We start from the raw sequence: 60,985 nt of genomic DNA on the forward strand, positions 1-60,985 counted from the left end.
ACACAGTGGAAATGTTGTGTTATAGTCTCCATGTTGTTTCCAGCATCATAAATTCTTAAGTTCAGAAAATTAGATTCTTTCTTCACAGCTGAAAAACAACAACATTTATTCTCTATTGAAATCTGCATCGTCCACTCCAAAGGTCACAATCTGAAGGTAACATCTGGTTTTGTTCCCTGTGGTTAACTCTGAGCATCAGTATGGTGGGATTTATCCACTACATCCACACCACTGTGGTTCAGTGTTGTCCTGATGGAGTAACAGCAGCCAGAATGATCCAGGCTTTAGCTGCTGGGTCTCTGTGTGACCTCTCAGACTGTTTAACAGATCAGACACAAAGAGAATCAGAGCAGCTCTGTTCTTTAAAGACAAACATGAACCCACTCAGGTCACACTTTCCCCACAGATATGAGCATCACTGTCCTCAAACAGCAAATGACCAAGTCGAACATTTGGATCTTTTCTCTTTCATTGTTTTCTTTTTAATGAATCTTTGTAACAATCTGAGGATGTTTCAGGTCATATTTATCCAGGAAACACAAACATGTAAAGGAGTCATCACAGCTCTCTGACCTCGTTGCTCCAGGTTCACCACTGAAGTTTGGAGGGTCACCTTTGGACCAGTCGCTCCTCACAGACGGACAGCTGGACCCTGCAGACTGTGACCTCTGACCTCTGCAGACACAAACATGATTGAAGCAGCTGTGATCACACAGACTGCAGATAATGCAGCTGTTTCCTGTCAGTAACATCCTCTTAGATTAGAGTTCAGCTTTTTACAGGAAAACTGGACAAAACTGATTTTTGTTACAAACTCATTTTCATTTCCTCTCAGCTCACAAACACAGTCAGACAATCAACCAGAGTCAACACTGATTATAATGTCAGTGCAGAATTATTTCTGTTACTCAGTGAGTTCAGCTCTCTGACCTCGTTGCTCCAGGTTCACCACTGAAGGCTGGATTGTTTCCTTTGGACCGGTCACTCCTCACAGACGGACAGCTGGACCCTGCAGACTCTGCTCTGTCCTCCTCTTCCTCCATCATCATCTTCAGTCAGTCTGAGAGGTAAACCACAAACACTCAGTGAGTTCACATTAACAGGAGGAACTGAGTTACAGTCGCTGACCTCTGACCTGTCATGTGACCATGAAACCAGGTCAATATGTCTGTAGGTTCAGTCATCCAGGTCATGTGATCTAAGGAGCTTGGAGAGAAAAGAGACGTCTTTAAGTTTCTGGAAGACGTTTCATCAGAGAAGCTTCTTCAGCTCTAAAACCAAACGGTGGAGAGTCCCAGATATTTAAACCTGAGAGGGAAAGAAAGCATGTCGCTGACCCACCACTGATGTTATTTCAAGGAGGAAACTGAGAGCCTTTGCACCAGGAGCACTAACATCAGCTCCAGCAATGATCCACTGATGTGTTTTTATTCCATGTATGAATGTTGTTATTGACAGAGATGACGTTTGTGTGTCTGTGATGCAGTGACTGTTGTTGTTACCTGTACAGGCTGGTTAGACTCTATGAAACAGATCATACAGATCTCTGCATGTTAGAAGAGACTATTAAAGGTCATGAATGAGACAAAGGCAGGGAGGCGTCCTTTACAGCTAAACAGCAGAGTGAGAGAACAGCCAGCACCTCTACATTTATCACATTATACAGCACATGTATGATACTGACAGGGATGAGAAGAATTTAGTGATTCTGATCCCATCATTGATATTACTTATTGATTCTCAGTAGCTCTGCTCTGACAGTCACCACCATCACTGAGCAGCATATCAAAGACATTTGTGCACATTAACTGCATGTTGTGGCTCAAATGTTTGTGCATGTTGGAGGCATTTCCTCTTTGTTGTGATCAGTGTTGGTCATTACTCAAAACAGTCATTATTACACATATTACACAGAACACTTTAATTAAAAGTAATGGAGTACGTTACTTCATTACTCCTCATAACATTACTTTGATGTTACTGTGTAAAATGAACAAATGAGCATGTAACAACATAAAGCTGAGGTACAGCCCCACACACCAACACAGATCCTGATGAGGTCACGTGATGTTTCTCTGAGTGTTTATGAACACAAATCAAAGATGAAACAGCACAAAGACTATGGGCTCAAAATGTGGTCATAAATATTTTGTACTTGTAAAAAAGATTTGTATGTGTAAAAAAGATTTGTATGTGTAAAAAAGATTTGTATGTGTAAAAAAGATTTGTATGTGTAAAAAAGATTTGTGCGTGCGTAAAAAAGATTTGTGTGTGGACTTAGAAAAAAAACCCTGCAAGTTACAAGTACGGATTTTGACCCTATTTTTCTTCCTTTCATCTGATTGGTCAATGTCATGTCAATCACAAATGTAACAATCCAATCAGAGAACAGATGGGTTTGGCTGTCGAGGGGAGCTTTTTTTGAACTGCAGGTCTTTGAAGGGAATAAATGCCCTTCTACATGCCAACCCAGCGTTTTCCTTCATCACCACGAAGGAAAACAGTCTGTGGTCGTCCGAGTTTGGTGATTTTTGTGTCACAGGTCTACGTGTTTAATACAGGGACTTCCACAGCCTTTTCAACAGCGCTGCGGACCGCGGGGTGGGGGGGGGCAGTGTTTTGGAAATGACAGTCTTCATTACAAAGCTTTCTTCGTTATGAATTAGCATAGATGTTTTTATTGAACATTTGAAGAACTAGCAAAAAAAACAAACTCTTGTAGAGGACATAAAGTCAGAGATAGAAAAGACAAGGAACAGGTGCATCTAGTACAGGTAGAGCTGCTGCAAAAACCCACAGAGCCCAGCAGCCAGCGTAACAAATTCTGGATCCTTGGCTTTTAGTTAGCAGTTAGCATTAGCAGCACATCCTGCGTCCGATGTGAAAGGACCTTTATGCTGCGCACTGTGACTCACAGTAATGGTCCTGGGTCAGCCCTGACTATGTGTTAAACTAATCCTAAAGTAATAATGTTATTTCTAACCACTGATATACCACAACTTTTTCCTTTCAACAGCTACTGAAAGTTAGGGGACCTAGCTGCTATCGGATATTTATATAGAGATCCTCCAGCTTCAAACTGTATCACCCTTCAAGGACCTGCAGTTCAAAAAAAGCGCCCCTCCGACAGCCAAACCCATCTGTTCTCTGATTGGATTGTTACATTTGTGATTGACATGACATTGACCAATCAGATGAAAGGAAGAAAAATAGGGTCAAAATCCGTACTTGTAACTTGCAGGGTTTTTTTCTAAGTCCACACACAAATCTTTTTTACGCACACACAAATCTTTTTTACACACACAAATCTTTTTTACAAGTACAAAATATTTATGACCACATTTTGAGCCCATACAAGACACTTCAAAGTGATTCTACTGTAGAAACATGAACAGGTAGAAACCTGCAGCCTGACTGCTCATCACTTTGTTACCTGTTCAAGTTCAGCAGCAGCAGCTCACTTTATCATTGTGAAAACAAAAATGTCAAAAACCATTGCTATTCTCTATAAAACAAAGCTGAACAAAAAATCATTACACACACTTTATTGTACTCTGTTGCTTCCATATATGACTTACTGTCTGGAGATATGGGCTAATGCATATAAAACGAACACTCTTCCTATTTTCAAGTTACAAAAAAGAGCTATAAAAAACCAACTAACATTTTGTTTATTAATCTGAATACCCTGAAATTTTATGATTTAGTTGAATATAAAATGGCACAGATAATGTATAAAGCACAAAATAACTTGCTTTGCCCCAGTACTCAGAAGCTGTTCAAAGTCAGAGAGAGTCAATATGACTTAAGGGGAAGAGATTTCTTTAAAAAAAACAAGATAAGGACAAATATAAAGCAGAGATGTGTTTCTGTTAGAGGAGTTAACCTGTGGAATAGTTATGACAGGGATTTAAAAAGGTGTAGTTCATTTTCCTTGTTTAAAAACATGTTTAAAAATAGAGTATTAGAAAAATATATAAATCAAGAATGAAAAGAGCAAAAAAAAAAAAAAACAACCTCTTGATTCTTTTGCTTTGATGTAGTTACTTATCTAAGGTGGAAAGTTTTTTTTTCTTGTTTGTTTGTTTGGTTTTTGCTTTGTTTTCTTATTTGCTTCAGGCCCTGTGTACAGGAGCTGCATGCAAAAAGATATTTTGTGAAAAGGGTTGGCGTAATAAGCAAATGCTTCAGCCAATACCTTTTGATTAGCCTTGTTTCATGCTTACTTGCTTTATGGTCGATTTTTGTTCTGTTTTCACTGAGATATTTGAATGCTAATCAATAAAATCAAAATCAAATCACGGTGCTGGTCTGGGGTCAGTGTTTACTCAGCTTTAACCTCACTCTGGGTTCTAGGTTAGCTTAGCTTTAGCTTAGTGTTAGCTTAGCGTTAGCTTAGCATTAACATGCTGTGTGCTAGCTTAGCGTCAGAGCTCTGCAGGTGTCTCGTGTGTAAATATTAATCACAGTGACAGTAAAGGAGGTAAAGGGCTGTGACGTCATCACGTACGCTGCGTCCTCTGTGGGCTCTGAGTGAACTCAAAGTACAAACTACAAGTACACAAACACGAACGTAGCTCAGAGTGGCGGACACACTCGGCCTCGTTGGTCCAGCTGTGAGTCCGTTACCGTGAACTATGGAGCGGCAGATTTGTGCTGAACTAAGCTGCACACAGCTGATGTTAGCCAGGAAACATTACACACTGACTTTAATGGAGAGACCGGAAATACAAACACACACAGTTTGTTGTGTGAAGAAATCAAACACGAGCTGAACAAACAGTAAAGTTCCTAAAGACAAACTGTTAAAGGAGGAAACAAAGCAAACTTACAGTTTCTTCACACACCAACAACAAGCTCCACTCCACGAAGTTCAGGAAGTGACAGTAAACTTTGAGCAGGAAGGAAACACCCAAAGAGACGTTTGAGGACAATAAGGAGCATTGGGACACTGTGCTGCGTTCAGGTGCACCTGGGAAACTCCAAACCTCTGGCAGGCTGTGATTTATTTCTGCTGGTTTTCCTGTTTGAAGCACAAACATCCGTCATCACTTTGTTGTTGTTCTTCCTGCAGCGTTTAAATATTTCAGCACTGACCTGATGTTTCTTCAAAGCTCATTTCAACCTGTTGAAGTCATGAATGAAAGTGCAGACTGAGAGTGGATCACATGATGTTTGAGGTGTGTCATGTGACACATGTCTAGATTGTCCCTGATATCATAACTGCTCAAACACTGATGATTATATTTGAAGAATTATTCCTGATGGCAGCAAAGTTTGAATGGAGCTCTCTGTCTGTGCTGATTTGTCGCCCTCTGGAGGTCAAAGCACAAACTGCATGATGTCACTGTAACCACCACAGAGACAGGAAGTGTTTTTATGACTGAAACACTGAAATGATGCTAACGGCTGTCGTTAGGCTCACTGACAGCAGTGCTGATGTGTTCATGTCAAACACTGGCTCAGGTCAGACTCCTTCATCCTTCTCCAGCGTGAGGCCGCCCTCAGACCCACAGGAGCTCTGACCTTTGACCTCCTGACCCTAACCATTTTAGTCTTGTTGCATCTTTAAATGCAAATCCATCCAAACTGTAGCCGAGCAAAAGAAGCTGGAAGCTGTTCTATGAATGATGTTGTTGAAGGAGCTTGGAAAGAAAAGCGTCTGGACTTCTTTAAGTTGCTTGAAGATGGACATGGACGTCTTAACGCCCACTCACATCCTGGGACATTTGATCACAGGAAATCACATGATAGCGTGGGGCTAGATCTCACAATGGGTTCATCCAAAACCTTGGCTGATTGTGACCCACACCCGTTTTCACGGAGGAGGAGGAGTTTCACATGCTGAACATGTGACAGCCTGGTTTAAAGGGACCAAAAGTAACTGGACACCTGATTCAGTTCAGCTTTATTCATCCGCTCCAAACCACAGCAGCAGTCACCTCCAGGGAACCAGCTGATCCATGTAACTGGGGACAGACCACAGCCCAGAGCACTGGTTCATGATGTGTTTGTGGACTGTAGGTTGTTTGGATAGAGATGAGATGTACTCAGCAGTCTGTCTCTAATGTTTAATGAAATGTTCTGAAGATGATAATAACTTGTGATTTTCTTTTGAATGAATCTTTAATCGTGTTGTAGGGCCTCTGACTCTCATGAAGATTTTCACATCAATGTGCTTTTCACAAAGATATTAACAATGAAAATGACGTGCAGCCCTGAACTACTCATGCGTTAACTCAGCGGTTCCCAACCCCCGGGTCACGGACCGGTCCGTGAGTCATTTGGTACCGGGCCGTGAGAGTCGAGGCTCGGTGTGAAATTGATGGTTGATAGGTTTGTAGCATAAACCTGTTCGCTGGATCGTTCAATCCAGCTACACAGCAAAGCAAGACACGAGTAGTTCTTTCTGTTTCTCGTGCACGGGAGAGAACTGGACCAATGCCGTTCCTTCGCTTGACCACAGTCGCTCTCGTCCGTTCCCTCGTAACACTGTTCTTTTATTGAGGTTACATGAACATACATAGGTTCATTAACATACACGTGAACAAAGGTACCAGTCTGTATGTTATGTAGGTGTGTGTGTGTGTGTGTGTGTGTGTGTGTGTGTGTGTGTGTGTGTGTGTGTGGAGTCAGAGTGTGACCCATAAACGACTTCCCTAAACCTGCTGGTCTGGAAGTCCAGCAGTTCATCTAAACAAAAGGCACTTAGACTAAAACAGACATCCTACCACAAAACAATAAGAAGGTAGCACCTCTCCCATGATCCCAGGACGTGGGTGTGGATGCCAGAACACTCTGGAGTCACACAAAGTCTTTAAAGACTACTATCATTACACAATTGGTTCTACACCTCTGAGCATATATGGTTAGATATTCCCCAATAACAATGACAATGATAAAATATAAATCCAACAATGGTTTTCAGGGTTTTTATCGTTAACTTCGTTTCCCTGGGTCTTTTCCCGTGTTGTAGTCGTGTGTCTTATTTTGAAAGAAATGTTTACGCGTTACCATAGCGACCAGAGAGCATTAAGGGTGCAGACAGGTGCATCCAACAACATTTTATTTTCCCTTATTTGATTTATGGACCTAACTGTATGAACTGGACTTTGGCTTTAATTCTGCTCCTCTTCATCATTGCTGTGTTGCATTTCCATCATTCTGCTGCTGGATTCACTGCAGGCTTTAACAAACACTCCTTTGGGTCCAGGCCCAGCCACGTGTTTGTAAGCTGCTGTGCTCCTCACAAATAAAGCCTGAAGCAGCTCAGACTGTTAGAAGCAGCACTGAGCCCTGTTACAGTTATAGTGTTAGAGCAGCGGCTGCAGCCTACAGCATTTAAACTAGCTGACAGTAAACACATCAGTCCAGATGTTACCACATTACTTTGTGATGCTGAGAGTTAAAGGAGACTGGCTGATTAAAATCCCATTCCTTACATCACCGTCCTCTGCTCTGACTGCTTTCATTTAATCACAATCAGAATACTTTTTTGATCCCCAGGGGAAATTATTTAGGTTACAGTGCTGCAGCACAAACAGGAACAAAGACACAACACACTAAGTAAGAAATAGCACAATATACACAATATATACATGCATACATATGAGTCACTTATAAGTAACATGTGAGTGCTGGGGTCTATGACAGCAGGCAGGTCTGTATTTATGTCCAGGCTGACATGAACAGCTAGTAGTTCAGGGTTCAACACTCAGGAAAGTGTGTGACCTTCCACACTGACAGAAGATGCTAAACATGACTTTAAACTGTTGTTTGTTAAAGCCTCACAGATCTGAGAGCAGGGCTCAGTGGGTACATGAGCCTTTATACATGAAGGCTTTCTGTTTCCAGGAGAGGAAACATGTGATCCAGCTGTGTTTGGTCACATGGATCTGCTCTGCATGGATCACCTGACTAAAACATGTTGTTATTATTGTTCTTACAGTCTTAAATCGGTACATCAGGTGGGTCACATGACACCCGGGGGTGACAGCAGCATCTTTCCTCTTTAGAAAGCTGCTCTCTGTCCCAGGAGCTGTTGTCACAGTAACAGCAGGAACAGGAAGTCACACGCTCTCTGCTCTGTGATTGGCTGCTTCTTATCTCAGCTTCCTGCAGAGGGTGGAGGTCTGCTGATGACGCACAACAACAGAAGTGTGACTTTCACTTCCTGTTTATTGCTGTTGTTCTTAAAGCTCTCAGGCGATGCTGCAGCGCCCCCTGCTGACACAAACTCCTCCCTCTGTCTCAGAGGTCACAGGTCAGCCTGCTGCAGAGGGTCTGCCTGTTCATGGTATTCCTGAGACAGAGCCGAGGCTCAGCGTCAACGCTGGTTTCTGATTGGGTCAGCATGTGCAGGCTGCCATGGTGTTGGTGTCACCACTACAGACAGCTCAGGTTCAACTGGTTCTTCTTTGATTTGCTTCTATAGCACAAAGGTTGACACCAGTCTGGTCCAGTTAGCATCTGAATCCATAAACGTGTGAGCTCGTCCCACCAGAGGACGTCAGCATCATGGGGATAATGTCTACAGCAGGAAAACACAGGGACAGTTGGGTTTGCTGCACATCTGGAACACACAGTTAGCTCAGATATGTTCATGTCGCTAACACCAATACAGTGACTGAGTGCTCTATAGCAGCTAATGCTAACAACTGTAACACTGCTGTTTGTCATGGTTTTCAGACCAAATGATAACAAACGTTGGGAAAAGTGAAATATTGGAACATGAAATCATAAATTATTACATTTAAACAACAATAATACAGCTAAATTTCCCCTCTTGGCTCATAAGCTGCTCACCTGGATGCTACATCAGTGCAGTCCTCTCTGAACATTAGATAATCAACACACACACACTTATTGTTGAGAGGCTGACTTCACTAAACTCACAGAAACTCTTAAGAAGCTCTTCAAATGATGACTTTGGAGTTTTGTGTTACTGTCAGTGTATAAAAGCTAGAAAAGGAAGAAAAGCAGGAGAAATGATCAAAGTGCTGCTGTGTGCAGGAAGAACTACAACATGTTAGTGAGAAACACAAACAGGGTGTGAAACACACTCCAGAGGAAACGCTGTGTGCAGGCTGTCTGTGACTTCCTGTGTCTCTGCCACAGACTGGGACAGACACCAGTGAAACCAGTCACTGTGGTCATGTGCTTGTAGCCAGCAGCCTGTGATGTGAGGCTGCTTGAGTCAGTCGTCTGCTTCCACCATGTAAACCTTGGTGTCTCCTACATATACAGATGTTTCCTGCAGACTGTGCTGTTCCAGCTGTCACACAGATGTTGAATCAGCAACATCTGCTGTCACGTCCTCCCTGGTCCCACAGATAACAGGCTGCATACAAGAGGCTCACCTCTGCTACCTGCTGCTCCACTGGGGCTGAAAACGGAACGTTTCTCCCACAAAACGCTGCGTCCAGATGAACAGAAGCAACAGACTCACTTTCCTGGATGATTGAGATGCATCAAGACTTCATTGTGTGTTACTTCTCATTCAGCACAGACACATTATTCCTGTTAGGTCATGTCAGCTGTCACTCAGTACAAGCACAACTGTGAACAACACAAACTTCTCTTCAATGTGTCACAGAAACACTAAGTGTGAGAGCCTGTATGACACACAGGACAGACTGTAAGCTCTGCTGGCTGCACAGCACTTTGTAGCAGTTTTCCAACATGTCCTCCACCCGTGATGTCAGTGGTGGGACCCCAGTCACAGCACTCAGCACCACCTCCTTTAAATGGATTTTATAGCAGTTCCTCCCGTTACTCGGTGCAACGCTTCTTAAATGTGTTTTTGCAGGATAAAACACAGCAGGTGGTGTAGAGAGGACGTCAGCTGACGGAGCAGAGGGAGGCAGACTGTGGATAAATGACAGAGTGAGAGGAGAGCAACCATGACAGAAGCACAGGTGTGGCAGATAGAAGTGGCTTTATAGACACTTATTGTCAGTCCTCGTGCATGCTGTGGAAATAAGTGTCTGTGTCATGAGGTGACATGTGAGCTTATCTTTGGTCAATAAAGCTGAACGACCAGTTTTCACTTTGCTTGTTACGCTTGTTTAGTGACGTCTGGGTTTCTGTGGAGCCCGAATTTTGATGAGTTCTGGTGAAATCATCTGAGATCATCTGAGCATCGGTGAAGAGTCAGCAGAGAAAGTGTGGGACAGAAGTTTGCTTTGGACACATGGACTGAAATCAAAAAGTAACAAACAGGATTTCCAATGGACAGTATGGAGAAGTGAAAGTACACAAAGGCTGTGCTGGAACACGTGTGTTACACTTTTTGACAGCTGAGAACAAAACACAATATTTTGCATCATCTCTGCAGTGTCTCTTCTTTCCTCTGCTGTTGTGCTTTTAGCTCCAAACTGTTTCAAATGGTTTGTCAGCAAGCTGACCTCTGACCTCTGCAGTACTAACTCCTGACCTGTACAAAGAGCGGGCGTTTCTGACCTTTGACCTGCAGCTGTATGTCTCTCAGTCTCAGTTCTTCTCTCCGTCACTGATGGAGCAGGTGTAGTTGCTGCTGACAGTCAGTCGTTTGTTTTCTCAGAGTGAGGCTGAAGTCTGAACTGTTCAGAGCATCAGGTCTCATCAACGTGCGCTGCTGTAACGCCGCTTTGTCCTCTGAGATCACCAGGTATGAAACCTGAGTGCTGACAGAGCAGCATGTTCCCCCTCATTCACCTCCACCACCACAGCCAAGGCATGCTGGGAAACTGAGGACACACAGACGGAGAACTGAAGTGTCTGCTGTGTGTTCATCTCAGAGTCCTCACAGGTGACACATTAGCTCCAGAACACCAAGCCAGGTGTTTGAAGCCTGACAGGGATTCTTCCCATCCAGAGGGAGGATTTAGCTGCACAACAATGAACATTAGTGTGTAGTTTAGAAACACAGACTGTGCCTGCACTGCATCTAGTGAAGAAAAGTGTTACTGCGAGAGAACGAGGCTCCTTTAAAGCAGCTGATATTAAGGTTGAAAAATCAACAATAAGCTGATGTAATCAACGTTTCACAAAATGGTCAGCAGCTAAAATCTGGAGCCGTTCTTTGGTGGTAATTAACAGTTTGTTCTTGTTAGCTAATTATGTCATTAAAGGTAGCAGCAGAAGCCTTGTGTTGAAAGCCCATTCACTCACACATTCACACAGTATGTGTGTGTCTGTGTTACACTGTGGACATCCCTTCTGTTGGAGCGCCATCTTGTGGCAGGTTTAAGAAATGTTCTTCTTGTAAATCCAAACTGATGCACCTCCATAGCAGACTGTGGAGGCTTTCAGTGACATGAAGACTTGATTTATACTGTCATATTCTCCTGTTACACAAAGCACAGCACGCTGAACATGGATGAACTGAAACTCCCAGCATCTGACTGAGGAAAAGCACAAATCATTCTCACACTGACTCCTGCTTGATTTTAGATTTGCTTTCAAATCCTCACACTTTCATATGAAGCACTAAATGGGCTCCAGACTGTTTATCTCAGCTTCCTGTCAAACACACTGCTGCTCACACCGAGGCTCAGTTTACTCCTCCAGCCTGGCTTAACCTGCTGTCTGTTAAAAACAGTCCCACACTCCTCTGTTTAATCCTTCTGATCAGACTCTTTGATTTTGTATTGTTTTTACCTGAAGTTGTGTTTTTGACATGGTTCTGTCTGTGAAATAAAGCTCACACACACACTGCTACAGTCCTTCATACACTTAGAAACGAAGCTGCTCCTTTCCTCAGTGCTGACACATAAAGAAGAGTTGGTTTTATATCCAACACGTCTCTGTTCCAGAAAACAGCTTCAGCAGCCTCTGAGTCTGAACTTGGAGTTGGTTATAAGCCACAGGCCTGTGTGCACAGCAATGAGGAAATATAATGCAGTAAGTGAAACATGGATGTGTGGAACAGATTATCCCAAAGGTTGATTCTGTTCATCTGGACGTTCTCAGTGAAACATTTGGTCTCTCGGTCAGGTGACTCCTTTAGTCTCAGCTGACTGCAGCTTTCCAAACCTTTGTCACTGGATCACTCACTTCATCTCCAACGTGTCCCTGACACAGACAGCTGGAGCCGTTACAGCAAAATCATTGATCATCGTTTTTAGAACATTAGCTGGTGTTGGTGGGCAGGCTAGCAGTGCTAATTGTTAGCACTAGTTCTGCTGCTCTCCCTTTGTCTCTGTTATTGTTGGTCTTTAGTGAACAATAGAAAGTGTCTTCATGAGACTGTTGCCTAATGTTCAAATGTAGATAACACCACCTGCACCAACCTGTTACACAGCACAACCCTCTGGTGTAGCTTTGCCCATACGGTAAAAAAATATATTTCAAAATACATTTTGAAATATATTTATATATTTAAAATGTATTTTAGCACATATATTTTTTGGCCATTTTTTGTATATTTTGAAATATATTAATAAAATATATTTCAAAATACAATTTAAATGTATTTAAAATCATTCAAAAAAATATAAATTTAACCCTTCATATATTTCTAAGAAAACACATTCACATGTAACATCTGAAAGAAATCTTTATTTGATGTTTAAAACATACATATAGCATATCAATCAAGCAAGGAATATTCATTTTATAAGTTTATTCTCATTACATACTTAAACATTCTAAAAGAAACACACACACATATACATATATGTGTGTATATATATATATATATATATATATATATATATATATATATATATATATATAAAAAAAACACCCAGCACGCCCCTGCGGGCGGTTTATCCCTCAAGCTCGGGTCCTCTACCAGAGGCCTGGGAGCTTGAGGGTCCTGCGCAGTATCTTAGCTGTTCCCAGGACTGCGCTCTTCTGGACAGAGATCTCCGATGTTGTTCCCGGGATCTGCTGGAGCCACTCGCCTAGCTTGGGAGTCACCGCACCTAGTGCTCCGATTACCACGGGGACCACCGTTACCTTCACCCTCCACATCCTCTCGAGCTCTTCTCTGAGCCCTTGGTATTTCTCCAGCTTCTCGTGTTCCTTCTTCCTGATATTGCTGTCATTCGGAACCGCTACATCGATCACTACGGCCGTCTTCTTCTGTTTGTCTACCACCACTATGTCCGGTTGGTTAGCCACCACCATTTTGTCCGTCTGTATCTGGAAGTCCCACAGGATCTTAGCTCGGTCATTCTCCACCACCCTTGGGGGCATCTCCCATTTTGACCTCGGGACTTCCAGGTTATACTCGGCACAGATGTTCCTGTACACTATGCCGGCCACTTGGTTATGGCGTTCCATGTATGCCTTGCCTGCTAGCATCTTGCACCCTGCTGTTATGTGCTGGATTGTCTCTGGGGCATCTTTACACAGCCTGCACCTGGGGCCTTGCCTGGTGTGATAGACCCCAGCCTCTATGGATCTTGTGCTCAGAGCTTGTTCTTGTGCTGCCATGATTAGTGCCTCTGTGCTGTCTTTCAGTCCAGCTTTGTCCAGCCACTGGTAGGATTTCTGGATATCAGCCACCTCCTCTATCTGCCGGTGGTACATACCGTGCAGGGGCCTGTCCTTCCATGATGGTTCCTCGTCTCCCTCCTCTTTCTTGGGTTTCTGCTGCCTGAGGTATTCACTGAGCACTCGGTCAGTTGGGGCCATCTTCCCAATGTATTCTTGGATGTTCCTTGTCTCATCCTGGACTGTGGTGCTGACACTCACCAGTCCCCGGCCCCCTTCCTTCCGCTTAGCGTACAGCCTCAGGGTGCTGGACTTGGGGTGAAACCCTCCATGCATGGTCAGGAGCTTTCTTGTCTTTATGTCAGTGGCTTCTATCTCCTCCTTTGGCCAGCCTATTACCCCAGCAGGGTACCTGATCACGGGCAGGGCGTATGTGTTGATGGCCCGGATCTTGTTCTTACCATTCAGCTGACTCCTCAGGACTTGCCTGACCCTCTGCAGGTACTTGGTGGTTGCAGCCTTTCTAGCGGCCTCTTCATGGTTCCCATTTGCCTGCGGGATCCCCAGGTACTTGTAACTGTCCTCTATGTCTGCAGTGTTGCCTTCTGGTAGTTCAATCCCCTCAGTTCTGACTACCTTCCCTCTCTTTGTTACCATCCGACTACACTTCTCCAGTCCGAACGACATTCCAATGTCATTGCTGTATAGCCTGGTAGTGTGGATCAGTGAATCGATGTCTCGTTCACTCTTGGCATACAGCTTGATGTCATCCATGTACAGGAGGTGGCTGACAACTGCTCCGTTCCGTAGTCGGTATCCGTAGCCAGTCTTGTTAATGATCTCACTGAGGGGGTTCAGGCCTATGCAGAACAGCAGTGGGGACAGAGCATCTCCTTGGTAGATCCCGCACTTGATGGTAACTTGTGCTATGGGCTTGGAGTTGGCCTCTAGTGTTGTACGCCACATCCCCATTGAGTTCCTGATGAAGGCTCTTAGGGTCCCATTGATCTTGTACAATTCTAGGCATTCCAGTATCCAGCTGTGGGGCATTGAGTCATAGGCCTTCTTGTAATCAATCCAGGCAGTGCACAGGTTGGTCAGTCTGGTCTTGCAGTCTCGGCTGATTGTTCTGTCTACCAGTAGCTGGTGTTTTGCGCCTCTGGTATTCTTGCCAATTCCTTTCTGTGTCCCGCTCATGTATTGACCCATGTGCCTGTTCATCTTAGCCGATATGATGCCTGACAGGAGCTTCCATGTAGTACTGAGGCAGGTTATTGGTCGGTAGTTGGAGGGGACCGGTCCCTTCTTGGGGTCCTTGGGGATCAGGACCGTCCGGCCTTCAGTTAGCCATTCCGGGTGTCTCTCGTTAACTAGCAGCTGGTTCATTTGTGCTGCCAGACGCTCGTGGAGTGCAGTCAGCTTCTTCAGCCAGTAGGCGTGAACCATGTCGGGCCCTGGTGCTGTCCAACTCTTCATACTGGAGACCCTTTCTTGGATATCTGCCACTGTGATGGTTACTGGACCCTGTTCAGGGAGGTCACTGTGGTCTGCCCTCAGATCCACTAGCCACTGAGCATTGCCGTTATGGGTTGCATCCTTCTCCCATATGCTCTTCCAGTATTGCTCCGTCTCCAGCCTTGGTGGTGCTGTTCTCTTATTGTTCCCTTGCCACTGAGAGTACACCTTTGCTGGTTCTGTGGAGAACAGCTGGTTTATTCTCCTGCCTTCTATCTCTCTGGTGTACCTCCTCAAGCGGCTGGCCAAGGCTGTGAGTCTTTGCTTGGCAGTTTCCAAGGCCTCAGGTATGGACAGCTTGCTGTATTTCTTAGGCACCTTATTTGTCGCACCTTTCTGCAACTCCGTTAGTTGGCTAACCTCCCTCCGTGCTACTTTGATCTTGCCCTCTAGCCTCCTTCTCCATGGAGGGTACTGCCCCTTGTGGCTGTTCAACTTGTAGCCAAGCATCTCACTGATCACTGCTGCCGTATTGTAGATCAGCTTGTTAGTGTCGGTAATCGTGGTTGTAGGTATTGCCCGTAGTGCATTAACATCATCTAGCAGACCTTCTGAGGGTACTTCACGTAATCTTGGTAACCGGCTACGGGGGATCCAGGTTTCAAGCTTGGCCATGATCCTATTTTTCAGGTCAGTTCCTCTCGCACTCAACGATCCTTCTCCTATCGCACTTGGGGCTATGTACCCAATCTCGGGTGGGGGTGATGATATCTCCCCCCTGACCTGGCGTCCTGACTCCTCCTTGCCGTAGCATTTGTGTTGTACCTCGTCAATCTCTAGCTGTGAGAGCAGTCCCTTCTTTCGAATGTTGGAACACTGAGCTACTAGTTGTTTCGCCGTCATTGTGGATGTTGGGTATCGAAGAATCCATAGGTCCCTCATCCTATTCATGTAGCCCCTTCCGCCGGGGTTACTTGCGTAGTAGCATTCCAACAATGCCCTGTTTTCGTCCCTTGCCCACCGATGCCTTCTTGTTCCAGTAGCCCACTTTTCGTCAGGGTGCCCTGGTTCCTCAACACCTGACGCGGACCTTGTTGATCCGGGCGACGTCCGAGCCGGCATGCCTTCATATTTATGTGTGTGTGTATATATATATATATATATATATATATATATATATATATATATATATATATATATATATATATATATATATATATATATATACACACACAGTCTCAGTTCCCCCAGCTTTCACTGCAATCCTCAAAGCCCTTCTGGACACGCTGGGAAACCCCTTCCTTACCGCCACTTTTATCAGAGTTAAAATAAAAATGTGATTTATGTTAGCTGGCTTCATTTAGCAAACAGATATTTCTGTTTATACAGATACAGATATTAATACAGATATATTTTACGCATAATTTACCTCTTTTTTTTTCCTAGATGGGAAGTCTATCCAGTTCACATTACAGTAATGCTAACACCCCTTTTGGTCGTCTCTCCTTACCTTCCAGCATTCATAAATCTGTTGACCTTCTTTGTCTGAGACCAACCACTACAATGCATCATCACCTATTTGTATTGGTAACTTACTTTACAACCTATTTTAATGGTTGCAAAGTAAGTTACTTGTGGTGTATGCAATTTTAGATACACAGAAAGTCTTCACTTACTATATATGGCTGTCATAGTGTCCTTATCAAGGGCAGTTCTTCACTCTGCGCCGATGTCCGTTTTGCTCTGTCCTCCTATAAAAAGCATGAACATTTGAGTTTTTGATTAGTTTTAGATTTCCAAAAATTTGATATTTGTACAACTAAACATTTGAACTACAATATATGCTATTGAGCGATACTTTTATGGGTAATTTTTGGTAAAGAAACTGGTGACAGAGTTGTAGGCTTTTTAAAGTACTATTAGCTAACCATTTGAACTGACTTTCAAAGCTGATTACCTTTTAAATTGCTGTGGATCAAAACCTCCAGTGGGAAGGCGGCCATTAGAAGAACACGCACCATTGAACCTGAAAATAACAAAAACAAACAAAAAACAGAACAATATATAAGAGTCCGGTAGGGTAATAAATCTCTTCTGAAGCAATATAGTTCATTTTGGGTGAAAAACAAAACATTCCTCTAAAATATATATACTGACATCAGCAATCAACATCATGATTGTAATTATTTCCTTTTTAGTACATCTACTGCTGTTTGCATGTGTCAAGCACTACGACTGTATCTATGCATATAAATTCACCATATATATCCAGCAAAAATGTTTTGTTATAGGAAAACAAACAAAGGCATTCAATCAGAGGTGAGAAATTAATTGGGAATATGAATTATAGGTGAACTATTCTTTACCTACTAGCAATCAAGCTTCTTTAACCAAGAAGCTTGAAATATTTGAATGTAAAATAAAATAAATAAATAAATAAATAATAATAAAAATAACATGATGTAATTAAAATGCACAACTTACATTAAGGAAATCTGCATTTGTATCCACAGGCTAAAAGTAAAACAGTAAATGTGTTAGTGATAGTACAGGTATTTGTAAAAAAAAAAAAAAGAGGCAGTAACTGTGACGCTTCTAGTGGGATGCTAAATGCAGAGATTTATATTTACAGTATAATACTGCATGTACGGGTAGCTGTGTTGTGAACTGTAACTGAATATTAGAGAATCTCAGAGAAATTAAATGTATTTATTTTTTGAATTTATCAATCATAAAACTGTGTGTTTTGAAGGCCTGTTACGATAACGACTTTTTGTTGGTCGGTATATTGCCCCATAAACAATTGCGACAAGTTATGTCATTGTCATTTTAAGACCATTTTATGTCTTTGAATGTATAATCATAATATAACACCATAATAATGCAAGATCTACACACTTTCAATTGACAAACCGACATCTAATTCTTAAAGTATTTAGATCATTGAAATTAGGAATCAAAATATTAGATACCTTAAAAACTTGAATAAATAGTAAGTTTTCTAACAAATAGAAAACAATGATATTTAATGTTATTGTTTTGTTATCATTATATTTTATTTTTGTAAATATAATGGCGGATAAATTACATCATCAACAATTATTGAGGTCATGTACATGTACTGTGTGTTAAGTCGATATATCGATTATTGTGATAGGCCTACTGTTTTGGTATCATAACGAGCTTGTCAAACATGCATGACCACTAAACAATGTCTAAGCAGTAGTACTGGTCTGAATGACAACAAACATAACTAGTGTTTTGGAAAATCTGTTAGAAAACAGTTATTTCAATAATTATGATTAGCATGTGACACAGACACCGCATAAAAAACTACAACAACAAATACTTACTTTAGGAGGATGGGGGAGGGCAGCATGAGGTTGAGACTTTGACATCTGTAAGAAACAAATTCATGTATTACAAACAAGTCACTTAAAAATACATTAATGTGGCAGACTGTTCCCTGTTCAGATGCAGTGTATAAGTACAATCAGGGCTGTCACAACAATGGGGTGGGGCCAAGTGGCTGTAACCCTAGGTACAATGTGCAGGTATATATAATTACATATAATATATGTGAATAAAGCAAGAATCTGTTTAGGTTAGTCACTGTGCTGACTGATGCTTGCTAGGTTTATATGATTGCAAACTGCACAAAAACAACAACAGCAACAACATTAATGACAATGACAAACAAAATTACTTACATTTATGTAAATCTCACATTAGGAAGATCTGCATTCGATTTCATGGGCTGAAATAAATAGGCAGAAACATTACTGCTAAAAAAAATAAAAAACAAAAACTCTAAAAAGCCTAAAAATGACTTAAAAAGCAAGGAAATGTGGAACATTGTAATTAGCGAACATTAATAAAGCATAACTGTTCTTTGTTTCTAACCTTGGTAAGTACTCTGTAGCCAGAAGGAGAGGTAGGATTTCTGTGAAAGCCAAATTAAATGTGAATAGGCTTTGATAGTTATTGAGAAGGCAGAATAATAAGAAAAGGCAAAAGTACGTCACAATATAATTAATTAAGTTACATATTTTGATTACCAAATTATGGAAGCGTGGAGCTGCCACCCAGGCAAAAGAAAAATAGAGCTGTATCACGTTATGACGTGAAATGTTTATTGTTCTAACATTGTGCTTTTCATGTTTGTATAATACAGTGGTTCTTAACCTTGTTGGAGGTACCGAACCCCACCAGTTTCATATGCGCATTCATTGAACCCCTCTTTAGTGAAAAATAAAGTGTTTTTTTTTTTCAAATTAGACGTAGATATGTTTTTTACTGGTGCACAAAATGAGCCGTGCACGTCACAGCGGAGGCTCTGCCGAACCCCTGAGACCAACTCACCGAACCCCTAGGGTTCGATCGAACCCAGGTTAAGAACCACTGGTATAATATAATATCACATTATTATAATATACATAATTGTCACGTTCGCACAATATTGTACGGACGTGATAATTATGTACATTTTTCGTACAATGTTGTTCAAACATGTTGTTCAAACATGATAGTATATTGTTAGAACGATAAACTTTTCACGTTATAACGTGATATACTTATATTTCTCTTTTGCCTGGGTGGCAGCTCTACGCTTCCGTTCCAAATAAGCGAGAATAAAGTAATATTATATGGGAAAAGGCACCTGCTAGCTTGATGATGGAGGCTTCTTAGACTGGCCACCCGCCTTGGCTTCTTGTCGCCACTCCATGAAATAAAGGTCAGTTTCCTCCATGCCGGCTAATTATTCATCCTCATTAAAATCTCGTATATGTTCAGTTGGCAGAATTGAGAATTTTACATCTTCCAACCACTTAATTAACGCGAACATAATCGGCTTGTTTCTTCCCGTCTCCTGTATCCGGCCGTTCCTCTCGCTGTCAGATTTCGCGCCTCAGAGACGTCGTTATTTTTCAAAAAAAAAAAAAAAGAAGAAAGAAAGAAAGAAACAGCAACAACTACTAAAGAGAGTTTTTGCACGTTCATTGCACATTTGTGGGAATGTTTAAATATTTAATTTTTATTAATTACTTTTCATTATATCTTTATTTTTTAAACCACCGTGGCAATGCGCATGCGCATACACTCCTGCACGCAAAGGGCTTTGGAGTTGACGTAATGTCGCAATGCATTGTGGGAGCGCAGCACCATCTTGGCAGGTCACGAATCAAAACAAGATTGCTACGAACCATTCTGAAACGTAGCTCAAAAGAAAATGACGGTATAGAGACAGATTCTGTCCAGATGCAAAGAGACGGTACTTGATTGTTGAAATGTGGACCCGTATGAAATATAGCCGTGGAGTAGAAACCCTGAAGACCAAACCGCTATTGACTTAGCATGATCTACTCTCATACCTTGTCTGTGGAGTCAGAGCATACATGGCGCACCAATTTCGCAATTATAAATCTCTGGAGGCGCACATCCAATTCACCAAGGACTGGGTACAAGATTTGGCTATTTTTAAGCCTCCACGTTGTGAGTACGCCGTCATTCAAGCAAAGGTAAGTCAGCTTGAGTACTGCGAGTAAAATGCGTTTGATTCCCCCCAACATTCAAATTAGTGCTAGCAAAAATTCATTCGTGAGGGGGAAATTACAGTGAGAACATGTAGAGGCTCTGTTAGAGGGATAACATAGTGAGTTCAGTGCATTGATGTGACATTGTCCTGAAGGATTTAGTTATTCTTTATGGTTAAAGAAATTGCCCTAATTAATTCATATTTATTATAAATAATCCTAATTACACATCTTGCTTCCTTGTTTGTGTCCTGTGTCACTAAAAATACATTCTGTTTTAGTTTTATACATTGATTAATGACCTGCAGAATCTGCTTGTCATATTAGGTGTCCATAGTTGTCACTTAAAGTTGAACTTTATGTTTTCTCCCTCTTGAAAGTGATTACATCCTTGCATTACATACTTTAGGTTCATTTTTTGCTGATAGGTTTCTAAAAAGAAACATGCAGATTTAGAATATAACATGCAGCGTTCTATAGATGGATACATAAAAACACTTTATTTGTTACATTTATGATAAATGGATTTGAAAGTAAATAAAACACATTTGTGTCGGCCTTGGCTTATTAAAGTTCTTGTCTTTAAATGAACTTTGTCTGTGTGTGTTTCAGGTCCTGCACTCTTAAAGACTGAATTGCAGCATTGCAGCCACAGGTCATTGTGAGCATCACAGGGAAGGTTGAAGCCGCCCACTGCAGCTGTATGGCTAGAGTCGTGAGGACTTGCAGCCATGTCACTGCTCTTCTGTTTAATGTAGAAGCAACAGTGAGGATCTGTGGCACAAGGACTGTTACAGATGAACCTGCATACTGGGTTTTGCTGGGTAATATGACCAAGATACAGCCAGAGGTTGGCCATAAGATAGACTTCTCCTCTTCAGCTGCCCAAAAAAAAGGTTCTTGATCAAAACATAGACAGACCATCTGTAGTGACAGGTAAAAGAAGCCATCCTCAAAAAAGAAAAGTTCCACCTGCTACTGTGGAGGAGTTGGATCAACTGATGGGACAATATTTTTCCAAGCATAGTTCTGTTCTGAATAACCCATAGTGTTTTAATTTAGGGGGCCATGTAAATACTTTGCATTTACTGAATATGTACTTACTAAATACCACTGTTCAAAAGTTGAATGAAGAAACAAAGAAATGTTTGCCTATTTTTAATTAAAAGCACTTTGTCGAACATCACATCAGTTACAATGTAGAAAAAATGTTATGTATAGTTTACAAATGACAAAATGTTCACATAAAATCATGACAGCATTTGTATAATATCACCCACTACTAGCATTCAGTAATTTACTGTCTCTTTTGAAAACTTATCACTTATCACATGGAGAAACCTTTGGAATGCAAGCATGCTGATCCACACAGGTATGCACACAGGTGTACACACGGGTATTCACAGACACGGACTAAAGCTTTCTTGGCTGCTGCCTCAAAGCACACTGTGCGCTGTCTATCTTGCGTGCTGCACAATATCGTTTATTATTTAGTAACTATTGATATCTATGGCTAGCTAGTTTATTGTGATGGTGCTTTTTTTTCTATTATTATGTTGCTCTTTGTTGTTTGCTGTCCCCTCCTGTTTTTTTTTTTTCTCCATACAGGTGACCCAGGAGTTTTTTTTTTTGTTGTTTGTTTTTTTTTCTCTCTTCCCCCCTTCTCACCGTCTCTTCCCCCCTTTGGTTTTCTTTCTTTCTCTCCCCCTCTTTCTTTCATTCTTTCCCCCTGTCCTATCCCCCAGTCATGTCTGTCCCGTTTGCAACTGAAAATAAAATAAATTCATAATTATAATAAAGGTCAATCAAATGGACCAATATGGCAAGGCCATGATGATCCACTTGGTAAAATAAATCCGCTTGCCATCTTTCTTGGCCTCAAGACAACAATTCTGATGGCTATAGATCCAAACGGGACAAAAAAATAAAAAAATAAAGTAGTCTCAGAATAGTGAATTAAACCAACATTTATTGTTGATTTTTTTTTTAACAAGAAAAACATTTTTCAACTGAATAAAAACAATGCCAATAACCAAAATAAATAGAAGCGTACATGAAAACTACACAGTCCTTCACCTTTCTGTCTGATTTTTTTAAGGAAAACAGTTTTTCATTCCACTAAAAACAGGACAAACCCACCAGCATGAACATTAAATAAACTATTACAATTGTAAAACAAAACTCATTTACAAAATGTAATAATTATCAGTGGGTCCCAGGAAATAGAATGTGACATGGGATTTAGATTTCCGTTACCAGGATGGTCGGGTTCAGCGTAGTCTTTATCACCACCTGTCAAAGACACATCATCAATATTCATGTTTGCTCAGGTTATTCACTTGTTCACATCTGTCTGAGATCATTCATACTGTTGTATGGATGTGTGTACAGTATGTATATAATTATCAGCAATGTAAAAGATATTATCATCTCTGTTCTTACCTAGTTGGAAGTCCTCCATTCAAACTCAGAGAGCCGCTGGAGGAAGGTGGTGATCCGAGGGCTGATTCTTGTAACCTTCCTCTTTACGACACGACCTGTCTTGCGGCTTGTACCAAGTTTTGCAGGGCATTTTGTTCCCATGTCTGGATTGATCCTCACAAAGAACCTTTTAACGGAAAAAAGGCTGCTTTAATTTCAAAATTAAAACATACGTTACAGCAATCACCTATATGTTTCTGCAACTGTAAAAAGAGAAGGAGAAAAAAAAAAGAAGAGAAAAAAGGAAAAAAAAAAAAGAAAACTTATCACTACATAAACAGCACAAGACTTAAAAGTATTTAACAAGAGCATTTTTCCCTGGTTTTACTACCACACTGGGGCACATGTTCACCAAAACGCAGCAAACCTTTGCCATCTTATCCAGGAAGGTCACCTTTTTACCCTCACATGGAAGAAGTAATCTGATTGAAATGGTGGTATGTAGCATGTAGTTTGAAGCAGGGATTTCGTAGTGCCCCATGTGTAGTGTTGGAACCCAGTCAGGATTTGTTTCATTCATTTCATAGGCTGGTTTGTTGCAATAATGCCAAATAATTAGCAACTCTATAAATAGAAGGTAGTTCTGCATGTTTGTTCTAAGTTTGTGCTATTGAAAATAAAATTAACAGGCTATAAATAATAATATGAACTTATTTAGAACTTACCTGAATGAAAATACTGGAGCACACCAACAGATATCTGTGGCTGGTAGAGAACTGAATATCAGCTCGTCTCGCAGCTGCTATCCAGGCTAGACGCCTTCTTTTGGTAACATCCAACACATAAGCTCCCTCATGATGTTTCCAGGTGAGGAAACAATGAAAAGAGAGCCTGTTTTCAAGCTTATTCCTTTGTCGGTAGTGCAATCTAACATTACAACCGACCACACAGCAAGCATTTGTTTGGCCTGCTAATATGGCGCCTTGACCAAAAATCCTGGCTACGCCCCATCCCGTAAGATCACGCTCCAGAGCCCTATTAACGTACGGATCTAGAAAGAAGACGCTGCATTTTTAACTCTGAGGGAGATGGAGAATGAGCCTATTTCCAAAACAGTGGAGTGTGTTCATTTAAGTACTAAATTGTATATATTGTCAAAAACTAAAGTGTACATAGCAGTTGTTGTATCTTGTTTACTGTATCACTGACAGATAATTTCAAAGTCAATGAACGCTACATTATAGTGAGATATTGTGTAATGTGAAATACTGTAAGCAAATGAATAAACAACCTAATTCGTGATAGACCTTTGACTCTGTTTTGTTTGAATCCAACTGTTTTTTGCAGATGTGCATAAAACATGTTACTTTTAGTATTGTTATCATTATCATCATTATTGCACTAAATATATTTTAAATAAAGGATACTTTGATATACATTCTACTGTAAGGTTGGAAATGTATTTTCTTCACCCTAAAATATGTTTTGAAATGTATTTTGGTTTGAAAGAAATATATTTTCAATTTCAAAAATATATTTTTTTGGAGCATCACAAATACAAAATATATTTACCATATATTTGAAATATATTTTGGCCAGGAAAAATGTATTTTTTTACCGTATGGGTTTGCTGCTGCTGACTTTGAAAATCACACCAAACATGGAATCAAATATATCGACTCAGCTTAGACTACAGAGAAGCTCGGCACTGCTCACAAAACTCAACACAAAAGGCTTTTTAAAGACAACAATCACTTTGACAGACACACAAACACGACTGAGTACAGAGGAGCTGCTGGTTTGAAGCCACAGAAATGTTCAAATGTTTAAACACACTGCAGCGTTGCAGCCGTGATGCATTTGTGCTGCTAAGGCCACACACATCAGCTGCCTTACATTTTAGTACCAGTTCATCTCTGACCATGGCAGCACAGTCTTTCCAGTACAGTGATGTTGGTGGGGACAGTGGGGACTGATTGTTCATTGGCTGTAAGCCGGTCACATGGACGTTTAACTGGTGCTTTGATTGCTCTGTAGTCTGTTGTGCCTGTGAGCTGCTCCTAAAATGAGACAGATTATAATTGTCACCATTCTGTTAATGACTCTTATTATGTGCGCTCTCCTCCACTGTCACACTAAACACATTAAACCTTTATTTTGGTGTAAAGTCAGGATTTATTGGCTCTTCTTAAAAGCGTCATGAAGTGCAAAACTCAGCAAACATTATACAAAAGTAGATTTAGAAGCTGAACTGAAAACATTTAAAGTGACAGTCAGCACAAATCCAGCTGACATCTCCATCCAACCCAAGTCTTCATTTAAAGTCATTATAACTGTGACACACGTTTGTTACAGTATTAATCCTGCCTGATGCTGCAGGGCCAACATCATGAAACAGGCTCAGCATTTATTTCCATTATGAAACTTTATCATTAAAAACAAACCATTGTTCTGCAGTCGTCCCAGGACTGTCGGTCAAACGTTCTCTCCACATGTTTAAGGCTGAGCTCACTTTATCGTCTGCCTGAAGGAGGAAAGCAGATGTTACTAAACATCACAATAAAACATATGAAATGGGTGCACATGAGGAACGTCTGCACTGTTAAAGCCATGCAAACATCTTCACACATGAAGCAGCAACTCCTCTCAGTTTAGCAGCAGCTGGTAAAAGCCACAGTGATCCTGGAGCCTCCCTGAAGGACTCGTTCATCAGTAACTGTCAGGAGGACGATTAAACCTGCTGCACACGTCCTGTAGTTACACACTCGGGAGGAAAGACGACGTCCTCGCTCTGCAACATGATCTGTGTTTCATCCAGGACGCTCAAACACAGATTGGTCTCCAAATATTAGACGCACTGGTTCTTCATGCGTTTCTACCTGAGCACTCAGAGTCATTTCTACAACAGGCCTCCTTCACCTGCTGGTGCCTCTGTTTCTGTGTTTGGCTGTTTCCATCAGTGCCTGATGTTTGTGATCTTTGATCTGTTCTGAAGTCTCTCTTTGTGACACAAATGTTGTTTGGCTTCTTTTGCAAACAAGGCAAAAGAACTTTAATGGATTCATTTGCTGATCTTATTTTCTGATGCAAAGCCGTCCTTTCAACGCTTTAGAAAGAAAATCAAACAATGTTTTTAAAACTTTCCCAAAATGTAAAAGCTATTAAAACCATAAACTTCTGCTCCTTGATCATGTGATTCTTCTTCTAGACTGTCTGTAATTGTTATTGCTGATTGTCAATAAAGTTGTTTTTTATAAGTTATGTTGTAAAGGAAGCTTGTGGCGAGGGAGGAGGGGCGACTAAAAGCAGGTTCATATAGTGGGAAAGTCCTCAGGTCATGTGAGGATATTTACTGATGCGTCAACACTGTCAGATAAAAGAACGGCTGCTGCATTTGTTCTCCCACAAATAAGTTTGGTGATGAGTAAAAGAATTACAGATGATGTGGCAGTTTATACTGGGAGCTGGTAGTGATGTTACTGGCTTGAACTGGGTGGAGGACGCACTAATATGCAGGTATGTGGTTTGCTGGGACTCTAGCAGCGTGCTAGTGAGCACAGGTGATATGTCTTCAGACTCTAGGCAACATATTGTTTTTGATATACTTCATTTACTGTATAGAATCAAACACACAGGGATAGAAGTGGATTTCTTATGGCTCCCTGTGAATATCGGTGTTGATGCAATGAACAGGACGATAAGTTTAAAAAGGTGCAGCAAGAAGAAGTCGTGCAGGTTTGACTATAAAATACAGTGAAAGTGAGGTGAAGAGTATAATGAAGGTAAAGATGAAGGACGAGTGGCAGGCACACTGGGACAGAGACGGGAAAGGCAGATATTATTATACAGAAAACAGTCGTGTAGAAGAAGCTGCAGCAGAGACCAGGATGGAATCTGGAGAGTCAGAGTTGGTCACACAGGCTTGAATAGCACACTTAAAAAGGTAAACATGACACAGGAAGTGTGACTTCTGTGGACCAGAGGAGACGTTTGACGGGTTGTTAGCGTCGTCAGGATGCTGGATGGAAACGCTGTGCCTGATAGGATGATTACAGGCTGGACTTTGTCTTCCTGTTACAGATGGATCCAGGCCCTGGATGACTGCTGGACACACATGACCCACACTAGGCTGCCTTCATCCATCCTTTCCTCCTTCACTGAGACTCAGAGTCAGCATGTATGTATTTATCAGGGATTTGAATCCTTTCATTACAGAGTGAAGTTAAAGTAGACGTGTGAACACACTAATAAACACAAAGGGACACAACTACTACTCCATGATGGAAAGCTGAAGTATTACACAGCTTTATGAACCTCCTGTTATCCTGGTAGACGAGTACAGCAATAAATCTTTTACTTGAACATCTTCTGGCTCCAATAAGCTTTGAAATGTGACCATGAAGTTAGAGACACACTGACTGAAACCCACAGCTGTGACTGTGGATCACATCCACACACAGTGTAGCTGCTGTCTCTGTGTGAGCCTTTGCACTGCTGCTCGCAGCACCGTTATATCACTCAGCGCTCGCTGCTGTTATTGAATCCACTTTTTACTGTCCGTGCAATCAAGCTCCTCTGCAGAGCTAGAAAATATCTTCGAACCAGTTTATGTGTTAGGGGATCCTTTGCAGCTGTGACTGTTGCCTCTGTTTTTGTCCTTTGGTTCCTGGGAGCCTTTTACATTTCCATCAGCAACAAATATCTGAACAGGCTTTATTGTAGGAAATACAGGAGTAAATAGTTGTCATTATTTATTAGATGTTGTTAAAGATGATCAGATGCTTGTTTAGTTTAATGCTGTGGCTTCAGTCAGCATCACTGTGCTGTATAGTTTTATTTTTCTGATCCTTCTGTTAAAGTTGCTGAATAAAAGCTGGTTGGTCTGCACCTCACCTCTGCCTCGAGCCTCCTTCTTTAAAGCAGCAGAGGCTCTTCATTCAGGTATCACAGCTCGAGTTGTTCTGCAGGAGACCCAGAGTACTGTCCTTGGTCCATAATGACATTAACTTTGATTCATGTCAACACGAAGCCTGAACGTCTGTGATGAACACACTATCAGCATCACTGACATATTTCATCATTTAAAAACACTTCCTGTCACTGTGGTGGTTACAGTGACATCATGCAGTTTGTGCTTTGACCTCCAGAGGGCGACAAATCAGCACAGACAGAGAGCTCCATTCAAACTTTGCTGCCATCAGGAATAATTCTTCAAATATAATCATCAGTGTTTGAGCAGTTATGATATCAGGGACAATCTAGACATGTGTGACAATACTGAACATGTCACATGACACACCTCAAACATCATGTGATCCACTCTCAGTCTGCACTTTCATTCATGACTTCATGAATTTATGATCAGTTTACTCCTGAAATATTCAAATGCTGCAGGGTGAAGAACAACAAAGTGCTGACACATGTTTGTGTTTCAAACAGGAAAACCAGCAGAAATAAATCATCTTTGGACAACATGACAGAGATTAGTGAGTTTCCAAGTTGCACTTGAATGCAGCACAGACAGATTCTGATGTTCGTGGTTGTAAACGTGTCCTCAAACGCCGCTCTGACTCTTTCCTTCCTGCTCAAAGTTCCTCTTTTCTGAACTTGGTGTTTGTGCCTGACGCTGATCGTCTCCGTGTGGAGCTCCGTGTGAAGGTAACGTTAGCAGTGTGTAATGTTTCCTGGCTAACATCAGCTGTGTGCAGCTCAGTTCCAGCACAAATCTGCCGCTCCATAGTTCACGGTAACGGACTCATGAGGTCGACCGTTAAACGCTCTCCCGCCATTTTGTCTGTGTGCGCGGATGTGTACGTTTTTGTTACCACTGTCATCTCATCAATAGCCTATTTGTAAAAGATCTCTGTTCATAGTTTAGTTGGATTTTAAAACTCTGTAGTTGGACAGTTTTATTTTGGACTGATGCTAAAATTCTTGCTGATTGTTTCTGTCGAGGTTTTGTACTTGACATCCGCCATTTTGGATGTGATAAGCTGTAGAGAGTGCGTCCAAAAAGAGAAACCAGAAAGAGAACCTGTTTTATTAATAACCTCTTGCAAATAGAAGAATATGAAAAAAACAACAGCAAATAGGATAAAAACTTTAAATTACTTGAATTTCTAAAATCACCATCATCTGTTAACACAAATTTGATCATTTCAAATTTTTGTTTTCATTTTCTCTTCCCAGTTACTTCTTTCTCATTCTCTTCATTCTCCTTGTCACCTTACGTCTCACTCCTTAACTGAAGTTGTAGTTCTAACATAAGAAGTCCCACCAACGTCCTTTATTTAATCTCTGTGTTGTCACAGTTATTATCATCAGATCAGACATGAGACCCAGACAACAACATAAGTTTGCAAGCTAACATCATGTCAGCTAACATTAGACGATAGCATCATAAACTTTAAATTACTTTGCCTCTGATCAACAGTTTGATTACATTCTCACATCACAGGTTTATTTGCTAAGTGTGAGTCCGCCCACATTAGATCCACTTTTCAGCAGGTGGAATAATTTGTAGTATATAGGTAATACATCAACAATGCTGCCGTGGCTAAGTTAAGAATATTTAAAATGTCATTTCCAAAACTTGCATATGATCTGCAATTTGTAGCAGATCTACTGACTGTCACACAGCAGCTGGAGCAGTCTCGAATGCAGGTCAGTCCACTGCTGCCCCCTGTGGCCAAGTGCCATAGCTACTGCTGGATGAACTCGTGACACATCTGCACCTGTTTCTATGAACACATTGAGTCTGAGTGGCTGCACTTACACTGGTGCATTCAACATATTGAAAGATGGCAGCAATGTGGATTGTAAAGACTCAAACCAACCATTGAGCAAAGACAGCAGGATCACTTGTTTCTGTTTGTTATACAGCCAGATTTACTCGTGACACACATGTGCAGCTGCTTTATCACCTATTCTGAATTTGTTTCAAGCACAATACATTTGTTACACATGTTGGGATATTGTGTTTGTTTTAAATGTTATATACCTGTGTGGTATGTGACTTGTGTTGCCATGACGCCAGGTCTCTCTTGGAAATGAGATTTTTAATCTCAATGAGATTTTTTTTTACCTGGATAAATAAAGGACTAATTTGTAACTTTCAGTGTTTTCCGGTCTTCCAAAAGAAAAAAAAACCTTCAACTACATGACATGCAGTTGTGTATTTGTTTTCACCTTATCATACACTTGAAGTTTTACAAATCCCCACTTCTTTAGTGAATATCATTTCAGTCTCAGACAACCTCGTTTCTCTTACAGAGGTTGAATGCACCTTCTGTGGATGGCGGTACCACACAGTGTGCGTGGACTTCCCCTGCACAGAAGGCAACTACAAATGCTGTGAATGCTAAATAAACAGAAACAAATGATCCCTGTTGTCTTTGCTTGATGATTGGTTTGAGTCTTGACAATCCACATTGCTGGCGTTGCATCTTTCAATGCCAGCAATGGCAGGTATCAGTGCTCAAACCTTTTGTGTTTGTTTCCAACAAGTTGCCCACCTCGGGAAACAAAAATGTGTTCTTTTACTTGTCAGATGAACATATGAGACACTTTGACTCTTCAGTGCAGTGTGGAGCCTAACAAAGATCTGTTTTGTGTCCCAGCTGATCAGCAGGAGGAGGAGAGTCTGACGGAGCAGCAGAGGAACATTTTCAGCTACTTGGACTCAGCTCAGCCACTACAGAGGAAACAATGAGCTCAACACAGAAGGTGACAGACAGAGCAGGACCATATGACCAAAGATATTTATCACCATATACATTTGAACATTTGCCATAACGATGTAGCTGACGATATAATTGACACGAGACAAGCAGCTGTTGTTTATGTGCATTAAAGTTATATAAAAATGTAACAGTGCAAATGCAAATTCCTCGCTGACAGTTTAACCAAAAGGCGTTTCCAGTGGAAACTGGCCGACACATCCTGAGCATAACCATGTATAATATCCACTAAACTTCAGAAGAGGTTATACAGTCGTGGCCAAAAGGTTTGAGAATTGCATAAATATTGGAACCTGGAGAAGTTGCTGCTTAAGTTTTTATAATAGCATTTTTGCCTGCACTCCAGAATGTTATGAGGAGTGATCAGATGAACTGCATCGTCCTTCTTTGCCATGAAAACGAACTTAATCCCCAAAACGCCTTACCACTGCATAGGGCTGCCACAAACGATTATTTTGATAGTCGACTAGTCACCGATTATTTTTGCGATTAGTCGACTAATCAGATCATCATCCATTGGACGTAAAACGTACAGCTTATTGCACCAGCAGCATCTGCTCTTATATAACTATCATTAGCTTACAGCTTTAAGTGTTTAAGGTATGTGCTAACTAAAAATAAAGACAAGATGGTAGTTTATTAAATTTTAATTAAATGTGCAGATTGTTTTGGTGAAGTTTAATAAACTCAGCCGAATTACTCAGGAACAAATAAAATACTGAAAAAAGCCAAACAATAACATTTTTAAGTTTATCTAAGTGACTTATATATCATGTTTAACCTGAGTAGGGCGGTGGGTTTGAAAACGATCTGCCGGGAGTCCGGTGCTCTCATGGCCCCCGGCTAGCTATCGAGCTAGTGGGTAACAGACTTCTCCGAAAACGTCGGAGCGCTTTTGAAAATATGTGATGTCTTGATAAACTGAGCCGATATTTGAGGTTTACACAGCTACATTCTCGCCTGAAAATATGTTAAACGTTTATTTTGTGACCCAGAAAGAATAATAAGAGTAATATTAAAACTAACTAGCTGCCGCTATTGTTGGAAACTGCGCTGGGCCGCGCTATGAATTCTGGGACACAGCTTCTTCTTCTTCGGGGTTTAACGGCAGCTGGCATCCTTGTACATGCAGTGCTGCCATCTTCTGTTTCAGTCCGTTATTACACTCTTAAATCCTGCTACTTATTCCTGCTTTTGGGATCTTACAAAGCTTCAAACGACGCGTCGACTATTAAATCAGTCGTCGACGATTTTCATAGTCGACGTAATCGTGACTAGTCGACTAATCGTGGCAGCCCTACCACTGCATTTCATTGCTGTCATCAAAGGACCTGCTGAGACCATTTCAGTGATCGTCTTCTTAACTCAGGTGAGAATGTTGGCGAGCACGAGGCTGGAGATCATCATGGCTGTATCCCGATTCAGGTTCTGCAGCTTTAAAGTCCTCAAGGGCCGCGTACTCAAAGACCGCTAAGGCCGAAGTGCGAGGCTCGTAGGCTCGTGAAATGGGACGTCTAGCCTCCGTCGCGCTGCCCAGGTTGCCTAGCAACCATGATACTAACAGCTGGAAACGTTTCATACAGCTTTGTTTGACAGAAATGAAGGAGAACATATTTAGTTCATTTGTTTCTACATGAGCTCTGTGTGATTTGATGAGTATCTGAGGCTGAGACCACAGGACTGTGAAACATGATTGTTGGGCTTCATTTCTGTGCTGAACAGTCGTTTAAGATTAGCTGTAAATAACAATTAGCTAATGTTGTTCATGAGACTAAAGTCATCTCACTGTGGTAATGTAAATATAATATGGCCAATATTATAGTTATTATATTAATCACTTCACTCACAGACAAGTATCTGTGACAGTGTGTATACAGATGTGTCATATATAAGAGACAAATATTGTTCATTTAATATGTTGGTACTAAATGTGGCTCAATGCTTACATATATGTGTAAAAAGCAAATGTAGGAGCTGTGATAACTGTGTCTGATAGAATGAAGAGTAGACTGATATATGAAATATTCCTTTATTGGGTGAGAAAATCAGACCATGTCATAACTGCTGTAAGTCACACAGAATAGATATCAGAGCCTTAAACAGGCTGACGTCTGCTAAATGGGTCAAACTGGGCAGAAAGTCTACAAACACATAACATCCTTATAGAATATGATGTAACACTATAGATCAACTTAGCTCAGAATATATAAAGCATATAAACAGTTACAGCAATATGATGCAACAAACACAGCAGCTACTGATCCAAAATACTCAAAGCTTCATAGAACTGAAACCAACATTTATTTTAGCTCCATCCTGCTGCTGATACAGACTTTAGGTTTCTGAACATTAAACTTGTTGCTGTCTTTCATAGTGTGTAACTTGAAGGCCCTGAGTACTTTCTCCCACACTGAAAACACTGGGATGATCACATTATTTGAACATTACCTAATAAGACTGATTCAGCACAGACAGTTATGTTAAACTTTCCTAGCAGTCCTTCACAAACAGGGAACAGTCTGTCTATTCTCTCCATCTGTCAGCTGCTGCTGGCTCTTCCTCCTCCTCTTCCTCACACACTGCTGAGTTTGTCCTGGTGGATCATCAGGGCTGCAAAGCCTCACAGATGATGTGCAGCAGTGGCTCCCTCAGTCTGTCCTCACTCTGGACACTTGCAGTCGTCACACATGGAAATCAAATGTGTGATAAGCTGCAGGATTCAAACACAAGTGTAACTTATAAACACATGTTCATACTTTTATTCCACAATCAGAGAGAAAGAAACAGAGAGAGAGTGCAGGACAGACAGACAGGTGACAGTCTCAGGTGTACACACTGCTACACAACAGCAGCAGAGAAGCAGGATTTAGTGTTTGTGTTATTACGAGTGTAAACAAGAAGAGTTCCAGATGGTGCAGTGGACACATGTGTGACTGCTGTGATTAAAGCATCTTTCTTTCAGCTTAACGAGTGAACCGTCAGCTCGTTCAAACACACGTTAAAGTGCGTTTGGCTCGACACCACCGAACAGAGGCAGCAATATAACACAGCTAACATTAACAGTGCAGTAAATCCTGCTTGTGCCGTGATGTTCAGGACTGCAAACCGAGCAGCATCACTGACTTTCAGCTTGTTGTGTTTGTGGATATATGACTGACTTTAATTATCCACAAAATCATCACATTCTCTGTCAGATGAAGGTCGACTATTGAACGGCGTATATTTTAAAGGCTTTAAAACCAAGTTAACGCTGAAAGTACAAACATCACTAATGTCACATAACTCTGCCGACAAGGCATAGCTATGGCTATGAAATGCTCTTTGTGTATCACTTCTTCATTATGAAAGATGTCATTAATGCACTAGTAATGTCTCATCTGGAGTATTGTTCAATCATTTGGTCAGCAGCTAATAAGACAGATCTTAACAGACTTCAGTTAGTCCAGAATAAGGCGTCCAGATTAGTGTGAAGATGTTCATACTATACTAATATTGATAAAATGCATAATAACCTTTCTTGGCTTCCTGTACAGGCTAAAATATTCTATGGCTTACTTGTAGTTCTAAAGAAAGCAATTCTGTTAAACACACCACATTTATTCTGCTCAGCTGCAGTATCCAGATGAAATACATCATCATATTACACAGTTTTCAGCAAGCTGCAATTTAGTAAATGCTCGAGTTAAAAGTAACGTTTGTAAAACTGTTACATTTAGAGCAACTTTTAAGTGGAATAAGTTGCCTTAAAAAATTAGAGAATTATTCAAAACTTCAATGAAGACTTAAAAGCCGATTTACAGAGCTTTTAGTTGTTGTAAATATTGTAAGACATGATTTGTTTTTGAAATTTGTGTAATGTGCCTCAATGTTATTGATATTATTATTATTATTATTGATTGCTTATATTTGAACAATTGTGAAACCTCACTGTGGATGTAAGAGTGAAATTATGTGGATATCTTGAATGCACTTTATTGTGTAATATTTTATGTGAGTATTTGACGGAAGACGAGCAACATCTGTTGTGGAAGCTAACGGGGTTCCTTTAGAATAAACAAACATAGGATTTATTATCACTGAATAATTCTGTATAAATCTATACAAATTATAGAAATATGTAATAGGAAACAACAAAATAATCTAAATTATAAAAGTGTGTGTGTGTGTGTGTGTGTGTGTGTGTGTGTGTGTGTGTGTGTGTGTGTGTGTGTGATTTTAGTGTTTGAACAGTCATGAATTATCTTTAACAGCAGGTTGGATGTAATGTGTTAGAACTACCAGCAGGTGGGGATAAGAGACCTTTAAGGTGTTTGGTGCCACGCTCCACCTTCAGGTTTAAAACTAGTGTTAATGGAGTTTGAAGGTTGAGTTTGTTCCACGACTGCATTTCACTCACTGCCTCTGTTTGTATCTCTGTCACTGCAGGACCAACATGGAGCCAGAAGTCAGCGCTCTCAGGAGGCCGACAAACCTCACAGAAGAAAGGGAGAGAAAAAACACACCTGTGACGAGTGTGGGAAGGGTTTTACTGTGAGGGCTAAACTAAAACAGCATCAGGTCATCCACACTGGAGAGAGACCGTTCAGCTGTGACTTGTGTGGAAAGTCTTTTTCCTTGAAGGGTTCCCTAAAAACACACCAACTCATCCACAGTGGAGTTAAAGCGTACAGCTGTGATCAGTGTGGCAGAGCTTTTACTCAGAGTAGCCACTTACAGAGTCATCTAGTTACCCACTCTGGAATTAAGGCATACAGCTGTGATCAATGTGGCAGAGCTTTTACTCAGAGTAGCCACTTACAGAAGCATCTAGTTACCCACTCTGGAATTAAGCCATACAGCTGTGATCAGTGTGGCAGAGCTTTTACTCAAAGTAGCAACTTACAGAGGCATCTAGTTACCCACTCTGGAATTAAGCCATACAGCTGTGACGAGTGTGGGAAGGGTTTTACTGTGAGGGATAAACTAAAACAGCATCAGGTCATCCACACTGGAGAGAGACCGTTCAGCTGTGACTTGTGTGGAAAGTCTTTTTCCTTGAAGGGTCACCTAAAAACACACCAACTCATCCACAGTGGAGTTAAAGCGTACAGCTGTGATCAGTGTGGCAGAGCTTTTACTCAGAGTAGCAGCTTACAGAGTCATCTAGTTACCCACTCTGGAATTAAGGCATACAGCTGTGATCAGTGTGGCAGAGCTTTTACTAACAGTAGCCACTTACAGAGGCATCTAGTTACCCACTCTGGAATTAAGGCATACAGCTGTGACATCTGTGGAAAAACTTTCAGCCAGAGAGAGAGCCGAAATACACACCTACGCATTCACACCAGACATGATGTGTACTGCTGTGAACAGTGTGGCAAAGAGTTTATAAGTCACACAGACTTACAACGACACATGTTTACCCACACTGAGGAGAGACCTTATCAATGTGACCTGTGTGAGAAGACTTTTAAATCTCCACGTCACCTGAGACGACACCAACAGATCCACACCAGAAAGAGACTCTACAAGTGCAGCTACTGTGAGGTATGTATTTATATTGTTATCTTGTCATTTTAGCCTGACTGTTTGGAACAACTCTGCTCATTAAACTGTGTTAGCATGTTAGCAATTCTACTGCATGGAAAAGCAGCTCTGAGTGATTATTCAGATTTTCCTTTCAGTTATGATTTTAGTATTACTGTAGTATTATGGTGGTAGTATTGTAGTTATTGCAGCCCAGTAAACTGAGTGTGTTAACTGAAACAGTCAAATGTAGTTGGACGTCTGCAGAGATGCTCTTTATTTCAGGCGACGTTCAGGATACAAATGTTGAAGGACTGACTTACACTGTCTTTGTGTCTTTGTTTAGAAGCAGAGCGACACAGATGGATCCAGTTCTCAACCCTGTCATCACTGTGGTGGTGGGAAAGACTTTCATTGTGACCTCTGTGGAAAAACTTTCAGTTGGCAAGCTGCCCTTAAAACACATCAACGTAGACACACTGGAGACAAACTGAAATACTGCAAAGAATGTGGGAGAAGCTTCACCACACCAAGTGAGTTAAAACAACATGAACTGATTCACAGTGGGGTTAAAAAGCACCTCTGTGATCAGTGTGGGTCATCCTTCACCACTGCAAGGGACCTTAAATCACACAAACGAGTCCACACAGGAGAGAAACCACACAAGTGCAGACACTGTGAGAGAAGCTTCTCGCATTCAGGTCATCGTAACAGTCATGAACGAACACACATAGAAGGAAACTACAGCTGTGACCAGTGTGACAAGAGCTTCAGGAATCTCAGTTCATACTCTGCACACAAACGATCCCACGTTACTAATAAACTGTTTCACTGTTACCAATGTGCCCAAACATTCACCTCATTGTCTGCTCTGTGCAAACATCAGCGCGATCACTCAGGGCTGAAATCACTCCCATCACTGGATCACAGTGAATCTGAAGACACAGAAAGATCCTCTGGTTTCTGTGTCAGACTCAAAAAGCTTGAGATCAGGCTCCACAGAGTTCAGATAGAATCATTTAAACTTGTGTTGAACTGAACTGGTTGCTGGGCTGAACTTCTACATAATACAGATCTACATGGGATCTTCTTTTCTGTTTTTTACTGAGTCAGTTTTGTCCTTTTTTCTCTGTCCTGGTTTTGCTCGTCTGTAAATGATTGAAACTCAGTCAAATAGTTCATTGTTCTCCAGCAAAACGTTTTGGAAACTCATGTTTAACCTTTAAAACTCTGACATGTTTTAGCACACAAGGCTTCATCGGGGAGTTCACTCATGATTGGACCATGAGAACAAAGGTTTTTAGTTCTTTCAAAGAGAGTCTGTTGTGATGTTTGATGTTTCTGTTTTTTCTACATAAAGGAATAAACTATTTTTCTTGCTTCATGTAGTGTGGAAGTTTTTAATGTTTCTTCATCTGTGATGTTCTTGAATGTGTTCACGTGAAGATGGTATAAATAAACTCTTGTCAGAGATTTACAGTTATCAAACAGGTGAATAAACAACACTGAGACACTTGGAGACGGTTAACGTGCTGCACGGGCGAGGGCTCAGAGAGGACTCACACCGAGCTGCAGTAGTCGTTTATTATTTATAGCAGGGTGAAACAAGCATAGCAGTTTCCTCTAATTTTGCATATATGTGTGTGTGTGTGTCTAAGTTCGTATAAATGTCATAGGGTGAACTTCCTCTTTCGATAAACAGAGCGAGTAGTACATTTTGTTCTTTTCCTATTAAGAGTAAAATATGAACATATACTTTAATGCAACATAAAACTCATAAAAGCGTTTCTTCTTTAACATCCCCTCCTGATGTTAATATTTTTCACTTAATCATACTTTATTATCAGCCAACAATCACTTGCTTATAACATTTTCAATTGTAGCATCATTCAGTATGTGTGTGTGTGTTTCTATACTAAATCTTCTTCATCCGATTCATCTTCTAGTGGCAGTCCAACATAGGTAATTACTGTGGCCTGTACCATTTTGTCAATCATGGATCTTATGCATGGTAGGATACATGTAGAAAACAAGCACAATAATAGAAGCAGAACTCCTATCAGTACGAGTCCTTTTATCACGAGGGTCTTCCAGCTGCCACTCAGCAGCCAGGTCAGCCAGTCCTCATTGTTCGTGACATAGTCTTGTTGCTGCGCATTACTCAGTTGTCGCAACTTGTCTAGGGCGGTGGTCATGGTCAAGGAGTGCACGTTGTCCGGGATATAGGTGCAACAAGTGGTGTTGAATAAGACACAGAGGCCCCCTCTCTCAGCGAGAATCATGTCCAGGGCGACCCTGTGTTGCATGACCACTATTCTGATCGCGTCGATTTCCTCATTCTGAGCCTTATTTATCTTTGTTGAGCTGTTCAGGAAAAGTCCAAATCGGTAGTCAAGAGTCTCAATTCTTAACGTGTTTTTTCCAGTTCCGACCCATGGGAACAGTGAGTGCAGGACCTTCTGTCTGGTGGTCCACAACTTGAACTCCGCTGGTACATCACTGCCCCAGATTGGGTCATGGGGTTGCACGTCATCAGTGTTCCTCTTGCGTCGTGGTTGGTTCTGATGGAATACTCTGAATGTGTGGTCTGACACTAAAATTAGGGCGCAGAGTCCGGTACAAGAAAAGCTCACAACTAAGACAAAACTGCTCCTGCAAGGAAAGCTCACTGTTATGCATGCAAGTCATCAAGATGACATCATCAAGATGGCGCTGGAGTGACGGCAGCCTTTCCAAGTAGCTCTGCAACACCGCACCTTTTTGTTAACTTTAACTTTTTAGACTAGGCTTTTCAAACTTTTTTTTCACCTTCCTCTACTTATACCTCTTAGATATAGCGATACAAGATGGATAATGCACTTTTTAAAACTTCTGGAACCAGTTCCTTCATCTATTCGAGAGCGGAGCTGCTGGCACTAAAAACAAAGGGACAGACCGGCATGCGACACAACATCCCGGCCGAGCTAAAGAGGAGCTACAGAGGCTGCAAAGCTGGAGCGAGGAGAGCGGATCACCGGAGGCGATTCAAACCATCAATCCCGACAGTGATCATGGGCAACGTGAACTCGTTACAGAATAAGATTGACGAACTGTGCGCTCTGAACAACCACAGACTATACCGTGAGTGCAGCTTGTTTATCTTCACGGAGACATGGCTAACCGAGCTAACGCCGCAGGCTAACGTAGACCTATGCGGTTTCACACCCGTGAGAGCCGATAGGGACACGCAGGCCAGCGGAAAAAGCAGAGGTGGGGGACTCATTGTCTACGTTAACAACAGATACTGTAACCCTGGACACGTCTCCGTTAAAGTTTCGGTATGCCGTCCGGACCTGGAGCTGCTAGCTGTTAGCTTGCGGCCATATTATCTACCTCGGGAGTTCAGTCATGTGATCTGTGTGTGTGTTTACATCCCTCCGAGGGCCGACGCAACAGCTGCCTGTGAGAAAATACACACAGTCACAGCAAGACTTCAGACACAAAACCCCGAGGCTTTCATTATTATATCTGGAGACTTTAACCATGCCACACTGGACTCTACTCTGGCTGCTTTTCACCAGTTTGTGAATTGTCCCACAAGGAGCAACAGGACAATTGACCTACTGTATGCTAATGTGAGAGATGCATAAAGAGCCACCCCCCTCCCCCCACTAGGGAAGTCAGACCACAACCTGGTTTACCTACAGCCACAATACACACCCCTCGTCCAAAGGCAGCCTGTCACAACGCGCTCCATCCGGAGATGGACCCCAGAAAAGGAGGATGCTCTGAGAGACTGCTATGACACCACAGACTGGGATGTGCTCCTGAGCCCACATGGTGAGGACATAGAGGGGGCGACACACTGTCTTACAGACTACCTCAACTTTTGTGTGGACACGGTCGCCCCTGCTAAGACGGTACGGTGTTATCCTAATAACAAACCGTGGGTAACACAGGAAGTCAAAGCTGTCCTCAACATGAAGAAGAAGGCTTTCAGGAGCAAAGTGAAGGAGGAGATGAAAGCAGCACAGCGGGAGGTGAAACGCTGCCTGAGGGAAGCAAAGGACACCTACAGGAGGAAGGTGGAGCAGAAGTTGGAGAGGAACAACATGAGGGAGGTCTGGAATGGTGTGAAAACCATCACAGGCCACAACACCAAGAAAAGCACAGTGGGGGGGACTGTGGAGAAGGCAAACGAACTCAACAACTTCTTCAACAGGTTTGACCAGCCCACAACCCCCCCACCCTCACCTTCACTACAGAGTCCAATCCCCACTCTACTACCTCCCTCGCTTCCCCCCCTTCCTGACACCATGACACCCCCCTCCTCCAATCCCTCTCTCAGCAGCAAGACATCTCCCCCCCTCCCCTCTTCCCAAACATCTCCCAGTGTCACAGTGGATCAGGTCAGGAGACAACTGAGGAAGCTTCGCCCCAGAAAGGCAGCAGGCCCAGACAAGGTGTGTCCTAGGATGCTAAAGGCGTGTGCTGCTGAACTTGGGGAGCCGCTACAACGAGTCTTCAACCTCAGTCTGCGACTGGGGAGAGTGCCCGCCCTATGGAAGACATCCTGCATCGTCCCGGTCCCCAAAAAGAACCGGCCCAATGAGCTGAATGACTTCCGACCGGTGGCACTGACGTCACATCTTATGAAGACTCTAGAGCGGCTCTTCCTCAACCTCCTCCGACCACAGGTACAACATGCCCAGGACCCACTACAGTTTGCATACAAGGCAGGTGTCGGAGTGGAGGATGCCATCCTGTACCTCCTACACAGAGCCCACTCACACCTGGATGGGGGAAAAGGCACGGTCAGGATCCTGTTTCTTGACTTTTCCAGTGCCTTTAATACCATCCGGCCCTGTATGCTTCAAGAAAAACTGAACAGGATGGAGGTGGACCCCTGCCTGGTGGCTTGGATCTCCGACTACCTCACCGACAGACCACAGTACGTCAGGCTGAAGGACATCACGTCTGACACAGTGGTCAGCAGCACAGGAGCACCACAGGGAACTGTGCTGTCCCCTCTTCTCTTCACCCTGTACACCTCTGACTTCTGCTACAACTCTGAATTATGCCACATTCAGAAGTTTGCAGACGACACAGCCATCATGGGGTGTATCTGGGATGATCAGGAAGAGGAGTACAGAAGTCTGGTGAGGAACTTTGTCGCATGGAGTCACACAAACCACCTGCAACTCAACACCTCAAAGACTAAGGAACTGGTTGTGGACTTCGGGAGGTCTAGAGCAGGTCCACTGCCGGTTCAGATAGAGGGGGAGGAGGTGGAGGTGGTCAACAAGTACAAGTACCTCGGGCTGTGGGTGGACAATAAACTGGACTGGTCATGCAACACAGAGCACCTGTATAAAAAAGCCCAAAGCCGACTGTACTTCCTCAGGAGGCTGAGGTCTTTTAACATCTGCAGGAAGCTCCTGAGGATGTTTTACCAGTCGGTGGTTGCTGGAGTACTTTTCTATGCTGTGGTGTGCTGGGGGAGCAGCACAGCAAAGAAGGACTCATCCAGGCTGGAGAAACTGATCAGGAGGGCTAGCTCTGTGGTCGGCATGAAGCTGGACACTCTGGTGACAGTGGCAGAGAAAAGGACATTAAAGAAACTGATGGACATTATGGACAATGCTGGGCATCCTCTGCACACGGCCATTAACAACCAGAAGAGTCTGTTCAGTGACAGGTTGCTTCTCCCCAAGACAAGAACTAACAGACTTAAAAACTCCTTTGTCCCACACGCCATCAGACTGTTTAACTCCTCTCTGGAGGGGAGAGGGAGGGGAGACAGGGGGACAAAGGAGGGAACAACTAAGCTGTAGTGCCTCTTCACCTCACTGTACAATACCTTGTGCAATACTTTTGTAAATAGTCAACGGTGCAATAGACTCAATACTTGAAATGTGCAATTCACTTGTATTTTTATTTTTTATTCCTATTTATTCTATTTATCCCCTTCGTATATTTTATTTATATTGTCTCTGTATTTATATATATGTGTGTGTGTATATATATATATATATATATATATATATATATATATATATATATATATATAATATTCTGTAACTCTGTAACTTCTGTCGGTGCTGTGCTTTTTTGGAAATCGAATTTCCCAGAGGAACCCACCCGAGGGATTAATAAAGTTCTATCTTATCTTATCTTATCTTATCTTATCTTATCTTATCTTATCTTATCTTATCTTAAGTTGATCAGCTCTAGGTGAGAAGACATTTAAATCTCACACTTGTTCTGCTGCATTTTTGAAGCTGGAGGAGCAGATCGCAGGGTTCATTTTTATATACACTGCAACTGCCATGAGGACAGGGCCATTTTTTTGTTGTTTGTTTTTCCTTTTGCTCTGTGCAGCACTTTGGCAGCATTTTTAAATTTCTCTTTGTATTTTTTCTTTCTTTTACTAGTGAAGAGATGTAGCGTGAACAGTTATACAGTCTAAATATCCCATATGGGTCGTGTGAAATGGTGTTTTCAGTTTCATTCAGTTGAAGTAAAGAACGTTGAATATTTCTAAGTGTGCTGTTTTGAACCAACATGTCACAGTATGATCAGTGCTGTAATTTTTGACAGTCACTGTATCAATGTTATTTTTGCATCTCTTGAATAAAGGTTTTGACCTGCAAGTGCTAATTTCTTTAGTTATTGGGGTAAAATGGGTAATGTTAATAGGAAGGTGTTTGCCAATTCAGTAACCTAATTTAATGTTAATGGAAACTAACATTATCTCAAATTGTTTAGTTATAATTGTTGTTTAACTGAATCTTGATTTTTGATCTTGATTTGTTCTTTCCCAACATTTTTCAAAAGAAACAGTCTAATTTCTTTGCTGTGATTGATTCCAGAGAACACGGAAGAACTGACATTATTTAACTGTTGATTTATGTAGATTCAGTGGAGGAGTAATGTCAGTTTAATTCTTTACCTACTGTCAATGCAGTGAAATTAGACATTTTGTTTTGAAAGGTTACTGGTGGATGCCAGCAACCATCTTGGAAGAGAACAATATAATCTGTTATTAGGCCTCCATTTGAAAATTGTGTATTTGATACTAGAATATAATAGGTATATAATAAGCTGAGGCCTTGACTAGTAGAACGTCATGTTGGTGTTTAACAACACATGAGCCAACATCAGACTCCGAGCGCTACGATGCTAAAGATCAGAAGATCCAGTGTGACATCATCGTTACCTGGCAACAGCAGCCCTCATCTGACTTTATTGGAGGATATTTACACCAGCAACACGGTTTAGTTTGATATGACGGATTAACAACATGCGCTGTGATATCCAGTTCATCTGTAATAGATACTGGATCTAATCAGTCAGCAGATATCTGATCAGCTTATTTATAATTATACTAGAAACAAACACTACTGTGTTGGTGATTCATGCAAACTTGCATATCAGCCTTTGAAGGTTTTGTAGTATTGAGAACAAAGAGGTTGTGTTAGGGCTGAAAAGCCCGACTTGTTCTCCTCTGCAGGTCATCAAATGCACCACAGAAGTTTGTATTTGCACAGCCTGTATATGTTTGATGGCTTTATTATTCTCTGTTCAAAGACAGTAAATATGGAAAATGTCTCATGTAGTATCAGCTTCATGTAAAATGACTGCAAACATTTAGAGAACATGTGCTGCTGTTTGTCCTACATTTCAACACTGAATGAACCCTGAAAACATGATGGCAGCTGGCAGGTTGGAGTTCACATGAAATATCGGCTGTATGAAGACTGGAAATATAGATGATACAAACATGCAGCCAAACATTTGTGGACATGAATAAACTATCTGATCCAAAAAGCAGGAAGTGACACAGCTAGAAAGTGTGTAACAGCTGAAGTCAAATGTGATGCAGAGTTGAATCTGCACTTGGATCCATCTGTGAAAGGTCCACATGTAGGGATCACATGAGTCCTGATGTTTGTCAGTCAGCTTGATAACTCCATCTACTGTGGCTACATATACTGGGCTGGTAGCTCCACAGTGTTGGAAAGAAACTATTAAATGTGCAAAGTTTAAAATCAGAGGCTCTTCTAACACAGGAGCCATGTTGAGTTTAGATCACAGCCGACCACCGGCAGTCTGAAATGGAATGAAGCCCATTGACAGCCAGCAGGTCTAAACAGGAACGCACCCATTTGTATGTGTGGCAATGATGTGGCTGCAGCTGACACAGGATTGGTTCAAACTAAACATCAGACACATTTCACAGAGTTCACAAATAAACTCACGTTTTTATTTTTGAAGATGATCATAAAGTAGAATTTATGGTCCAGTAGAAACAGCAGGAGGTTTGAGCCCTTCTGATGGCAAGGCAAGGCAAGTTTATTTGTATAGCACAATTCAACAACAAGGTGATTCAAAGTGCTTTACAGAGACATTAGAAACAAGAACAAATAAAAAGCATGATTTAAAATTGATTAAAACAAGCAAACAAACTAACTAATTAACAAACAAACAAACAAACAAAACAGTATATAAAATCAAAACAGATCAGAACAGTAGATAAAATCAGTAGTTAAATGTAAGTTTTAAAATTTAAGCTTAAAGTGTGGATTTGGTGCTTTATTCAAATGCAGCTGAGAACAGGTGAGTCTTCAACCTGGATTTAAATAAACTGAGTGTTTCAGCTGATCTGAGGCTTTCTGGGAGTTTGTTCCAGATATAAGGAGCATAAAAGCTGAATGCAGCTTCTCCGTGTCTGGTTCTGACTCTGGGAACTGATAAAAGACCGGATTCAGATGACCTGAGGGATCTGGAAGGTTCATACTGGGTCAGGAGGTCACTGATGTATTTTGGTCCTAAACCATTCAGAGCTTTATAGACCAGCATCAGAACTTTAAAGTCTATCCTCTGACGGACAGGCAGCCAGTGTAAAGACCTCAGAGCTGGACTGATGTGGTCCACTTTTTTGGTCTTAGTGAGGACTCGAGCAGCAGAGTTCTGAATGAGCTGTAGTTGTCTGACTGATTTTTTAGGTAGACCTGTAAAGATGCTGTTACAGTAATCAAGCCTACTAAAGATGAATGCATGGACTAGTTTTTCCAGGTCCTGTTGAGACATCAGATCTTTTATCCTTGAAATATTCTTGAGGTGATAGTAAGCTGACTTTGTTATTGTCTTAATGTGTTTTTCTAAGTTTAGGTCTGCATCCATCACTACACCCACATTTCTTGCCTGGTTTGTGGTTTTTAGATGTATAGATTGAAGTTCTCTGGTGACCTGTAATCGTTTTTCTTTGGCGCCAAAGACTATTACCTCAGTTTTGTTTTTGTTTAGCTGGAGAAAATTGTACGGGGCCTTGGTCTCCTGGTGACATTGTGATATATATTTGTGTGTCATCTGCATAGCTATGACAGTTTATTTTGTTGTTCTTTATAATCTGTGCCAGTGGGAGCATGTAAATGTTAAACAGAAAGGGTCCCCAGATGGAACCTTGGGGAACTCCACATGTGATACTTGTCTGCTCAGATGTGAAGTTACCTATTGATACAAAGTATTTCCTGTTTTCTACGTATGTTTTGAACCAGTTTAGTACAGTTCCTGAAAGACCTGTCCAGTTCTCCAGTCGTTTGAGTAATATGTTGTGGTCAACTGTATCAAATGCTGCACTGAGATCCAGTAAAACTAAAACTGACATTTTTCCACTGTCTGTATTCAGACATATGTCATTAAACAGCAGAAACAGGATTTGGAGGAAGATGTTAATAGATTAGAAAGAATTGTACACTGCGAATCAATGCAAGTCTTTCTATATAGACAGATCTGTAATAATCCCTCAGGTAGGTTCCTCTGGGACAGTCACAGATAGAGACACCAATTCTGACATCCTTTGAAAGCCTGACTTTGAATTTTCATCACTCGTCATGCGCACAGATGTTAATTCTACATATTCCTGGTACTGAACTCTAAATCAATATGAAGAAAATGCTCCTGCTAATCTGCATCTATGTTGATATCAAATCCTTTTCCAGCACATGGATAAATCTCTATAAATCTTTCAGTCTGATCAGAATGGGCTCAGTGTTGTTATTGCAGCTCCCTGATGTTTGAAAAGCTAAATGTCCATTTTAAAGTGCTCGTGTGTAGGATTGTGTTTTCTTCCTTTGTGCAGTTCTTACAGTAAACATGTTTGAATGTTTCCTGTTCCCCTGATGCTTCTTCCTGTTGGATAAAATTGGTTTGAATAACATGTTCTTATAGGTTTTAATGAACTTCAAACTGGGATCCACTTACAAAACTGTCTCATTTTATTGGAACGATCCACATTTGCATCCATTCACGGTACATTTGACATCTGAACACGTTTGTACACATGATGAAAGGACAGATGGTGTTTGTGTCCTTCTTAAACTTAGTGTGGATGTTTCATCATGTAGAACTACTTAGAACAAAGTCTTTGGGAACATTTGGAGAACACGTTTAGGAAAGTAACATCCTGGTAGAACATTTTCTTAAAGCAGAGCAGAGCTGCAACATGACTGTGAGGATTCAGAAGAATAAAGTCAGAATACTTTATTATTATGAAGACTAAAGTGCACCTTAATGCTGCCGATGAACACACATGTTCTTTGTGAAAGCATGTGTGAGCACAGCTGACATGCACCACACTGACCCCACTCGCCCCGTTTCTTCATCCACTTCTTGCTCTTGTGCTTGAAATGAGACGCAGCAAAAGTCAGAGGCTCTAAAATCCACAAAAAGGGGGCTCGTTAGATCAGGATACTGGATGTGATCCATAGAAAACATGGATAATACACCACTTTATTTGAAGCATCTGTAGCACTGCCTCAGTTCTGGATGTTTCCACAGACTCCTCTGTGCACCTAAAGAAAGGTCAAAGGTCAGCAGCACATGTAGTTGGGACAATTCTTCAGTCGCACAAACTACACAATCATTTTCCTCCAATGACGATTTTTCACTTGCAGAAATGGTCCTGTGTGATTTCCAGGCTGTGATATAAAAACTAGTTCCTAATGGCAGCGACTCACTCAGTAAACATGTGTTTCCTTCACCAACCTCACACACAGATCCAATAAGATCAGGAAGTGGGCAGTATAGTACAATATGTGTTATTCTGTGCTGCACTGCCCAAACTAAAGATCTGCTGAAGTGTTGGAAATGATCCAGATGTTTATTTTGGACGATACAGCAGAAGATCAGACATGAAAGTGGAGATAACACAGAAGACCTGCAGCAAAGGTCAGAGGTCAGACTGGGCCCCTGGATTCAACAATGAGCCAATGATCATCAAGCAGTGACTAAAGCAGAGCCCTGACGTTCTGACATTCATCACACAGTCAGAACAAATGTCTGCTGATGACTTCATCTCATGAAACGACTGATAGATGTCAGTTCATTGATCAGCTGAGCTGCTGATCTTCATCGTCACAGAAACATTCAGCTTGTTTCAATCAGTAAATAACTCCCACTACTCCCAGTTTGAACTGTTCCCACTCAAAATGCTGTGAGAACAATGATCATTGTAGGACTTCACAAACATCACGTGTTGTTTTCCACATGTAAGATCAGCAAACACACAGAAACTTCCTGTTGCCACACACGGCCTCTAAAATCTCTTCCACGCTTTCTGTCTGAAGTCCACTCTCTGTGTCGGATCCACAGGAAACAACAAGATCTTATTAACATGGTTTTCAATGTGTCTCCTTCCAAAAAGTCCAACCAATGAACAAATGTGTGTATTTGTGGAGGCCGAACAAAAGCATGACACATTTCTCTGTTTCTATAAACTGGAGTCAAACACAAACATGAAGAGTTTCACTGACAGACTCCAAAATGCCCCCACAGTGGATCAAAGGGAAATCCTACAGTGTGGCCAGAGACTCTTAATGGCTCCAACATCAACACATCCACAATGTTGGATCCAGTTCTGCCTCACAGAGTTACTAAGACACACCCTCTGCCAGCATCACAACAGCTCCACCTGCTTCACCTGCCTCCTCAGCATCTGTACACCTGAAGAGAAAAGAAAGGCTCCAACAGCTCAAATCTACAAAGGATTCATGAAGTTTCATCCAACAATAACATGTTTGCCTTCCACACTTCTGTTATTCATGATCACAAACACAAAGAACTTGTGCAGCCCTGATATCAGCCCTAATATATGAGTGTGTTTGCCCAAAGACTGAAACAGCATCAACATGACAGCTGTAAGAAATCTTCTCTCAGCCTTGTTTGGCAGAAGATCCCTGCAACAAAGATTGTAGCTGAAAGATGACGTGTGTAAAGTTTGCTCTGTGGGAGGGTCGAGGCTGTTTTTAGACCTTTGATAGTTTCCAATCCAGTTCTGACAGACAGGAATAAAAACAACATCATTAAGATCAGATCATGGAGCTGTTTCTGCCTTGTTTCTATCTTCACATTACAAGACTTTACTACAATAAAGATGCTGACATGTATCTGTAGCAACAACATCATTGAATCTGTAACAACTGGAGCCAAACCAGTGGCTCTGCTGGGATCACTGGTGAGCCAACACTTCCTTGTTGATGCAGATTTCAGGGCTTCCTTTTGCTCCTCCGTTATAACTGTTCTCTCTTCTCAACACATGATGACACAAAGGAATCAGCAGTGACAAAGATGATGCTGAAGAGAAGCACACACTTCACACATATAACAGACCAGTGCAGTTACACACACCTCTGCTCGACATCAGGCCTCAAACAAAGACACAAAACACTAACTTGACTCTAAACAGAAGAAACGAGCAGCTGTTTCTGTTCTGTGCTTATTTATATTTGACACACATGCTTCTCATTGTGCAAACACACATCGCACTATAAGGGTAACCTCGCACACAATGATTGGACAGCACAGTGATGATGCTGGGAGATCCTATACGCAGCAACACAGAAACACTGAGAACTTTAAACACTGATGGAAAGTGTTATAAATGACTTGTTGGCCTCTGATCTGTCACAAACAGCTGAAACGTGTCTCTCATGAGTCACATGAAGGTTTTTGACAGAAAGGACAAAAAGTAGCTGCAGTCAGTTTGTGTCATTTTTATATTTATTCATCTGGGAGAAAAATCTGAGGGACATTAAAATGTGTTTTCAACAGAGACAAGAACATGAATATAACAGAACAGGTAAATGAACATGTTTCAAGTAAACAGCTGGACTGATCAGGTCCAAACACAGAGTGATAAACTTGTCAAACAGCTGTCATATCTTTATATAGAAGCTCTTTATAAATGCTGCTCACTGCAGTCTGTTTACTAATAATGTCAAAGTGTTAGAAACACAGAAACATCAGAATGGTCTTTGTTCACAGAAACCTGTCTGGGATCCTTTGTTGTTCTTTTGATGCAGAGTTACATTATAAATATAAAGAGTTATTTCAGAGTCTCATCAGTTTTCCTGCATGTCTTTATTTAACACATCAGCAGGGCTGAAGCTCTCATGTTAAACACACACTGATCTATGGACACGTTCATGTGTTTCTAACAGAACCAGGCTGTTATCAGCCTGCACTAACATTATGTCACACACACTGAATGTAACAGTGACAGTTTACATCATCACACAATCAGCTGTGATTGTTTCACTGTCATCAAACGAGTCAACAGGAAGTAGAATCAATAGAAACCAATCATTTACTGACAGCATGTCTGATGGAAATAAGTGCAGATTATGTATGAAGTCTAACTGCACACAGTAACTGTGTTACAATAAGGACTTAACAGCGCCCTCTGCTGGAGTGTTTCAGTACTGCGTTAACTACAATACACCACCTCCTCCTCACACCACCTGCTACAGCTCTACTCTTCTATGACTACAGTCATCCACAGCACTGATGTGAGGTCACATGGTTCATATGTAAGGAGCACAGCTGACCTCAGGTCAGTTTAATGACTGTGAGCAGCAGCTGTGTTATTGTCACTGTGACAGGGAGACACTCTCAGACACAGCGCTCATGTCAGCTTGTTCTCATGCAGGAGGATCAGGAGCTCCATGTTTGTCTTTCTGTTTGAATCATGATGTGTTTGTGCCATCAGAGTCTGTCATGAGTACTCAGGGTTTCACAGCAGCTCTTCTGGATGCTGACGAGGACTCCAACCTCATGTTTCACCTCTCTGAGCTTCTGATGTCTGTGAACACTCGTGTTTCTTCTCTGGGCTCATCTGGACAAAAACACCTTTCTGTGTTTGGCTGCAGCCTCATTCTGACTGACAGGAAGTGTGTTATCCATGAGCTGCACTTCTGTCAGGAAGTTTCCTGCTGTGTTTCCTGTCTGTGGACAAACACGAGTGTTCCAGCTGAGGACTTGCTTCCTTCCACCTGTCCATACAGGACATCACGCTGTCTGCAGCTCTGTAAATGCAGCTCCAGGTCCTTCCACGTGCTGCTCTGTATTTGTGCAGTTTGTAGTGTGTCCTGGGAAACGTAGCACACATGGTGTTCTTCTGCTGTTTCCTCCTTTCACTGAGTGTGAAACACTGACGCTGTGCTGTTGTTCACAGAGGGGAGCTGATTCTAGCTGCAGCTGGACTCTGTCATCTAACTGAATGTGTTGGTGCTGATCACGGGGCTCTGAGGGGGGAGCAGCAGGAGGACTCTGGATGCTGACGTCAGTGTATCTGTGGAAGCTCCCACAGCGTGTCTGTCATTCAATATTGTGCTGTATATTGTATCTATGCAAAGATGAACAGACTGTGTGTTCACTGGTCTCTGTGCTGCAGCTCTGATGTCATCATCACTCCCTCCTCCACCCTCAGCAGTCCCAGCATGCTGCTGTGGTGCACCCCACCCTCACTCTACACCTGAGCCACAGACCACACCCTCCACCTCAATATACACCACAGTTTTCTCTGCTGTGGAAATGAGATCAGGAGGAAATCATCATTATTATTATTTAATAAACGCTCACATTAATGTGGGCTTATTTGTTTCATATTAGAAACATTAGTTGAGTGTTTTTAGTATAAAATGGTCAAAGTCCCTCTTTTTGCTCCTCCCCTCACCTGTGGATGGACGGTGCTGTTACCGTGGTGACAGCTTGGATGTGTTTCAGTCCTGCCTGGTTATCACTGCAGGAATCTTTCACATTTATTACAGGTAATAACTCTGATTTTTCTGTGTATTATGAACCAAATGTATCCTGATACACACAGAGATGGATGAGCAGAGGTTTTTTTTGCAATTTATGTAGTTACTATGGACTTAATGCATACATATTATTAAAATTAGGGCTATAACAGTTGTATTGATGTATAGCAACTTGAAATGCTCCCACAAATGGCTCCACAGCATGTAAAAATATAACAAAAGCTCTGGCGGACTTGGTTCTGTGCACTGAAAAAAAAAAATTGGAGTGACATTTACTTAAAAAAAGCTAGGCAACTTTTTCCACACAGAAAGTGCTTGTAATCTTTACTCGGGCTATTTCTAAGTAATATTTACTTACTAGAACCATCTATTTTTTATGTGAAATACACAAGTAAATTGCACTGGCAATACTCATCTACAGGTTGTAACTTTTACTCAGAATACCATTGCATCCAATTACAAAACCCAAGTGAACATTGCTGATATTTCTTTGTGTTTCTTACTCATCTTTTCTTTGTTATATTCTATGTAATTATTAAGTAATATTTATTATGAATGTACTAGTTAATATTAATCGAATTGAATAAATATTCTTATTATTCTATTAAATAATAAATCAATATTTTCTAAAACAAATATTTGCAGCTTAAGAGACACTTTTATTTCACAGTTGAAATGGCATAGATATATTTAAAATATCTACATAACATTATAACCACAAAAAACATGGCCATAGAACTTCTTGATCGCAAATTTCAAAACAGAGCATATACACATATACAAAAAAAAAAAAACAACAACATGCTATTCAAAAACTCAGTGTGCACTGTCCCCTTTCTTCTAATCAACTTTCAGAACACATACATCAACTCTGTCCATTAACAGTTGCAATCACTACCTTTGCAGACATTCTCAGAACGTTCAGGACAGAAGGAACTTTTATAAAACTGAGCAACATTTGAAATTACTGTCAGAAAACAGACAAAATGCAAACAAATTAATTGTGCTGGACAAAAGCACAAATAACACTGGAACACTCACACTAAAAGTTTCTTGTGGAGAGACTGGACCTTTGGTGACATTTTAAGGATGTCAAGCTCAAGAAACAGCTTCTGAAATGCCTCAAACGTATATTTCAGTTTCAGTGGGTAACTTAAGTTGACAGCATAGATGACACCCATGAGCAGGAGGCAAGCGTTTGTCACACTTCCGCAGTCCTCCAGAATTTCTGTCCCCTCAATGATGACCGACACGTTCACAGGATCTTGGTTTTCCTGTGCCACATTGGGATGGATTACGATGATCTTCATCATGTGATTACTGCAGTCCTCTTTCAATGCTTCTTGGCTGACGTCCTCCTGTGAAAACAAACAAACCACAATTAGAAATAACTAGAATAGATTCCAAGTAAAAGAAAAGGTTAAGAGAAAAAAAAATGTAAAAATAAAAAAGAGGCATACCCAATTTAGTATACTCAAATCAAACAATATTCATATGGCACTTTTCATACGTAAAGTTACAGAACGTGCTTCACAGAGGCTGACCCTGAGACAAAGAAAATCACTTTTGGGGGCCATCCAGCCTGGAGCTGTCCATGGGACGGCACGCGTGTTGGTAGACCAGAACCATTAAATCATTAAAATGGGTTATAAAGGTATAATCAAATTAAATACTCTTTTGCTCATAAAATAAAGTTAATAAGTGATCGTTAAATAGTCAGAAAAAAACCAGACAAAAGGCAAGTTAAAGTTTAAGGCAGATAAGATAAAGATTAAATATGATTTAAAAAATAAAGGGTAAGAGCATAAAGATTTAAGAAATTAGTTAAAAGCCTGATTGAAAATATTAATCTTGAGTCTTTTTTAAAAAAACATCACGAGTGTAGAGAATCTTTGACCTTCAATATATCATCACAAGTGAAGACCAGATTATAAGGTTAGACAATTTTAATACAGTCATTATGATCATCAGATACCTGATGGTCTTTGATCAGCTCCTCTCCACTCTCTCCAAGATACTCAACTAAGCAACGAATGATAATGTCCCTTCTGCCATCGACATGATGCTATTAAACCCAAAAAGAAAATTTATTGCAGAAAATACACAACATGACATATGTAACATACATACATAACAGCACATACAGATGTAAACAGAAAGTTACCCATGGAGAATGTAAGCCTGCAGCTACATTCTAACGTTGTGAAGTGTACAACTTAACATGAATTTCTCAACGATGTGACAAGAGTCCAGTGCATGTCATAATCTGTGGGTCCAGAAACTGTCTCTGCCCAGTGAGGAAAGTTTTCTGCCTCATCACTGGACATGCAAATGAATTTTTTGCAACATATCAGTACCTCCTATCACAATATTAACCAGTCAAGGACAGGAATTCCCACACACAAGAGTAATATTTTGGGAAATAATGGTATTGGAGTCTATGGGCAGTAGGAAGGGATCTCGCTGCACTCAGAGGGTCACTTTGAAAATTCTGTAAATTTCTCTGCTTTTGAGCGCATATTAAGGGAGAGATGACAGGTTTGTATACACTTGTAGAGACAATCATGTGCATAAATTGTTAATTGTGGCCACAGTGTCAGGATCAGGAGAACAGTTTCAGCCAACACAGACACTGATCAGAATAAAGGACAAGTTCAGTATTTTACACTTAAAGCCCTGTTTTCAGTTTATGATGAAATCGAACGATTTTGATTGAAATTTGGACACATGCTGCTGGCCCGAGCTTTTTTGGTTTCTGTGGTAGCACATCCCCACCTCCACAATGGCTTCATAGGTGCACTGGAACAATCCTTCCTAAAATGCATAAAACTGTCGTTTACAAAGACGTGAAACTCACCGAGTGGTCAGAAGTGTTCACTGATATGTTCACACAAAAATCGCTGCAAAAGATACTTTCCAACTGGTTTTTATTGTAGTTTTTGTCCAACTCCATTGACTTGTATTAGATGTGCTGTGATGTACGGTATTAGTCCGCCGCTATTCCATTCTATTATTCAAGCTCTCGGCGGAAGAATGTACAGGTGTAAGGCGTTTGAAAAAATAGGTCCAGTTTTACAACAAATGGTAAAACACCTGTTGGAAAGCATTTTTGCAACGATTTGTGTGTGAACATATCAGTGAACACCCCTGACCACTCGGTGAGTTTCACGTCTTTGTATGAAGCCATTGTGGAGGTGGGGGTGTGCTACCACAGAAACCAAAAAAGCTCCGGCCAGCAGCATGTGTCCAAATTTCAATCAAAATCGTTCGATTTCATCATAAACAATCTGAAAACAAAGCTTTAAGTTTAAAATAACAAACTTGTCAACTTGTCCTTTAAATAAGAGTGATACATTCTCAGTGTGTATGACCTCATCTTTTCCATTAGATTATGTAATTAAAATAATTTAAAATTTTACCTTATTGAGTGAGTCCAACATTGGTTTTATTTTGGTCCCTGCAGTCCCGCCCTTCCTTCGAAATATCTCCAGGAGTTTGGTGGTGTACCTGTCCAATCTGGACAAAAACGTTCGCTCCAGATGAATTGTGGTTATTCGCTTAAACTCCTCTTTGATCTGAAATGAGAGATAAAACACAAAATCATGTCAAAGATGACTCATGAGATCTCACATACACTTAGTTGCTGCATGAACAAGAACTGGATTTACCTGATTTTCACAGAACAGAGAAGGCCACCTCTCTAAGAGGTCTTGGATTGCGGGGCAATCCTTGACATTTTCTCATTAATTGCCCTCTCATTGTTCTTCTTCTTCATTTCCTTCAGCAAATCTAGTCTATCCATCTCTAAGGTTTCCTCAGTCTCACCGAATGGCAGTGGTGGCAGATAGTTGACTTCAGCTTTTTTGGCCCTTTTAAAGCCTTTAAGTGAACCCTCTTCACTGGAGCATCGTCTCTTCAGTGTGTTCACCTCGAGCTCTGGAATGGCTAATTGGCGACCTCTTAACTTTGCCCTGTAGTTGCCCATTTTATACTTTATCCTCTGTTGCCAACCATATAGGCCATTAAAAGAACCTGGCTCTTTGAGGCATGGGTATTTTGCTACCAAGGCTTCAGCAACAGCTAAAATCTGGACACCAGTTGGATATGCTGTGAAGCCAAATATAGTCTCTGCAAGCTTCTCAAGAATGCTACTAGTTACGCTTGGGTTGTTCAAAAGTGTGCCATCATTTTCATAAGCTTGCTTTCCTGCTTCCAGTGCAAGGTCTATATCATAAGAGAAGTCTGGTATTTCAAACTTAAATGGCCATGGCTTAGACCTGTAGGATGGTCCACTCTCATCTGGGGAGGACAACAGGATTGTGTCGCATACAGATGAGGAGGAGCTTACTTCTGTAGATAGTGGAACTGGAGATTCGACTTCTGACATGCTCACAGTAGTGAGACTTAAGATTACTGGTTCAGTTTTTACTACTTTGAGGTTAGCTTTATCTTGTACTTCCTCAATCGAGGTCAAAGTGAAGAACTGACCATCGAAATCCATGTCCTGGTACATAACAGTGAATGGTCCTGTAATATCAAATGTCTCTCGAAGAACATCATTGAGGTCCTGAAGTGTGCTTGGGATGCCTGCAGGTAAAAGTAGTTTGTGGACATCATCCTCCCCAAAAATTATCCGCAGTTTCGCTGAGGGTGCCATATCAACAGGAAGAAGCTGCAACAACAGAAGAGAAATACAGACATTTATTCACAAGCTTCTCTCCTCACATTTCAAAAAGATAGGCAAATGTGGTGCTTTAAAGTTGTCAGGCGTCTTCCTGCAAGGGTGTATGAAGCCAAAGGATAAAAATCTTTAAGCTCTCTTTGCTCAAGTAACTGCACACTCCCTGTGTTCTCCAGCTCATAACTCCTCAGGTGTTCATTGTACCATGTATTTTGTTGTCTCACGAAAAAAGTCAGTTTGTTACAAATCACCATTATCTGTAACACTTCAGAAAAGTCAGGCAGTCCTGCAGTGGAACCACAACACAACAACATTCCCACTGCATAGTTGGTGCCTAAACTGCACACATTATTGGCAACATGCACAGCTGTAACAGCAGGGAATCTGCATTTCACCAGGTCTTTTAGATCATCCTTAAGCACATCTAAAGAGACCTCTGTTGTTTTTGTGACCGCAAATGATGGTTTGACAGAATGTGATTGATGATATGCAACCATGAGCTGGTGCTTATTTGCAAGAGACAGCAAAATATTCCTGAAACAACCAGTGTGTCTTACCACCTTCTTGAAAAAGCTGTGTTTGGCCTCGAATCTCATTGTCCAGAGGGCAGCTAGGGGGCCAAATTCCCGAATGAGCTGAGGATAGTGCTCAAGGAAATGGTGCTTGGGAATGAGCTTATGTTGGGGGAAAACATCAAGGAATCTGCTTCGGTGTTCTGAAATGATGCTGTCAAGATAGCAAATGCTTTCTTCAGTATGGGCTCGAGACATGACAAGGTCCACAATGTCTTTCAGTGTCATCAGCATCTGCCATACAGGCTCTTGTTGGGGTACTTTTAAACCTATAATCAGAGGCAAAAGACGTAATAAGCACCAATTTTCATGTGCGTTGCCCCCTACTGATTTTCGAGTCGAAAAGTTAGCAGGAATGAGATGAGGGCGATTTGTTTTATCACTCCACTTGTATGGGAAATTGGAAATGGCATCATTCAGTTCCATGAGAGAAAAATATTTTTTCTTGATCAAGTTATCAAATGCCAAAGCCAGTTCCACTGGAACAATACCCTCCAGCAGATCATGTAAAACATCTGGAGGGTAACCAGATGTAACATGAAAATGCTCAAGTTTTTCTGACAATGCACACTGTTTTTTTACACCATAACAATGAGGGTGATCTGGACTAGACACAGCTGTCTGTACATGCAGTGTATGTTGATCTTTGGTTCTTTGATGAAAAGACCCAGATCTCACTTCATTGGACTGAAACTTGGATCGCTCCCCAACACAAAACCGGCAGATGTATGACCCTGCAAAGCTTTCGACAAATCCTGCCACAGAGTGCGCCCCCAAATTATCTGCCACCACACTGACCACAGTCCCTTTAATGGCTTTCCCTAACGCTGGAACAAAAAGACCATCTTTCTCCAAGCTTTGGATATCTGTTAACAGTGGCTCTAAAACTCGCTGGAATCCAAACTGCTTGGTGTCTTCAGCCTTACACAGAATTGCAAGGTAGATTGATGTCAATGTGGAACGTAACTGCACCGGAATGTTTCCCAACACCCAATAGACAGCTGTGACTTTGTGCTTTTTTCGAGATGTCCCAAGAGGATTACATACCTCAAAGTCATCAATGTACAGGATGAGACTCACTCTGTTCTCCTCTACAGAGAAAAACTTGTTTTGATAGTGAGATCCATCACGAAATGTCTGGTACTTAAAGTCATTTTCAGTTTTTTTTTCACCTTCAAATGTGTTTTCTTGAAAAGACTTACTTAGGACCTGCACCAAGGAGGGCAATATTGGGACATACTGGAAGGTTTTGCCCTTTTTTTTTTATCAAGTATGTGTTCTTCTGGTTCAACAACTGAAAAATGCTTCTTCATAAATTCTCTTCTCTTGTAATAAGTTGTGAAAGGGCCACCTGTCCCCAAGGCAGTACTTATAGGGTGTGTCTCACAAAGATTTTTCACTAAATCTGAGATAATGGCTGGATCCAGATCACAGTTATGGCTTTTCAAGGTGGACACCACCACATCTCTTAAAAGTGGACCAGATGCAGAGGTGGATATAAACTGAAGCTCATCTACTATTTCATCAATGCATTTGTTTGGGACATTGAACATGCTTTCTAACTTTAAAAATAGATGGCCAAATTTCTCTTTTATATCTTGAGACAACTCCTGTGGTTCCCCATCCCAAAGCTCTAAGCTCTCTTCCACATAGGTCTCATCCTGAGCAAACATGGGTTCATTAGGTTTGCTTTTTAATACTTCAGTTTTAAAATCCTCAAGGGTGTGTGACTGGTGTTTTCTGTGTCTATGTGTAGCAAAGGTGGAATAAATATTTGTACTGAAGTTGCAGTCTTTGAAGACACATGCAACTACTTCAAACTTCCTTAAGTGGTTGTTAAGATGCTCAAAATACTGCTTCTCTGAATTAAAAAAAACAGAGCAGCAAAGTAGACAAGTAAATGAAAGAGGTCCACTTTGTGTGACCATCTTCACATGGTGTCGAGACAAATGGGTCTTAAGGGCATTAAATGTTTTAAACGAGCAAGGGCAATCAGTGTGAAGACAAGGGACTGACTGGCTGCGACCACCATTTCCATGCTTTAGTCTGTAGTGTTTTAACAATCCCAACCTCTTCTCTGACTCAAAGCTACATATCTTACACATCCATCTCATGTTGTGGCACCTTAAACAGACAAATTATGTGACAAGTTAAACCTAATCGTTACTAATTTGATCTTACCTTGTGGAGTTCAAATTAGCAGTCAGAAGGTCCTATGTTCTGTAAAAAAAAAAAGAAGAAAAAAGAAAGGTTATCTATATGCTTTTCAACTAATTTCTACTAACTCAAGGATGCACACTGATATTATTATTTTTTTTTTTTTTTTTTTTACATATGTTAGTTCGGTGGCAAATTTAAAACAGGTCAATATGAAGACTTGAGTGAAATCGAGTGCGTATATCGTTTTTTGTTTTGTTATTTTTCAAAATACACCTCATGGCAGCTGTGCAGCAATTATTTTAAACTGGACCGTGGTCGTTTTATTCACAAAGACGTTAGTTAAGGCAGCAGGCGTGTGTTGTTTAGGTGGCCATCTAAGCTGTAAAGTGCTGTGGGAAATTCTGGACATACCTCCTGCCAGGAAAGTTAGTCAGCAAGTCTAGCAGGAAAATACACTATTTGCTAGCGCAGCTTCTTTCAGTGCGGAGAAACTGACTTAAGTAGGTGAGCCAACAGGAACGTACAAAGTTTGTTCCGCTTAAAACTTACATTCATGGTTCTACTTCTTCCAGTTTCCGTCAAGTCTGCCAACCGTCGAAATGTGGACCATGGTATGTCTGAAGAAAGACCGCTCAAATGTGGGGAGGGGCTTTGACGTCATGCTCCGAATGCAGAGAAGGTGGCCATATTCACTGATGTCACTCCATTACATTTTACTTGGAAATATCAACTAATTAAGCCAATGAATTGGTTTAGTGAATATTACTTGGATCGAATGATTCAATTTACATACAAAACTGAGGACACATAATTACAAACAATCCTCAAGTAATGCACTACAAGAAAAACTGCTATTTTAAAGTAATAGCACTGAATTTGTAATTTTTTGTAAAATTTATATAGCTATAAGCTCATCCCCAGCTTATATGACCTCCGAGAGGTGATTGCTGACTGGGCCCAGGTGGTAAATGAGTCCAATGAGCAGCAGCTGTGTCCTGGGGAGAGAGAAGAGCAAGAGAGAGACGGGGGGTGGAGCAAAAGAGGAGGAGGCGGAGAAAAACACCACGCCCACACAAGGGCAGTATCAGGAGGCCCAGCTAGGGCCGTAACAAGCTAATTGAAATAATAATTACAGGGCCAAAAAAACATTTTTTTCAGTGTGGTCAGTCTTAAAGGGTGAAGTTAAACTCTGTAATCTTCACTGTGTCACAGAGTTCAGTGAGTCCCGTTATTCACAGTATCAATCAGATCATCAGAGAACAGCTGATCAGCAATCAGTGGTGCCAACAGCGCCTCCTGTGGTGAGAGGATGCAATAATGCAATGTAGCATTTTTCCACTCAACACTTGCAGTCATGGAAACTGTCTGTTGGATCTGTGTGACGTTGCTTTCTTGGTTAGAGTTCCTCACAAATGTCCAGATGATTCTTCTAATGAGGCGTCGACCATGTTTGCAGCTCTTTGGAAGAAAACGTCGCCCTTTGCCATCCTTACTTTTCTTTGACTTCTTCAAATGCAGCTGAACTCCAGCTGGTATTTTCTTGGACTTTGCAGCTGTTTCTGGTCATCAGTTCATTCCTGCAAACCTCTGAAGCTGAACAACAATGATGCTGCATTGCTGGCTGATCCCAAAAGGTTGATTCTGTTCATCTGGACGTTTTCAGAAACGTTTGCTCACTGATCAGGTGACTTCTTCAGTCTCAGCTGACTGCAGCTTTACAACCTTACAAACAGCACATTTGCACAATGACTGAAAGCAGCAGCACCTGATATATATGATACTAATATAATACATATACATATATAATCCATACTAATGATGAAGGAACTGAGCTCACAGTCCATTGTTCATTCAGTGAACTACTCAGTTTATTTTGGGCCTCAGAAATGCTCACTCTGTTTGTACATCACTGTCAGCAATAGACTCATTCTGCTGTGTGGACAGGAACACATGTGACATCACTTCCTGTTTGTTTGTGACTGAAGAGGAAGAAGTTTACAAGGAATCATTGAGAAGAGTTTCAAACATCAACTGATTGAATCCATGAATCTGAAAACGTGTTTGTGAGTGAAAGAGACAGACATGTACAGACTGAACTATCTGTTCAACAGTCAGAGTGTTTCTGTAACAGGAGACACTCTTTACACTCCACTCAGCACAGGGACACTGAGGAACCAGGATACCAGACACTAAACCAAAACCCAGGATAAAGAGTTTGAGTGAATGTGGTGTTGAAGGTGTGGAGGTGGATCAGAGTGTCAGAGGAGACTCTGTAGAAGGACAGAGTGCCAGCAGGACAGTCCACATACACTGCTGCTCTGTTAGAGACAGAGGAGGAGGAGGAGGAGGAGGAGGAGATGGGTGTTACTCTGTAATTGTGACAGACAGACTGAGGACCATCATCAGAGCAGACCAG

At 41.3% G+C, this 60,985-nt stretch overlaps 1 protein-coding gene, 1 long non-coding RNA gene and 1 pseudogene across 3 annotated transcripts; 1 reads left to right on the top strand and 2 right to left on the bottom strand.

The window, feature by feature from the left end:
• Window positions 1–16,108: 16,108 nt before the first annotated feature.
• Window positions 16,109–17,442, bottom strand: LOC147336969 (uncharacterized). Its single transcript, XR_015128559.1, has 3 exons — window positions 16,835–17,442; window positions 16,554–16,628; window positions 16,109–16,188 (listed from the first exon to the last, which is right to left on the bottom strand). It is a non-coding gene; the product is annotated as an uncharacterized LOC147336969 (long non-coding RNA).
• Window positions 17,443–38,510: 21,068 nt separating this feature from the next.
• LOC147336970 (uncharacterized) lies at window positions 38,511–40,251 on the top strand (annotated as a pseudogene).
• An 11,549-nt stretch (window positions 40,252–51,800) lies between these two features.
• LOC147336971 (uncharacterized) lies at window positions 51,801–60,713 on the bottom strand. 2 transcript variants are annotated; one of them, XM_086287227.1, is made up of 6 exons: window positions 59,119–60,713; window positions 58,591–58,629; window positions 54,825–55,828; window positions 54,576–54,731; window positions 53,132–53,221; window positions 51,801–52,514 (listed from the first exon to the last, which is right to left on the bottom strand). In XM_086287227.1, the coding sequence occupies exons 4-6, from the start codon at window positions 54,594–54,596 to the stop codon at window positions 52,194–52,196; spliced, it is 432 nt and encodes a 143-aa protein (XP_086143353.1). In that variant the 5' UTR covers window positions 54,597–54,731; window positions 54,825–55,828; window positions 58,591–58,629; window positions 59,119–60,713; the 3' UTR covers window positions 51,801–52,193. Both variants share the same exon structure in this region; 1 of them encodes a protein (XP_086143353.1).
• Window positions 60,714–60,985: the final 272 nt, after the last annotated feature.

The sequence above is a fragment of the Aulonocara sp. 'chitande type north' Nkhata Bay genome, linkage group LG3, assembly GCF_057382095.1.
Source record: "Aulonocara sp. 'chitande type north' Nkhata Bay isolate Kocher_YH1m ecotype deep benthic linkage group LG3, A_spYH_male_GT1.1, whole genome shotgun sequence".
In the NCBI taxonomy this organism is placed as follows: domain Eukaryota; kingdom Metazoa; phylum Chordata; class Actinopteri; order Cichliformes; family Cichlidae; genus Aulonocara; species Aulonocara sp. 'chitande type north' Nkhata Bay.

Bases quoted from the DNA above. Each gene is read 5' to 3' on its own strand.
- LOC147336971 (XM_086287227.1), bottom strand. From the start codon at position 54,596: ATGTTGGACTCACTCAATAAG. The intron at 53,222-54,575 runs GTAAAATTTTAA...TGGGTTTAATAG, and splicing joins TGTTGGACTCACTCAATAAG to CATCATGTCGATGGCAGAAG. The intron at 52,515-53,131 runs GTATCTGATGAT...TTGTTTTCACAG, and splicing joins AGCTGATCAAAGACCATCAG to GAGGACGTCAGCCAAGAAGC.